The sequence below is a fragment of the Malus sylvestris genome, chromosome 16 (assembly GCF_916048215.2).
Source record: "Malus sylvestris chromosome 16, drMalSylv7.2, whole genome shotgun sequence".
NCBI lineage: Eukaryota > Viridiplantae > Streptophyta > Magnoliopsida > Rosales > Rosaceae > Malus > Malus sylvestris.
The window spans coordinates 36,842,851-36,893,438 of NC_062275.1; the positions used below are offsets into that span (position 1 = coordinate 36,842,851).

Below are 50,588 nucleotides of genomic sequence, written 5' to 3' on the forward strand. Positions count from 1 at the left end.
AAATTATGGAGATCTACTTTTGAATGGTATACTATAGTTCACTGGTATTTTGTAAAATATCCTGGATGAAAGTTTAGTGAATGATGTTTTAAGAGTCAATCAATGGCAAAGATTGACTTGTCACAAGTATCTTCTTATGTACTTGCTCTTGCTTGTTAAGCTAGTTAGCTATGAATTATGCCACATGGAAAAAGAGGCGGATTCGTATAGCTTGTTTAATTACCATGCTTTTCTATCTTCTTTTCTTTTGAGCAAGGTTTGTTGGGTACACTTGGAGGATTCTTGAAACCAAAGTATTAGTACTCACGTTTCCCCTTCCTTCAAAACCCTACCACCATTGGATCCTAGTCATCTTCACCCAACAGAGAACCAGAACACCATATATCATGCACGTGAAGAACTTAAGTGACATTTTCCATGGCAATTTTACTTGCTTCAGACAAATATCTAATATGAGTTCCGTTTTCTTAAACTCTATAATCCAAGAAAACTATCATTAGTTAATGGTCGATTTTATTGCATAAAGTTTAAGATTACTCTATTACACAAGTATCTTCTCATGACATTTGTAGCATTACTTTATTACACAATGGCAAAAATTTGTAGTCCTAGTGTAAGCAAACACAAATTTGATGAACAATACTGTTTTTATTATCCTGCTTCTTAGTCCGACACTGTACCAAACGCTTTACTAAGTTAGTCTAGCTTAGTCTAGTCTAAGCCAATTCAGCTTAGTCCCTGCAGCTAGTCCAGTCCGAGACAGTCCGGCGCAACAAACGCCCCCTTAAAATACTATCAAGTCCTATCAAATCCTAATTTGACTACACCTAGTTTAAGGCAATGTCGTTCGACTACCGTTCCAAGTAGGAGGAACAAGTTTTGTCTTCACAAAGATGATTCATGATCAACGGCTGGGGATTGTTTTGTTGCCAACTTACTGCATGTTCATATTTCTCCTAGTGACTGCTGATTATTATGCGACGACGGCTGACGGCTGACCCAAGGTACGAGGGCAACTGAAAAACTAGTTATGTACGTGTTAATGAAGAGACCATACGCCACTCTAGAAAGAAAAAAAAAAAAAAAAAACCAAAAACATACTGGGTGACTATGAAATCCATAGCAGTCGTGGAACTGCAAACAAAATACAGACAGAACAACAACATTGGATATCGCTTCCTAGCAATATCTCCACAGTATGCTGACATATAAGAGTAGATAACACATTCTTACGCTCCACGAAACGTATAACCATAATGGTCAAGTGGAAAATACTAGCCTAAGAAACCCCAGAAATAATGACGTCTAAATTACAGACAAGCAGGAACTTCGCAAGTACCCGGACATCCACGAGAAAGCACACATGTCAGCTCCCGGGTTCAAGTATAGGCATCTGCATCAACACGTAAATCAAATGTCAAAACTTTCCTTGGTTACGGGGATCAAGTGTGTCTACAAGATGTTATAGATGAAAATAATAACATACCACGGGGTGATTCAGCGCTCCTTGGGAAAAATTTAGCAGGAACCGTTGCATTAGACATTGACAATTCAGTTATGTTTGATCTATGATCATTTTGATGGAACCCCAGATCCTTTGACTTAGGCCACTCGTCAAAGAAAGGTTGAAGAGAATGCTGTTCGTGTTTTTGAGATCCTGGTAAGCCAAACTCTTCACCAACATACTCATGTTTGGTGATTTCAGCATTAACGCTCAATGGCTCCATATTTTGTAATGTCTGTAGATGAGAGCTGTTGTTTAGCCAAAGAGAACTATTTCTCGGTTCTAATTTCAAGGGAACTTGAGGCGCCATTAGAAGCCACGGATTATCTACATTACTGTCTGCCCGAAGACACCTCGCACTCGTAGCTTCTGACACGAAATTACGTTCTTCTGATCCATTGCAGCCCCTGCATTTGCATAAAATTAGCACACCCCTTTGGTTCCTAAAACGATGTCCGAAACGATTAACAGTAAATTCATAACATATCTTAAAATCGATTTCTAACTGCATATCGTAAATTACTTTTCTTCAAGCACCAACAAAACAAAAACAAAACAAAAAAAAAAAAAAATGTCTCTTTGTTTACTATTAGTATAATGCACAAAACAATCACCATCCTAAATTCACATCAAATTCCTTTTTAACAGAAAAGAAATATACATACATATACATATATGTATGTATGTATGTATATTGCGTTCCTGAAATCTTCCACTTTTGGACCCTCATTTCACTTATTCTAGTCCTGTATATTTCCTTCTGACAAACAAAGGAAAGGATCATTCCCTCCTTCCCCCTTTATGCTTTGGGTAAACCAGCTTAACTTGGTAATCAATGCTTGCAATTTGTTGTTCTATCTTGTTTTCTTGATAACTAGATTGCAACAGACAAGAAATTTTCACAAAATTTGTAACATAGGAAACCAGAAAAATAAAATTGAAAGAACAAACAATGATTACAATTTTAACCAAACATGGTAGAGCTAGATTTCACGTTGTAGATGTAATTTAAGAAATTATCCAAGCTAAGGTCTAAAAGCTTATCAATCAATACTTAGGAGACCAAGAAAGGAAACCCAAAAACAAATGATGATTAAAAATAATAAACAAAGATGGTGTATCAAAGCCTAAACTAAAAACAATTTATCCATCAGCAAACCATTGATATGTATCAATACCATAATGATACAAAAATCTTAATTTTAACCCAATATTCAATAAATTTGTTATTTTGATCCAATAACTTTTATTTACACAAGAAGCAAAACTTAAAAATGGAAAAATGTAGAGGAAACAACGAATAAGTCCATCTCAGAAAAAATAACAGAAATCAAAGGACCATAATATGCCATTGCAAGAATGTGTTGTGTACAGATTATACTGGATTATACTGTGTAAAATATGGACTGGTCTCTCTTTGCTGTTAGTGGACAGCTTGTCCATTGCAATTGCACCTCTAATTCCGTATTTAAAACGATTACTCATCAGATAACACAAAAACAAAAATCAAGCAGAAGCAACCCAGCAAATAACACATCACACACTCTCAAATCAAGATCAACCAAAAATCTGCTGCAACCCTATTAGAAAATTCATCTCATTCCACTTATCTTCAAAAGTCCTATAGCTTCTTCTGCCTAAACAAACAATTGTCACAAAAGCACAGCACCCAAACGTGGCAGCCATCTTCGCACTAACCCCTAAAGAACCTGCTAACAGGGAATAACAATCTCGCAGTACCCCCAATACCAACCACATGAAACTTCTCTAAAACCTATTAGCTAAAGGGCGATGCAGAAAGACATGATGAAAACTCTTAGCATCTCTACAAGAAGCATCCTCAAAACAGAAGAATTTCAAACACATCATCTCCAGCTACTCTCAAAACTTTCCTAGCCAAAAACATGTAAGAATCCAGATCAATATGCCGCACCATTTTATTTGCGAGTGAGACCGCATCTAAGATCTGTCTAGCTTCAACAAATTGGTGCAGGAGCTTCTCTCAGGGACTAGTAATCAGATAACCAACTTGGCTCTAGTTTTGCTTGTACCTAGTTTAGGGCCTTAGTTGTTTCCCTATAATTTCCTTCTCTATTTTGAATTGCATGTTATTTAGTTTGGTAGATGATCGTTTTACTCCTAGTTTTTAAGTGCTCATGTGAGCTTTTAACTACTTTAGAAAGCAAGGATTTAATAGTTATTTAAGTAATCATGGCCTAGGATGCCAGGGCTGCTGCAACACTAGTGGAGAGACTTTTTTATGAGGCTTTGCACACAGTTTCATGCAGTTTAACAAGTATTTACATGTCTCAAAAGAAAAATGTCCTTGGCATTCTAGAGGCACAGGCTTTATTGGGTAAGCTCTGGTTATCCAATGGAGTGGTCTTTGTACTATGATGCCAGTTACTTAGTGGACGATCCTCCAATGTATAGTCAGCTTGCAGGTAAACTAATCTACCTGACCAAATACTTTATGCCAATAGTGTTGTAAGTAAATTTATAATGTACCCATGAGTTCGTCACATGAATGGAGTGATACACATTCCAACGTACTACAAACACGGTCGAAGTCACCTTCAAGACATCTTTGTATTGATGGATATATTGATGTAGGACAGGAAAGTTCACACAACAAGAAAGAAAAATAGAAGAGATGCACATTGTATTGCACTAATTATCAAAAGAGTACATGGGTGTTTGTAAGACACCAAGACATAAATCTGCCCTAAAGATTCTCCTTGAATTGAGTTAATCAAGCAAATTAAGGTAATCAACAATAAACCTCGAATTTAGCAAATTGAACAGCTAGACCTTAATTTAACCTAATGAACCTAAATTAGGCTAAATTCTTATCAACGACAATGTCGATGCTTCTCCTCTTTCTAATTTTTCATCAAATAACAGTAATGAAACTAATGGGTAAATGATTATGAACAATATGGATAATGAGTTCTGGTGAAATTCAATTTGGAGATGCCTAAGTGGTCGAACAGGTGTAAATGGTACAAACATCAGAAAACAAGTCAGTTGCCGTTACAGCCACCCAATATCACCCAAGAATTGCTAAAATATGCCATTTAGCAAAGGGCTAACCAAACAATTTTAATAATTTCCCAATTTAAATCCATTCATTTTGAAATTCAGAGGAAGATAAATTCCTAATCCAAATATAATTTAAATGTCCTTGCTCCTCAATTCACATGTACGCATTATCATTCTTCAACAAATTTATCTTGCTAACTTGAGAGTCATGGGGTAAATAAACAAACATGAATGCACACAACTTAAAACATGAAAAAAAGAATCCTTATTTATATACGTTCGGTCACGTGAAATATTATATTCACGTATGGATTCTCCAACATGCCAAATTGGACATATTGGGATAACCTAATGATGAAAAGTAAGGCCCCTTTAATAGCCATTTAATTCTTAGTTTTCAGTTTTTACTCCTTGTGCTTAAGATATGGGAAAATATATGGTGGAAATGAGGAAGAGTAAGGAAGGATGTAAAGAAATGTAGAAGGAAAGGAGAAAAAATAAAAACCAAAAGCCATTTTTTGTTGATTTCACTTTCAAGATTTTGTTTTTCATCCATCTTTCTTTACTTCTTTCCCTTCCTATCTCCATCCTTCTTCGTCACTTCTTTTCCCCATATCTCAAACACAAAAACTAAAAACTAAAAACCAAATGGTTATCAAACGGACCCTAGCCTTATTATAATTTTCAAGCATCCATTTGATGTTAATGAATTTACAATTATATGGAACACATAAGGATCTTTCATCATGCCAAATTGGACATATTGGCATTACCTTATGATAAAAGGTAAGGGCCCGTTTGGTAACTCATTGGTTTATAATTCTCAACTTTTACTTCTTGTGCTTCAGATATGGGAAAGTATATTGTGAAAATGATGAAGAGTAGGGAAGGCTGTAAAGAAATGTACAAGGAAAAGAGACAAGATAAAAACTAAAAACCAAAAGCTATTTTAAATTGTTTTCATCAAGATTTGTTTCCAACCATCTTTATTTATTTCCCCTTCCTCTCTCCATCCCTCTTCCTCGATCCATTTGCCCATATACTTTCCCATATTTCAATCACAAAAAGTTAAAATTAAAAGCTGAAAACCAAATGATGATCAAAAGGACCCTAGCCTTCTAATAATTTTCAAGCATCAATTTGATGTTAATGACTTACAAGTATATGGGACACATAAGGTTTCTCAACGATGCCAACTTGGACATATTGGTATAACCTTATGATAAAATGAAAGGGCCTGTTTGATAACCATTTGGTTTATAATTTTAAGTTTTTACTTCTTGTGCTTAAGATATGGGGAAAGTAAATGGTGGAAATGAGAATAGTAGGAGAGGATGTAAGGAAAGAAGGAAGACAAATTAAAAACTAAAAATAATAAACCAAAAGCTACTTTAAGTTTTTTTCACTTTCAAGATTTTGTTTTCTTCCATCTTTCATTATTTCTTCCTCTTCCTCTCTCCATCCTTCTTCAACACTGCTTTTCCCCATATACTTTCCTCATATCTCAAGCACAAAAAGTAAAAACTAAAAACTAAAAACCAAAAGGTGATCAACGGACCCTAACCTTCTTAAAATTTTCAGTTAAGTCCCTAAATTTGATGTTAAAAACTAACAAGTAAAGCCCTTAGCAATCAAATATACAACCCATCGCTCCCCAAATAAGCATATAAGGCTTTCCTGGTCCTGTGTTTCTACTTTCTATATCTCTAAGGTGATTATCCTAAAGCCTCTCTATTTAAATCCCCACCTGTAGCATCAGAGGGATTGGATAACCTTTCACATCTTAGGCCTTGATCAATGTTATTCGGGAAATAAGTAATTCGACATAGATTATGCAGGAGAAAGGCTTCTCTTCCTATAGGAATAATAGGATTGCAGCGCAAACTCATGAGACATTCTACCAATACAAAAGTAGCATAATGGATATACCTGGTTCCCCTGTTAGATACCCCATATGGTATACTCTCCATCTTCAACTCAGATGCATTGCTTCCAAAGCATAGAGCTCCACTATTTCCCATTGAGTGTAAGGGCATGCTCTGGAAGCTCCCACTGTGGCTGCAGATCCCAATCACACTGTCTGACGTCACAGTCGACAAAGATTGAGAGGAAGTTTGTGATTCCACAAGCTTTCTTGAACGATAACGGCCTCGGTTCATGTGCCGCTCGCAATACTTGGACTCCGGATGTGCATCTTTGGAGCACCTCCATTTCTTGCCATCCGTCCTCCGGCACCGCCCTGGCTCCGGGTCCATCTTCTTCCGGCTATAGGAAGCCACTACAATCACATCAACGAGAGTCATCTATCTATACCGAAAATCCAAAAGATACAACAATACAACATGCATATCACAACAACAGTTGCCGAGTAATTGTGGAATTAGAACGAATCAAATCGATAATAAGAACAAAAAAATGATGGAAATTTGGAGGAGAGAATTACAGGTGGGGTGGTGGCGTAAGAAATTGGGGGAAATGAGATTGAAACTGGTGCGAATAGGGGCGAGGAGTTCAGAAGGAACAGGGAGTCCTGCCTTGAGATACTTGAATATCAAAGCTTGATTCTCCATCTCAGCCCATTGCGCAACTGTGAAGAGCGGCGCGTGACCTTCATTGCCCACCGACGACCCGCTCATTTCAGTCTAAATGCTAACAAAACCATCCAAATCTCAATTAGTCACAGAATATTATATGTACATATACACACACAATACACAGAGGAGAGGAGAGGAGAGGAGAGGAGAGGAGAGGAGAGGAGGAGGTTGTTACCTTGGAGACGGTGATGGAGAAGAGGGGTTTGGCCATATTCTTTGGGGAGTAAAGAAATGAGAATAACTATCTGTGTACTACCCATTGTCTTTTTCGATTCCGTTTAATTTAGCCTAGGCGGCGGTGGTTCTTTAACCCTGTTTTTTTTTTTTTTTTGAAAACTTTAACGAAAAATTCTAGTACTATTTATTGTAACAAAAAAATCATATTTTTACATTAAAAATATTAATTCTGATACTATTTATTTTACTTTTTATTTTGTTATTATTAAAATTGAAAATTTTTAAGAGCTTTTGATTAGTTTTCCTTTTCTTTTTTCTTTTTCTTTATACCTACCACCAGTTAAAGCAAAAATTTCAAGTCTAACGGTCCAAATTTAAATTTAATGATTAAAATAATAAAAAAATTCTTTCATATATTTTATATTCTTTCATAGTGTTTCACGAGTTTTATAGTGTTGATTTAATATTTTTCAATATATATGGAAACCTAAATATTTTTAGGTTAAAATGTTCATAATAGTAAGGCTAAATAGCCAAAATGGTCCATGAGATTTGCATAATTCATTACTTTTGTCCCTAACATTTCAAATCCATAAAAGTAGTCTCTGAGATTGTCCACCATCCATCATTTTGGTCATTCCGTTAAAAACTTTATTAAGTATCCCGAAGCCCATGGCCGGAAGTATGGGTAATTTTCAAAGCTTCGTAACTCAATCGTTTCTTAACAAATTTGACCCATAATGTATCAAAATGAAGATACGAAAGTGTAGAATAAGATTATACCTATTTGAAAGCCCAATGGCTGCTGAAGATGGCCAGAAAATAGCCTCAAAGTTGACTGGTCCGAAGGAAAATTGGAAAACTCACCGGAAACTGGGTAAACTTTAAACGTTTAGTATTGAAGAAGTTATGAACGTTTAAAGTTTACCCAGTTTCTGGCGAGATTTCCAGTTTTTCCTCGGACCAGTCATCTTTGAGGCTATTTTTCGGCCATCTTCGGCAGCCATTGGGCTTCCAAATAGGTATAATCTTATTCTACACTTTCCTATCTTCATTTTGATACATTATGGGTCAAATTTGGTTAAGAAACAATTGAGTTACGAAGCTTTGAAAATTGCCCAAACTTCCGGCCAGGAGCTTCAGGATACTTAACGGAGTTTTTAACGGAATGACCAAAATGATGGATGGTGGACAATCTCAGGGACCACTTTTATTGATTTGAAATGTTAGGGACCAAAGTGATGAGTTATGCAAATCTAAGGGACCATTTTGGCTATTAGCCTAATATTAAATTAGGATAGTCTGCATAATTCCTTGGTGTATGCTTTTCGTAGACGATATAGTGCTGATAGATGAAACACAGGAAGGGGTAAATGCGAAGCTTAATCTTTGGAGAGAAGTGTTGGAATCTAAAGGTCTTTGCCTAAGTCGATCAAAGATAGAATATATGGAGTGCAAGTTCACTGCAAATGGAGGCCCAAATGCTTTAGGGGTGAGGATCAGAGATCAAGAAGTACGAAAAAGCGACTGCTTTCGCTACCTAGAATCTATCTTGCAAAAGAACGGAGAATTAGATGGAGACCTTAAGCATAGAATACAAGTTGGATGGATGAAGTGGAAGAGTGCATCCATCGTGCTGTGTGACCGCCGTATGACACTGAAGCTCAATGGAAAATTTTATAGGACGGCAATAAGGGCGGCGATGCTGTATGGCATGAAATGTTGGGAGGTGAAGCATCAACACATGCAAAAAATGGGTGTAGTGGAGATGAAGATGCTTCGTTAGATATGTGGGCACATGATAAAGGATAAGTTTAGGAATGAGGATATCCGAGGCAAAGTAGGAGTAGCTGAAATTGAAGGAAAGATGAGAGAAAATCGGTTACGGTGGTTTGGACATGTGCAAAAAATGACTACTGACGCTCCGGTTAGAAGATGTGACTACGGGACAGAGGTCCAGGCCCGAAGAGGTAGAGGAAGACCTAGGAAAACTTTGGAAGAGACTCTAAGAAAAGACTTAGAGTACTTGGATCTAACGAAGGACATGACACAGAACCGAGCGCAATGGCGTTCTAGGATTCATATAGCCGACCCCATTTAGTGGGAAAATGTTTTGTTATTGTTGTATAAAGTTACGTTAAGAAAAAAAAATCCTAAATTCATTTTTTTACTAATCTTGGGCTAAAAATTTAACCTAGAAAGGATTGGAGCATAAAAACTGTTTCAGGATTAAAATCTAAATTTTCTAAATTAAAAATTTTAAGTTTTAACCCAAGGGTTATATATGATCTTAGTGCACCAGAAATTTTGGAGTCGAAGTTATATTTGACTCTAAATTTGATTTGATTTCAACTTTTAATTCAACCAAAAAGATAGTAATAATTCATTGATAGAAAACACGACTACAACATTGTAGACATCGAAATTTCGGTAAATAAATGTTGACCAATAAATCAAAGTTTCGACGCTCATGTATTACATAAATTTTACACGTAGCATATGTCTAAACAAAAAATCGAAATAAGTTGGAAAAGTCATCAAATAGGACATGTGTCAACACCTGGCAGAAATGACTTATTTCATCTGGCATATTATATTCAAAATTAGGCCTTGGAAAATTCTATAAATAGAAGCCAATTTCATTTCATTTGGGAGGAGGAATTCATATTACACCTTGAAGCTCTGAAGCTCTGAAACTCCGAAGTTCTCAAGCATCCAGATTCCCGAAGAATCAAGAAAGCCTTCTTCGTTCTTCGTTCATCGTAATTCAAGATCAAGCCCCGACGGCCCCTTGGATCAACAATCCACCGATTCAAGATCAAGCCCCGACGGCCCTTGAAGAAAGTGTTCTTCATTCTTCGTTCTTCATTCATCGTTCTTCCAATATCAAGCCTCGACGACCCCTTGGATCAACAATCATCCACCTTCAAGATCAAGCCCTGACGGCCCCTTGAAGAACTTCCACCAAATTCAAGATCAAGCCCCGACGGCCCTTGAAGAAAGTGTTCTTCGTTTCGTTCATCGTTCTTCCAAGATCAAGCCTCGATGGCCCCTTGGATCAACAACATCAACAAATCCACACGTCCAACCGTTCTTCAAGATCAAGCCCAAAAGCCCTTGGAGATCCGTTCATCACTGTTCTTCAAAGATCAAGCCCAAAAGCCCCTTGAAGATCCGCTCAAATCCACCTTCAAGATCAAGTCCACGGCCCTTGAAGAACGTTCATCCTTAGATCAAGCCCAACGGCCCTTTGGATCAATCGCACATCCACAAATCAACACCTTACGGAGATTGAATCAGAGGATCAAATTTAAGAGAGATTGTAACCCAAAATCATCAAATACAAATATTATTTTGTGCACGTTGTTCTTGTCACTTTCATTTCAGGAAATTTTCGTGGCGACCGACCGACATGGCACAACTTGCCATCGAAGCTAGAGCAGTGGACGAGCAAAGAAGTATGGAAGCAAGAGCCACATCTTCCTCGAGACCTTCCTCTGCGACGGATCTTCCCTCTTGGCACCAACCCTTCCGCTAGCTTCATAACTCTCATCCTCCGTGCTCCTCCTTCTTCCTCCTCCAAGCTTCTATCCCGCGCCCTATATATATATATATGTATGTATATGTATGTACGCATGTATGCATGTGTGCATGAAAATAATAATAATAATAATAATTTTGTGCACCCAGCACTGAAAAAGAAAAAATAAAAAAATAAAAAAATATATATAAAAAAAATGATGGTGTCAGCCACCACCCTAAATATATATATATATATATATATAATAAAAGTTTTGAAGTGGTGGGCAATACCATGATTAAAGGTCAAAAAAATAATAATAATATATATATGATAATAAAAAAATTGTTTTGATCTTTGGTGCATCTAGCACCATGATTAAAGGCCAAAAAATATATATGATAATAAAAAATAAAAAAATGTTTTGATCTTTGGTGCATCTGGCACCATGATTAAAGGCAATATATATATATATATATATATATATATATATATATATATAATGATAAAAAAAAAAAAAAAAAAAAAAAGAAGTTTGATCTTTGGTGCGTCTGGCACCATGTGGAAAAAAATGGGTGCACCATGATTAAGAAAAAAAAAATTAATAAATAAATAAATTCTTTATGCTTTTGGCACTATATATATACACACACACACACAAAGAATAAAATAAAGCTCATTTATTAATTTCTTTGAAATTTTACAGAAATATACATTTTACATCAGTAAAAAAAAAAAAAAACAAAACAAAACAGGAGGGAGCCTTCACGAAGGTTGCTCGTGTGAAGCCTCACCACTCGGTGAAGCTCTAGGAAGAAGAGGCGCCGGAGGTTGACTATTTGGCACCTCATCACTCGGTGGAACCCTAGAAGGAGGAGGCACCGAAGGTTGATCATTTGGAGCTTCATTACGTGGTACAGCCCCAGAAGACGAAGGCAAATGCTGTTGGAACAAACCCACAAACCTCTGATGATCAAGTAAAATCTGACTGTCAGATTCCTGCATCTGGCCAATCTTCATCTTCATGTTTGTGGCATAGTTATGTGCAAGCCTGTGCAACTGTTTATTCTCATGCTTGAGCCCTCTAATCTCCTGTTTGAGACTCATCACTTCAGCCGTCAATGATTCAACTTGACGGGTTCGAGCAAATAGGTGTTGGGCCATATTAGACATAGAACCTGCACATTGCACACTAAGAGCCAGAGAATCCTTAACAGCCAACTCATCAGACCGTTTGGAAAGTAGTCTGTTATATTTGGGAGTGACAAGGTTCCTGGCCACCACCGCAGCGGTCATATCATTCTTCATCATCGAATCCCCAACGGTAAGAGGACCAGTAGGGGATATGAAGGATGGGCGCCATATGTTGTCTGGAGAAGGCGGGACTACCTCTTCACCAAGGTTCAAATCAAAATGACGGTCGGAGGGTCCAGACATTTTCAAAGGTGTTGAAGAAAGAAGAGGTCGGACAAATCAAGATCTTAGAAGTGCATGAAGGGAGTTTCTACAAGCGAAAATTCAAGTGTGCTTTGAAACGAACTGCGTGCCTCTATAAAAATCAATACTCGACGGGATTTCAGAGATTGTTGATGTGAGCTCAGAATTCGAAGAGGCCAATTCAAAAATCGAAGAGGCAAGCTCAAAAATCGAAGAGGCAAGCTCAGAAATCGGAGAAGCATCTTGCTTTTCCAGACGCGTCAGCACCCGTCACGCGCAAACTCAGCTTTGCAGAAATCACGGGCAATTTGTCGAAGCGCCAATCCCAGATATTGAAGAGGCGCCAGTCTTTTTCAGCCTCGTCAACACCCGTCACACGCAAGCTCAGCTTTGCGGAAATCACGGACAATTTGTCGAAAGCGCCGATCCCAGATATCGAAGAGGCGCCAGTCTTTTTCAGCCTCGTCAACACTTGTCACATGCACACTCAGCTTGACAAAAATTACGGACAATTTGTCGAAGATTTCTGATAAAGAAGAAATCACGTGAAGCCATACTGATCAACCATGCAATGGTTGCCGACACGAGTGAAAAAAATAGTACCTCTACAGGTATTAAATAACTTCCTATAACTATCCACCTTCACCTTCTATAGCAAGGCAGACATACAGAACCTTTCTTCATCTTCGAGAATGCCTTCCCAACGAAGCCTTTCGAGTCACTCAGTGTTTCTTATTCCTTGGGGTACCTCTGCAAACAAATGACACCAAAGCAAAAGTATCTCATATCACTAGGGTAGAAAGCAAGAGTATCTCATATCATGCTTTCTCCCCGTCCTTTCCTTTGTCCTTGTTCTGACCTGCAAAGACAAGGATAAGGAAAGCCATATGTCGGAACCTCCACTCAAACTCGGGTAAGGAATCGACTACTTGGAACCTTTGCCCGATTGCTTACATGGTATTGCTCTTGAGTACTAGTCTTCCACTACTGCTGTACTTCCAAAGAAGCTGCCACATTTACTTGGAGAACAGATAAGGCAAGTGAAAATGGTACCTTGCAGCATGTGGAGACAACGTGCAGAAGGAACAAGCAGAGAAGAATGTGGTCTGCACAGTCAACTCAGCAGAAGGAGTCCGAGCTGAGGAACTCAAGAAGCTGCCACATCTGCCTGAAGAAAACAAGTAGAGAAGAATGCAGCCTGCACAGTCAACTCAGCAGAAGGAGTCTGAACTGAAGAACTCGAGAAGATGCCACATTCTGCCAGAAGAATAGATAAGGCAAAGGAAAATGATACATTGAAGCATGTGGAGACAAGCACAACAAAGCACGTGTTGATTCATCCATAATTTTTTCAAAAGCAAAAGTACCTCATATCATCGGAGTCGAAAGCAAAGATATCTCATGGCATGTTTTTCCTTTACCCTTGCTCTTGCCTGCGGGACAAGTAGAAAGAAAGCAATCGGTCGGCACTTGGAAAGATTGAAGAAAGAAACAGACCAACACCTTCACCTCGTGCCTGCTTGTCATGTGTTCGAGTCAACCTTCGAGAATCAAGCCTCAACGGCCCTTGAAGAAGCTTCTAGCCAAATTCAAGATCAAGCCTCAACGGCCCTGGAAGAAATCACAAGTCCGATTCAATATCAAATGTCCACCACCCTTGAATCAAATCCAGTTCAAGATCAAAGCTGTGGAAAGTCAGCAAGCGCAAAAATAAATACATGCCAATTCATCCACTACCAAAGCCAAATATCATCTACCACATGAAGCTCCTTGTGGTCTAAATTCAACCTTCAAAATCAAGCCTCGATGGCTCTTGAAGTAATCTCAAGCCCAATTCAAGATCAAGCCTCAACGGCCCTTGAAGAAATCTCCAGCCCAATTCAAGATCAAGCCTCGATGGCCCTTGGATCGACATCTACAGTAAGGGACTTCAAAACGCATTTCCTACACGTGACAAGCACATGTATACAACACGCCTTGAAGTGGGGGCATTTGTAGACATCGAAATTTCGGTAAATAAATGTTGACCGATAAATCAAAGTTTCGACGCTCATGTATTACATAAATTTTACACGTAGCATATGTCTAAACAAAAAATCGAAATAAGTTGGAAAAGTCATCAAATAGGACATGTGTCAACACCTGGCAGAAATGACTTATTTCATCTGGCATATTATATTCAAAATTAGGCCTTGGAAAATTCTATAAATAGAAGCTGATTTCATTTCATTTGGGAGGAGGAATTCATACTACACCTTGAAGCTCTGAAGCTCTGAAACTCCGAAGCTCTCAAGCATCCAGATTCCCGAAGAATCAAGAAAGCCTTCTTCGTTCTTCGTTCATCGTAATTCAAGATCAAGCCCCGACGGCCCCTTGGATCAACAATCCACCGATTCAAGATCAAGCCCTGACGGCCCTTGAAGAAAGTGTTCTTCGTTCTTCGTTCTTCGTTCATCGTTCTTCCAAGATCAAGCCCCGACGGCCTCTTGGATCAACAATCATCCACCTTCAAGATCAAGCCCCGACGGCCCCTTGAAGAACTTCCACCAAATTCAAGATCAAGCCCCGACGGCCCTTGAAGAAAGTGTTCTTCGTTTCGTTCATCGTTCTTCCAAGATCAAGCCCCGACGGCCCCTTGGATCAACAACATCAACAAATCCACACGTCCAACCGTTCTTCAAGATCAAGCCCAAAAGCCCTTGGAGATCCGTTCATCACTGTTCTTCAAAGATCAAGCCCAAAAGCCCCTTGAAGATCCGCTCAAATCCACCTTCAAGATCAAGTCCACGGCCCTTGAAGAACGTTCATCCTTAGATCAAGCCCAACGGCCCTTTGGATCAATCGCACATCCACAAATCAACACCTTACGGAGATTGAATCAGAGGATCAAATTTAAGAGAGATTGTAACCCAAAATCATCAAATACAAATATTATTTTGTGCACGTTGTTCTTGTCGCTTTCGTTTCAGGAAATTTTCGTGTTCACAAACATAATTACAACGTGATTACAAGAAGGGTGTCAACTCGATGGAATAAAGAGTGCAAATCTATCACAATAGATTGGTGGTGACAGAACTTAAACCCATAAAATACAAAGCCAATCATTTAAAAGCGAGGTCACACAAACAAACACAAGTTACAATTAAACCAGAAGGGAATATGTTAGGCGGATAGCAGGGTAAATCTACCTACCGTCAACGGAATATGTTGACGGATTAGAGAATATTTTGAAACCATGGCGGAATATTCTATCGTTTCTACCTTTTTCGATCGCCGGCGCTGACGTCCATTTCGTCGGGACTTCTGGGTTTTTTTATTGGAAACTTCTCAAGGTCAGAAAAACTCATTTCTCAACCATTTTTCACGATTTTTATGTCAGAGTTAAGATAGAGAGGTATGAAACTAGAATTTGCCTACTAGGAATCCCAAAAGTGGCCGGAAATGACCTAAAAGTGATCGAAGGATCTTGTTAACCTTCATCAGTGGACTTCCTTTTGTGTGGCACCATTTCTTCGAAGTTGGTTCACCAGACTTATTGTTCTTCTTCTTCATCATCATCTTGGGCTCCTTAAAAGATCGCGGCCCTTTCTTCACTAGCTTCGCCTCAATCCAGATCGGGTCGGGATTAGCTGTTAAGAGCATTGCCTGAGGCCCAGACTTGGAAGGTTTTTCCTTCCCATTCTCCATCAACAATCTTTGTCATGTTTGGGTAAGTTAGTGATGCAAGTCCCTCATTGAACACTTGCACACGCCTAGAAGAAGTAGCAGTGCTTGCTACCTTTGGAGAAACGACTTGCCTCAAAACCCATGGTTCCGACAGTTGGAACCCCTCAAAAAGACAAAAAGAAATTTCTCCAACTTCGTGCAAGCGCGATGTGTATATCCCCCGAAGGTTGATTATGAGACTTACACATGACGCAATTAAGAAAAAAATATGGCAAATTAATATTTGAGAAGACATTAGCTAAATTAAAATTGATGTTTGGAGAAAAAAAAAAGGTTCCAGGCTATCTTCAATGCACGTGAAAAGTTGAAGTCAAATGTAACTTTTAACTTCAAATTGACTCAATTTCTCTCCGGTGCATTAGGAAAAATATAACATTTAGTCTTCAAGAAAGCCCTATAACTTGTGGATTATTGTACTCATTTCGCATCCTTAAATTTGGGTGCAATTGCAACCTCATACATCTTTAAAACATTTCAATCTCATCTAGTCACTTATTTTTTATTTCAAAGTCATGCATCCATTAAATTTTATGTCAATTTTATCATTAAATGATAAAGTGACAAATTTAAGACCCACATTTTTTATAACGTGGCAAACAAAAAATTTAATTATATACAAAATAATTTAAAAAAGGAAAAAGGGGGCTAGTTTTAATAATCATGTTGTAGGCCTCTTTGATTGAACTAATCTAAGGGATTAGAGAGAGGAGGGGCCGGCGGTAGTAAGAGGGAAGAGAGAGTGATTGAATTGTGAGGTGTGTTTGTATCACCCCTATTGTGCCTTTATTTATAGTAGTAGGATAGGCAAAAACCTTACTCTTTTAGGATTACAACTCTTAATAGGTAATCAACTCCTAATAGGAATATAAGAGATATTCCTAGATCTACTAGGATTTACACAATCACATTCGTATTCTAAATATGACTACAACACTCCCCCTTGAGTGTGTAAATACTCAACAAACCATCACATCAGATCTTCAGCAGATAAGGTAGAATAGTTGATGAAGTCATCAGCACAATGGGTGAACACGAGTCTCAAATTTAAATAAAATATGCATTGGTAGTAAAACTCACAAAACCTTGCTATGGTAAAACCCAAGGTATGGGGAAAACCCATAGACTAAGGAAAAAATTGAGAAGTATGCATAATGTCTAAAACAAATGTCAAATAGGATGAAAGTAGTGAACTCAACAGAGTATGATCATCCCAGGATAGGTGCCTCATTAAAACCTTGTTAGGTAGCAAAAACCTAGTGAGAAAAATGCTCCTAATCGTAGGAAAAAGAGTACATTAAGATCAATTGAGTATACTTTTGGATACTCCCCCTAAGTTAGACATTACTTCCAAATAAGAGAACTACAAGCGATTCAACTCAGATAATTTACACATATTGTTGATGCACAAAATCAGTGAGACTTTGGAAACAACATAAAGTGTCAAGTTTGTAACCTTCGCTCGATTGCTCCTGTCACCTAGTGAGGATAATATGTAAACAGATAGAGATAGGGAAACAAACACAAGATGTACGTGGTTCATCCTAAGTTTGGCTACGTCCAAGGAGAAGTAAAGGAGTTCTCATTAATAATGAAGGGTTTACACAATATATAGGTTCAAGCATAATCATCATTAGTGAGTTCTAATGAATAGTTAGTTTAAGTACAATAATGACATTAGGGATTAATTGTAGGAGAATTGTCTCCTTTTATAGTTGAGGAGAGTCTTTAGCTTTTGTCTGTGGTTGATGTGGAACTCTATGAGCTTTATTCTGATGTTGACATGTGCTGCGTTGTGATTGGCGCATGAACCCCTCAGTGGGTCCTTGAAGGTATGACGTTGACCGGTGCTCGGGAGTTTCGGGATTGGTCAAGTATGGTACAAACAATACTCCCATAAATTCCCGAGTGAGGAAAACTTTTTAATATTGCTCACTTTTCATTCAAGTTGTGGCCCAAGACTTTACCTTTAAGTTTGGAGGCCCAAAGTCTTGTAAGCCTAGGCAGAAGGCTTTCGTTTTAAGTTTTTTTTTTTTTTTTGTATCTCTTAGATGACAATAGGTCAGCACCCAATTTATTTTATTTTTTATTTTTTATTTTTTTGTGTGGCTCCCCATCAGCTCCCCATTTCGAACCTTAAGCTTTATCAGTCTTCATTGCCGTCCGTCTCCCCTCCTTCATATTTCTCTATCATTATTTAATCTCACCAAACCCTTACAACCTCCTTTACTCCACCGTGAAATATGTTTGTGGCTTATGGTAGCTCCCCACTCTTGATGTCGTCGTCCTGGTCGTCACCTTTGTACCATCAGAGCTTTTGCACACTCCACCCTCTATCTTATTCCCCAACTTTCCGCCCGTCACTTGTACTATTTCCTTTTGGAGATCCCAAGATCTAGGATATGTGGGTTCTGCAGCAGGTCGTGAAGAGGGTTGGTATTTACCAAAACTCAGGCATAGCCGAAGCCTTAGGGCTCTGTGGTTACTGGAAATTGCAGTGAGGTTCGGCTTATGGGTATATTAAGGGTGATGGTAGATTATAGTTGAAGAAATGGAGAGGTGTGGTGGTAGACAAAGCTCGGGTCTGTAGGGTGTGAAAGGATTTGAAATTCTGGTTTATGGGTATATTAAGGGTGATGGGTTAGGTGAAGGTGAGGTGGTCTGAAAGTGCCTTGGAGGTGTAGGTGTAGTTCAAAGTAGGAGGTCGTGGTCGGAAGGGGTTAGAGGTGTTGTAGCCATGGGTTTTGGTTCTGGGTTTTGATGGGGGTGCTTTCATCACGAAGGTCACGTGGACCAAGAGGTGGGGGTCTTTCATGATTTTGATATTGCCATCAATCCTTAGCACAATATTCAATGCTTCCTGACTGTATTTGTTTTAAATATGTATATGGAGGAGTACTTTTTCCAAGCTTGTATCATATATGAAATTAATTGTGCTTTTATGTATGATATGTTTGAAATTGTATACAAGAGAAATGTTTATGTTTATATGTTTGTTGTTGCACAGATTGATAAACTGTTGGGCTTTGTGAATTTTCTGAATAGTTGTGGCAAAAGTTTGTGTTTGAAAAATAGATTAATAGATAAAAGCTTGGGATTATTGGTTAGTAGGAAGGTCTTTTAGTTGTAGGTTCTTTGCTTTTACATGGGTATAGCTTGAGTGATCTAATACGAGACAAGCTATATAAATAGGTTTTGCTTCCACACTCTTGAGGAAGAGTGTGGAAGGCGTTGTTGAAATTATTTGTTGAAGCTTTTGGTTAAAGCCCTTTTTTTAAGCACATGAATAGATTTTGCTTCCACTCTTCAAGAAGAGTGTGGAAGACTTTTTGAATTTTTTGTTTAAACTTTTGGTTGAAGCTTTTTTGAAGCACATAAATAGATTTTGCTTCCACACTCTTCAAGGCTTTTTGAATTTTTTGTTAAAGCTTTCGATTGAACCTTTTTTGAAGCACATAAATAGATTTTGCTTCCACACTCTTGAAGAAGAGTGTGGAAGGCTTTTTGAAATTGGGTGTGGGAAGCTCTCTCCCTCTAAGGGGTGTGGGAAACTCTTTACAGGACCTCATAAGTTGATTTTGCTTCCACTCTTGAAGAAGAGTGTGGAAGGTGTGGATGCAAATTTCTTCCTTCTTGTTCTTGGATGAAAATGCACCTGCAAAAACAATTAACACCTTAGGTCAAGGCCAAGAGCTTCACGTCCCCACGATGAATTGGGCAGGGGGGGGGAAGTTAGAATTTTAAGGGAAAGTGTTTGGAGAATTTAGAGAATTTTGCAAAATGATTCAACTTAGGTTTTTAGAGAAAATGGGGTGGTATTTATAGGGGTGTGGTCGACCCTCTGGGAGAGATAGGAACTGGCCACTTTAGTGGTTTTTTGGGTGTAATTTACAATTAATTAGCTAATTAATAAATTAATTGAGTAATAATCAATTAATTAACCAATTAATATAATTTCAAAGAAATAATTTGGGAGTTACCTTATGGGGAGGATTTGATGAGGATAGATGAAATAAGTTTTCAATAATTACCCATTTTGATCACTTTTGACCTTGATTGAATTGTGATTGTCTGCTGCTCGAGCGTAGAAGCTTCGGTGTGCCTCATGGGTAATTTTGTCTTTTTACCCTAGAATCCATGTGTCGCCTCCATATTTTTCTCGATTATTTTTGGCTCCACAAATGCCCCCACACTTGTTGGGCTGCTCGCAGGAAAGGGAAACCAGTGTAGAGATCTTCTTGCTTTGGGAAACATAGGATTGTTTCTTGTTTTGATGTAGATTCCCTCTTTAATTGGAAATTAGATCCTTCTAGGAAAAGGGAATAAATTTCTTCCAAAGTCTATTTAAGTCCACCTTAAGTGGATTATTAAATCAACTTTGGAGAGCAATTTATTTTCCTACAAGAGAGTGAAAGCTTAGAGGATATTTGTTCCCCCTCCTCTAGCAATCTTCTACATCTTGCTTGTGCAAAGGATCATCTTTCGTTGCTTGCTCCGTCTTCATGCTGCTTCAAGGTAAGAAAAATTAATTTTTCCTTGTCTTCGTTATTTTTTGGAGCATCGGGGCTTGAAATTTGGCTCGACGGGGGTCGAGGAGGTGTGAGAAAAAGATTTGGAGTAGGTCATGGCATTGTTGCCGTGGGTGACAAGGTGGCGCGGGTGAGAAAAGGATTTGGAGTAGGTCACGGGATTGTTGTCGTGGGTGACAAGGTGGCGCAGCGGTGGCTTGGCTCGGCTTGGGCCGAAGGTTGGCGAGGCTGGTATGGGCTAGGAAGCTACGTTAGATGAGTGGACTTCGGCTCACGGGAAGAAGTGGAAGAGGGAAGTGCGGGGGCGCCAACCCCCTCTAGTGGAATTAGGCTATGAGGCATGTGGGCCAAGAGAGAATAAACCAAGTCGTGGGGCCTAGCGTGGCTGCTGGGCTCATGCGGCTTGGGTCTTCAGCTTTTTTTTTAATGGGCCTGGGCCTGTGCTGGTGTATGAGGAAGGGAGAAAGGCCAAGAGTTTGGCATGCTTGAAGCTTGGGCCGAGAGTTGCTTTCCTTTTTTTTTTTTTTTTGCAAGTAGTAGTCTAACAAATTTTCTTCGTGTCTTTGTAGAATTTCCTCAAGCATGTCTTCCTTAAGCCACAAGAATGATGATGGTGTGTGCTGCCATTGTATCATCACGACGGGTCTTTAAGCAAGGTATACTACTTTAAGGCTGCTTACTTCAAAATTGGCTCTGATGACTCATTCAGGGATTTTCTCGAGGCATATAGGCATGCTATTCCATCGGGGGTGCGAGTGAAGCGCGTCAAGGATGGTAGCAGCCATGAGCCATGCGATGAGACTTGAAGAGCCATTAAATTCCACCCTTACTATTTTGTGTTAGGATTTACTTTTCCCATGCCGCGTTTCTTCCAAGAAGTGCTCTGATCCACAAAGTGTGCCCTTACTCAATACTCTCCAAATGTGGTTCGTGTGATGGTGAGATTTTTCAATCTAAGCCAATTCTTTGACTTAGATCTAACCGTTAACAAATTTTGGTACTTCTTTGACATAGGCCACATCGAGAAAGTTGAGCAGCTGCGATCCCGCCATAGACTCTTCGATCATTCGAGCAAGAGATATCATGACTGGGCCAAGAAGATTTTGGAGATAAAAGTGGGAGTCTGATTCTTCCCCCGAGCTATGTGTTCCAACGGTCTTCATATTCGGTAAGTAGGTTGCTTAATCTCTTGGTTGCTTTTGTAGATTTGGAGTTTGGCTCAACTCCTAAGACTTATCCGGACATGAAGAAAGTGCATATCGCTCTGGGTATCCCTTCCGAGTACCGTGAGTGGCGTTGGCTGCTTAGTCATCTTTACTAGGAAAAAGGTGGGCTACCCCCAAGAGATGAGATAAAGCTGATCAAGGCAGAGGCATTAGCTCGTCTGATCGTAATTGTGGAGCCTGCTCCCAAGCTTGTGATTGACTTAACTTCTTCCAAGGGTGAGAAGGATGAGGCTGCTTGATCTGTGCTGGTGACACATGTCGTTCCAAAGGTGGTTAGTTTGATTGTTGATAGGATTGCTCAGCGTATAAGTTCCTTCGTACCTCCAGTGCCAAAATTTATGCCAAAACATCTGTCTGGGGCTAAGTCTGGTTCACCTTTGGAGAGGCTTACTACTATGAAGAGTGACAAGGTGCCTTTGCCTGCTAAAATGGCCCAAAAACCCGTTCCCTCTAATGCTGATACCAATTCGTTTGCTAAGAAGAATGAGATTGCTCGTGCGGGTAGTTGAGAAAAATTTAGCAAGTCTGTTTCTTGGGAAGTTGTTGAGATTTGTACACTTTTAAGACCAGATTTGCTCGAAGACATGAATACGTGTGCCAAGTTTGTTGATAGAGTCAAAGGGGTTGTTGGCCCAAGTTCCTTTATGAAGCATACGACCGAATATAAGAGGACTACTCTGTTGGCTATGATGCAGAAAACGACAATTCTAGCAGCCGAGTCTATGTTCCTTAATCAAGAGGATACCAAGGTTACCAAGGAGGTGGCAAGAACAGTGGCAGCCGAAGTCTGCTCCTCGGCCAAGAAAGTTAAGAAGTTGGAATCCAAGCTTGCTGCTTTGAATGGGTCTAATATTTTTGCCCCACTTCTATGCAGCTTAAGACTGTTCACCAAGAGATCGTGGATATGAAGACTAGGCTTGACGCGATCCAAGTAAAGTATGAAAGTGCAGAGAATGAGATCTGGAGTTATATACCTTGGATTCAAGACCTTGAGCGTGCCGTCTCTGAGCTCCGCTCCGCTGCTTATGCAAATGATGAATAATTGATTGCTGCTTACAATTAGTGATCCACTTCAAGAAGGTCGTTGATAGGCTTAAGCCTCAAGTGTTAGAACTCTAAGGTGGTTTGAAGATCAATGACAGTTTGAAGAAAGAAGTGAAGAGTTACAACGGGTTCGTCCTTGTTTACTAGAGGAGAATGATTAGTTGAAAGGTTTGAGGCTGGGTTCAAGGCTTTGCTTACTCAGAGTCAAGCTGATTTCTACAAGCTAGGTTATGTAGACCATCTCTTTGGGCGGCTGACTATGAGTTTTTTTGGTAAAGACTTCGAGACCTTCTCTATTTCTTCGAAATAGTTGCTTGCCTTTACTTTTGAGACTTCTATTGGTGAGGTAATTGGAGAGGTTGGTGCCCAAAGTGGGGCAGCTGGGGTGAAGCATCGGATGGTGCAGCTACTGAAAGCGTTGCAGCTGCTGAAGGTGTGGCGACCGAGTATTCGTGGTATATCCAAGTTGCTGAAGAGTAGTCTTCTAGGTAGCCTTTAGGATTTTTTTGTTTTCCTTGTTGCTTTTGCTTTGCTTGAACTCTTTCAGTCTTTGCTAGTTGTTTATCAATTTTACTAGAAAATTTAATAAACTTGTTTCCTTTGCTTTTCTCCATCTTCGCTTCTTTTGTTCATGCCCTAACCTTTAGACTTTATAGACCAGTGGCAGGCGTACTACTTTTCTATAAGCAGACAGGCACATGTAGCTTACGCAGCAGTAGTTGTTGGCATAGAACTTTGCAAACTTGTTAGCTATATGGTTGGCAGCCGAACGCCTTACTTACAGAAGCAGACAAGTCTGTGTAACCACCACTAGGATATTAACCTTGGCTTTCTCCAATTCTGTAGGTTGCGTAGCAAGTATCACAACACTTTAAGACTTAGTGTAGGTCGTTTCACACTTGGCAGAGGTGAAGCTTATCGATTACGTAACATGTCGGCAGTGGATAAAGCTTCATGTATGCACGCTAGCTTGTTTAGCCTTTCACAAGAATGTGAGGTTGTATAAGTCTCGTGCAGCTTTACTGCTCGAAGGGCAAGCTGTAGGCAGTCTTCCAGAAACCGTAGGTTAGCTTAGCGCACTCAGCAACAGCTTTAGGGTTCTAGGGTAACCGTATATAAGGCGTACTGCATTATGTGCCCCATCCGTCTCTAAAGCCCAGCTCTCCACGGATTAAGCCAAGAGACCAAAAATCCTTTAGTTAGCTAAGCCTTGAAAAAGACCATTGTGGCTACTTCTAGGAATCTCGGCGCAAGCCATCGTGCATCTAGTTATACTAGGGCAGCCCTGCTCATCCGCGTCTGGATATTCGGAGTGTAGAGTTTATCATCCAGTTTGGAAAACATACCCATGTGGGTGTTGGGGGTTTACCCTCTCGCATTAGAAGGCATGGTTGGTCCTTAGTGGGTGCAATTCCTACGTGAGTCCCTAAGAAAGGTGCGGTCATCTTTTGAAGTGCAGGAGTGATTAGTTGTTGTAGACATGTAGTCGAGCCAAGTTGTAAATTACTTCTGAATTCTTCATTGAAAAACGAGTGAAACGAACGAAAACTTAGCTGTAAAGTAGAGACTGCATAATAACTGGATAATCCTTGGCTTGTAAGGTGGTGCCCGTTGAGATGCTTGAGTTCTTCGGGCTTTGATATAGCAAGTGGTCACTCATGGTACTTCTATTGTTTTTCAATCTATTTGTCGTTCCATTGTACCCTTGCCCTATTGTGCTGATCTTGTACAGACCTTCCCAGATGGGATCTATCTTTTTAAAGCCTTATATGGGGGCAGTGATAAAGGCTTTTCTTAGGACTAGATCTTCAAGTTGAAACTGCCGGATCTTAGTCCTTTTGTTGTAGCTAGAGAGTAGCTGCTGCTGGTAGGCTACAATGCGGGTAATGGTCTGCTTGCACTTTTCCTCTGCCAAATCTAAGCTTGTGGCCATCTCCTTACTGTTCTGCTAAATGCTTGGTAGTAGAGTGCTGATACTTGGCACGATGACATTAGGAGGAATGATTGCTTGTGAACCAAATACCAAAGAGAAATGATTCTCACCAGTTGCTCATCTTTTGGTGGTGCAATATGCCCATAGACATCCGGGGAGTTCGTTTGGCCATTTTCCCTTCTTGTCGGAGAGGGATTTCGTGAAGCAGTCGAGGATCGTCTTGTAGGATGTTTTGGCATGCCCATTGCCTTAAGGATATCTTAGCGTGGACATGTGCTGCTTGATGCCATACTTTTGGAAGAACTTCGCCAAATCATCGCATACGAATTGCTGGCCGTTGTCAATGATGATGGACTGAAGGATGCCAAATCTATAAATGATGTTCCTCCATATGAAGTGCTCTATGTCCGTCTGAGTCGTGGTTGTCATGGGCTATGCTTCTACCCATTTGGTGAAGTAATCGGTTGCCACAATCATTATGCCTCTACCCCTAGTAGTGGGCGGCATTGGCCCTATCAGGTCGATTGCCCACTGCATGAACGGCTAATGACTCATCTGCGGTGTAGTTCGCTAATAGGCAGTGCTAGTACTGGCTTATAGCGTTGGCAGTGGTCGCACTTTTGCACTAATTCCTTTGCTTCTTGATGCATGGTAGGCTAGTAGTAGCCTACGTTAAGAGCCTTATGCACTAAGGATCAACCTTCGGAGTGGTTTCCACAAATGTATTTGTGGATTGAGCTTAGAACCTTTGGGTCGTCAGGAGACGCTAGGCAGCGAAGATGTGGTTCGGTGTAGGATATTCAGACGAGAATGTCGTTCTACATATAGTAGTGTGCTGCCTTTATTTGGAGCTTTCTAAACTCCAACCTTTTCGTGGGGACTGTGTCATTGACTAGGTAATCTATAATAGAACTTTGCCAATTGGGAGTTATACTAACCTGTGACACTTCGGCTGCCGGCTCCGCCTCTATGCTTGGCTTGTCTAGAAACTCCGCGGGGATAGAGCGTTTGAGTTGATGGTCGAGGGTGGAGCTTAGACCGACTAATGCGTCCGCGTGAGCATTGTCTGCCCATGGAACTTGAGTGAGAGTGTAAGTTTGAAATGCCTTAAGTTGCTTGTGTACTTTCTCTAGGTATTGTGCCATCCTTAGATGTTTTTCCGTGTACTCCCCAGTAGTCTGGCTGGTGATTAGCTGGGAATCAGAATGAATTGCGATCTTTCTTACCACCAAGTCCTTTGCCATTCGGAGGCCTGCTAGTAAGGCCTCGTACTCTGCTTCGTTGTTGGATGCTTTGAAGCTTAGAGTGATCGCCTGCTAGAGCATTGAACCGTCTGGGGTGACAAGGACCATGCCTGTTCCCGAGCCTTTGTAGTTGGATGTGCCATCGACATGCAAATGCCAGAAGTCTCCATTGGCGAGAGCAGGCGCTGCTAAGGTGTGCTCAGCTGTTTCTAAGGTATCGTTGGGCTGCTCTGTTGCATCGCCTAGGCTAGGTGTGAATTCTGTTATGAAGTCCGCCAAGGCTTGGGCCTTCATCGTCATGTGGGGTCAGAAAACTAAACCATATTGGCAAATTCCAACACCCATTTCATCACTCGTTGAGAAGCGTCAGACCATGTAGGATTGATCGTAGAGGATATTGAGTTATGACGATGATTGTATGAGCTTGAAAGTATGGTATGAGCTTCCAAGCTGCAACAACTAGTGCCAAAATTAACTTTTCGATCTTCGGGTATCTAGTTTCCACATCGAGAAGAGCTTTATGTTGGAAGTATGCCCACAAAGCAATTCATTTGATGTAATAGATTTTGGAATACTTATTGTGTTAAACTATTATATGTTTAATGAAGGGCAAAGCTTATTGTCAATCATTATTTATTGTATTATGTGTTTAAGCAATAAGGGAATCCAAGGAATGTATTTAATCTAAGAGAGAAGTGATCTAAGTAAGTTAGATTAACTAGACCTTTCTCTTATATTCATTCCTAAAACGTTCCTAGCCATATGATTGCCAATTGGGCATTGACAATCCGCTAAGGTTAGTATGTGTTATGTTAACTCAAGTGTGAGTATGACTAGTCTCAAGTCATTTAGTGTTAGACACTAAGACAAACACATAGGTGCTCAAAATGGTAATCGAGTACACTGAACTACGATCAAAAGAGAGTTTGAACATACATGACATGTAAGAACTTGTAAGTTGCAATATACAAAGTAGTCCTTTAACCTGAGGCATCATAGATGTCTAATGGTTAGGTCCTTGATCTTTGATCATGTCAAAGGCATTCCATCAAGAGTGTCCACGACATTGTTGAGGTCAAGCTATCTAGTCATGTAGGCATATGAATGCACAACAAGGGATCTCTAACATTCGATGGTGGAGGGAGAATACTTTGAGATATGATTCGAGAGTCTTTGGCCAAAGCATATGAACATGACTTAGGAAGTTTGTTCCAAATCATATTCAATTAAATCATATAGAGAAGTATCATATTGGATAGTAGACATGAAACAAACTATCATGCAAACAATGTGATTAAGAGTATTGTATTAGAAAATGACCGTATTGCATTGTAATTGTAACTAGATAGGTTCTCCAACCACTTCTACTTAGCTTGGGTAGCCATTACATACTGCTAGGTGTCACTCATGATTTGTGGAAGCCCTGAAGATTAGCAAACACTAATCTTCATCAAAGGGAGAATTGAAATGTAGTTTCAATTCACAATCGATCGTTAAGAGTAACAATCGCCCACTGCCTCGCTAATTGAAACCTAATGGATCATGCACCAAGTAAGGATGAAAGTGAATAAATATAAATGTGATGGTTAAGCAATTAAATGATGGATGGTCGACCATAGGGTGAGTTGTAGTGAACTTGGCATAATTGCAAGTTTGCCACTCAAATGTGAGGTGCTATAAAAGGAACTTTATAGATTTACCACATAAAGGGTTTTCTTTGAGGAAAAAGAGAAAAACTCTTTCTCTTTTTGTCTTCCAAAGTGGTTGACCACACTTAGAGAAAAATAGCTAGCAATCTTTCTTCATCTAAGTTGTCCATTTCATCTTCACACATCATCCTTAGTGTGGAGACTTAGAGACACCAAACTTTTGGTGTTCTTGGAGTTCTTCTCCTCAAATCCTCAAGGAGCAAAGGAGAAGCAAAGAAGCAACCCTCCAAGGAGCAAGAGAGGTGACTTGAAAGCCTTTTACTTAGGTGAATCCCTTATGTAAACAAGGATAAGCTTCAAGGGTAATGAAACTCAAACTCTTTCTTCTATTTAATTTGTTAAAGAATCTTTTGGTTCACCATTCACTAGGCTTTGAAAGTCATGGGTTTTAGAAATGTTTTGAATGCATGCCTACTTTAAAGTGTTAATAGTATGCTTATGTGTTCAAATTTTCTCACATGTTCCTAGCTAGAACAATTTTTTTTTTCCTTTACTTTAGAAGTGTAGAATACTAGCAGTTAGGCCCCCAACTCTTGTCGTATAAGGGCAGAGCTCATTGCTACTTCTGAGGCTGCCAAGTAGATGTATAAATCTTCCATTGCTTCGGGCTTGGATAGTAAGGGAGGTGATGTAAGATACTTCTTCAGGTTTTGGAAAGCTTTTTCACACTCATTATCCCATTTGTCTTGTTGTGCCCTCTTGATGGCCTTGAAAAAAGCTTGCATTGATCGGTAGACCATGAAAGAAAACGATTAAGGGTGGCTGCTCATCCGGTCAAGCTTTGGATCTCCTTCAAGATAGTTAGAGATTTCATCTTTAGGATCACTCAGACTTGTTTGGGATGTGCCTTGATTCTTCGTTGGGTTATTAGGTACCATAAAAATTTTCTTGAAGATACTCCAAATGTGCATTTAGTGGGATTGAACTTCATCTTGTACTTTCTAAGGATGTTGAAAGTTTCCGTCAGGTTGCTGATATGGTCTGACCGCTGCTTGCCCTTCACCATGATGTCATCGACATAGACCTATATGGTTACTCCAATTTGCTTCTTGAACATCATGTTTACTAACCTTTGGTAAGTGGCTCTCGCGTTCTTAAGGCTAAAGAGCATGACCTTGTAGCAGTAGGTGCCTCGCTTAATCACAAACATGGTTTTCTCCTTGTCGGGCTTGTACATGGCTATTTGGTTGTAGCCGGAATATGCATCCAAGAAGCTGAGCAGTTGGTTTCCAGAAGTTGAATCTACCAATAGATTGATTTGAGGAAGCGGATAAGGATATTTTGGGCATGTGTAGTCTACGCAAACCCTCCATATACCCTTCTTTTTCTTCATGACTAACACGACGTTGGTAAGCCATGTTGAGTGCGCTACCTCTTCTATGAATTCGACCTTCAGTAGCTTGTCAATTTTCGCTTTGATGATCGCCACTTGCTCAGGTGTGAAATGTCTTCTTTTTTGGATCATCGGATTGGCAATGGGGTCGATGTGCAGCTTGTGGCAAGCTTTCTCGGGGTCAATGCCAGGCATGTCAGAAGGTGACCACGCAAAGATGTTGTGATTTTCCCTAAGGAAATTAGTGAGTTCTTCATTCTTAGTTGGGCTTAGATGTGAGCTGATTATAGCCGTCTTTTTTGCCTGCTGGGGATTAAGAATGACATCCTCAGCGTCCTTTTCAAGTTTCCATCCTATCTCATTTGCTTGAGCACCATTTTCTTGATCTGCTTGCTGTAATTGCTATTGGGTAGTTTCTTTGTCCTTTCAGATCTCTGTAGCCTCTACAAGGGTAAAGGTCTTCTTTTTGGATTCCTTCAATACTTGCACAGTGCATCGTCGAGATGCGACCATGTCAGACTTGATTTCTCCGACTCCTGTTCCTAGGATGTAGAATCAGATTTTTAGATACTTAGCGGAAGTGATGGCATCTAGCTTAATCAACCAAGGTCTCCCAAGAATCCTATTGTAGGGAGATGGGTCGCTTACGATCATGAACGTCTGCTTTAAGACAACTGGCAGTGTTTTCACGTCAAGTGTGATGTGGCCGATAGTAGTCGAGGTGTACCTGTTGAAAGAGTACCTCCATTTGGCGTATGATTGTGTTTTCCAGGCTCATGTTTTGAATTACTGAGAGTTGAAGTAGGTTGATTGCACTTCCATTGTTAACAATCATTCTCTTGATTATAGCATGGGCTAGTTGGACAGGTACTACTAGTGCGTCGTCGTACAGAAAGTCGACGCTTTCTGCATTCTCCTCGGTGAAGCCAACAATGGGTCCAGGTTGGGTGTCGACTACTTAGACCTGTGAGACTAACAGAGCCTGCTGGATCTTCTTTTTTTTGGAGTTGTTGGTGGCCTCTAAGTGTTCGGATTCGGTAAAGATGTCATTGATCCGAATTGCCTTGGTTGGCGACTCCTCGTCGTCGTCTGCGTTCCTTCTAAGCTACGCAGCTAGCTTGTCCAAGTACCTGTCAACCTTGCCTTCCTTCACGAGCTTCTCCAGGTAGTTCTTCAAAGTGTAGTAGTCAACGGTTGTGTGACCGGATCCTCGATGGAATGCGTAATACTTGGTTTGATCCAGCTTGGAAGTATCTCTCATTGATTGTTTCGGCAACTTGAACCATGGCTCATTCTTGATGTCACGAAGGATTTGGTAGATCGAGATTGAGACCTTAGAGTAGTTCCTAGTTGTCGGGCCTTTCTTGGTCGTGTGTCGGTCCCAACGCTTGGCTTCCTACCTGCTTTTGTTGGACTATTTTCTACCCTCTTTCTTTTGAGCCATTGCCGACTCTTTTTGAGGTTGCTCGGGCGCCTTGTCTATTCGTCGAGCTTCGTCCTAAAGTGCATGCTTCTCTGTCAAAGTTAGATCTTCTTTCATAATCAACTCTTCGAACAGTGGGTGGTCTGCTAGGAGTCATTTTTGGAATGTTGCACTTGTTATCGAGTCGTTGCATCTGACTATCTTTGCCTTTTCTTCTTTGAACCTTTTCACGTAGTCGGAAGAGACTCCTTTGGGTTATTCTTCACATTGAACAAGTGGTCAGAGACTTTTTCTTGATCAAGCGGTAAAATGAGTATTCTTTGGTAAAAACTAAAGAAAGATCGTCAAAACTCCGGATGGATCATGGCGGTAGAGTGTGAAACCAATCTTGTGCCTCGCCTTGCAAAATGCTGGTGAATATCTTGCACATAAGAGCATCTTTGTTACTATAAAGTACCATTGTGCTTTGATAATGCTTCAAGTGTATCTCCGGATCTCCATCTTCTTTGAAAGATGTGAAATGTGGCATGTTAAACTTGCGTGGAGGCTCTGCCTGCTCAATCTCGTCCGTGAAGGGTGACTTGCTTATGTTAGTCATGTCCTGTTGTAGTGCTTCATCGGCCACTTCATTTCATTGGAAATCACACAATCACTCATTTAAGAGCCTCTCTACCTCTTCCTGAATTTGCCTTTGTTGGGGTAGCGGAGCTTTCAGCTGCCCCAGCTCTTGATCTGCTGGTTTAGGCTGCTCTTTTACGTGCTCGGCTCGACTATGCTGTGACAACTGTGCATGTGGTTCGTTCCTAGCAAGTGAGAGAATTCTTTGCATGCTGCTGGTTGACTTGAGCCGGATTGAGTGACTGCTTCTTTCCGGCAGCCGTGCTACCTATTCTAATGTAATGTGAAGGATGCTTATTGCGGGCCTAGCCATGAATAAAAGTTTTGCCTAGAAGGCTACTCATGTTAATTATCAGAGTGTGGCCCCAACCATGAGTGTATGCTCGTCCGCGAGCCTAGTCGGGAGTGCACGCTCCTCGTCTAGGGCACGTTGGATCTCGGTTCACTGCAAGAGCTGATTCACCAAGGTCGTCTGTTGTGCAAAGGCGTTTGTCAACTCTATGACTTGTCGAGACAAGTGTTGTTCACCATTCGCATTGGAAAGAATGTGTCTCCTTGAATGGTGAAAGTATGGTAGACTCCGGGCGCGAGATTTGTGTTGGGAAATGTCAAATTCAGGAAGAAATGTAGTGAAAATGCCCCCGGTTCAATAGTAGGCCCAGAAATTTGAAGCAAGGATAATTGAACCAATCTTGGATCGATTTAGGCTGCTTGGAAGGCCACGAAAACAGGTTGAACCACAGGAGTGGGCTGCACGGTGTGTGGTGCACGTGGGTGCAAGGCTAGGGCTCGGCTTGGCAACGTATTGGGCTCTACTCGAGTTTGAGTGGCTTGGGCAGTCTCGCCTTGGGCATGGGCCCGTGTGGGCTTGAATGGCATGGCTTGGGTCGTGGTTGTGGGGTCATGGGCCTTACCGAGGGTGGTTGTCGTGGTGGTTGCCACGGTGGTGCCCCGTGCGGGTGGTGCCGCTCTACTCATTATTATGTTGAGCCTTGTAGATTGCCGCGGTCCTAATCCTTGAACGTTGGAATTTCCATTTGTTAAGGTTTCCGAATCTCTTGCCATTGTACTTTTCTTTTACGTTTTATCGAAGAATTTTTAGAAATAAAAATTCCAAGAATTAGAATGTATGAAAAATCTACAGATGAACAAAAAAACAAAAAACCTTGAATACGAGAGTCTTCTACGAGCGTTTGATCAAGACTCTCAATGAAAACACTAATTTTTGGATGCAAATTTCTTCCTTCTTGTTCTTGGACGAAAATGCACCTGCAAAAACAATTAACACCTTAGGTTAAGGCCAAGAGCCTCACGTACCCATGATGAATGGGGAGTTCTTTAGCCAAAGAACTTCCGATGCGAAAGTTAAAATTTTGAGGGAAAAGTGTTTGGAGAATTTAGAGGATTTTGCAAGAGGATTCAACATAGGTTTTTAGAGAAAATAGGGTAGTATTTATAGGGGTGTGGCCCCTTTTGGAGAGATGGGAATCGGCCACTTTAGTTGTTTTTTTTTGTGTAATTTACAATTAATTAGCTAATTAATAAATTAATTGAGCAATAAATCAATTAATTAGCCAATTAATATAATTTGAAAGAAATAATTTGGAAGTTACCTTGTGGGGAGGATTTGATGAGGATGGATGAAATAGGTTTTGAACAATTACCTATTTTGATCACTTTTGACCTTGATTGAATTGTGATTGTTCGCTACTCCTACTCGCGCGTAGAAGTTTTGGTATGCCCCGTGGGTAATTTTGTCTTTTTAACCCTTGAATCCATGTGTCGCCTCCATATTTTTCTCGATTATTTTTTGCTTCACAGAAGACAATCTACATGTTATAGTTATCTTCTATGTGAAACCTCCTTATGCTTAAAATTAATTAATGATTGTTAAGCGGTTAATTAGTTGATTAATAATTAATAAATTAGTAATTAACAATTGATTAATTGATTAATTATTATCAAAATATTTACTAATTAGTTAATTAATTGGTAATTAATAATTAATTAATTTCGTTTTTTTTTTTTTGAATTTTGAATTTGAATTTTCCTAACCTATGTGGAAGTCCCAAGGCTTGACATGTGGGGCTTTCTCATGGGTTGAGTTTGAATTTCTTTGCCCATGTTGGACTATATAAGAAGGATGAATTTTCACTTCTTACATTGCTTTTATTTGCTCATTGTGTAGTGATTTTTAAAGATAGAGTGATATCTGGTTGAGAGTGGTTTCGATGGTGCTTGACACCATTCTTCGGTTAGTAGCCCTTTCTTTAGATCAAATGCATCCATTCTTGTTGAACTGTTTGAGTTTCTATGCATTCGGCTAAGAACATGATGAACCAGTTGAATTTTCATCATGACTTAGGAGCATTTTAGACTTCAATCCTTCATGTAGTAATAGAGGTGTGTGTTTCTATTTGTTGTAAATGTCAGGGTCTGAAGGTTCTAGTGATGAAGGCTTCTCTAGCTCTGGCTCTAGGTTCGAGCTGTCAAGGTCTTCCTTAGCGTCTTATGAAGAGGAAGTGTTTGGTGACCCTCATGACCACCAAACATGTGTTGGAAATGTGCCCTAAAACCAATCATGTGATGATACTTTACGGACATTTCACATGTTAAACTAATCTAGTTTAATATAAAGGGCAAAGATTATTGTTTGAGCCGTCTCATATAAATGTTATATGCTTAAACGATAAAGTCCAAGGAATATGTGATTGGGAGAATGCAATCTAATGAAGTTAGATTCATGAGACCATTCTTTCGTAGACACATCCTAAATGTTCCTGATCATAGGATTGCCAATTGGGCATTGACAATCCATCAAGATCGGTACGTGCTATGTCTTCTCTCAGGGAGAGTGACTAGTCTCGAGTCATTGGTGTGTGTGACATCAAGACAAGTACGTAGGTGTTCAGTAGAGAATGAGTTCACTGAACGCGATCAACGAAGAGTTCTCATACTCATGTCACATGAGAACTCATGGTTGGGATAATGCAAAGTAGTCCTTTGACCTAAGGCATCACAGTTGTCTTGTGGTTAAGTCCTTGATCTTTGATTATGTCAAACGTCATTCCATTGGAGTGTCCACGGCATCGTTGGGGTTAAGCCATTTAGCCATGGAGGCAAGTGAATGCGCAACAAGGGATCTCTAACCTTCAAACCGTTTGAGGGAGAATACTCTATGATATGATTAAAACCTCTGGCCAGAGTATGAATGAGATTTAGGAATGCGTTCCAAATCACATTCAAGGAAATCATATAAGCACACGAATCACATTGGATAGTAGACATGAATAAATAAACTATCAAACCAAACAATGTGGTCAAGAGTATTGTATTAGAGAAAGACCGTATTGCATTTGTAATCCCAAACTGAATAGGTTTTCTCTACCTCTTCTGATTAGCTTGGGTAACCATGATATGCTGCAAGGTGTCACTCATGATTTCTGGAAGCCCTAAACGTGTGTAATCACTAAAGGGAGAATTGAAAATAAGTTTCAATTCACAATCGATGTAAAATGGTTTTAATCGCCCACTGCCTCGCTAAAAGGAACCTAATGGATCGCACACCGTGTAAGGTGGAGATTGAAGAAACAATGGAGATGAGTAAGAATGATTAAATGGTTTAATTATTTATTTATGGCAAAGATTAATTAATATGTTAATTAATCAAACGAATAAGTTCGTTAAAGACCTCGGGATAGTTTTGGATCTTAAGGCCCAATGGGCTTCAAACGTCAAGCCCATTAACTTAAGTTGTATGACAACTTAATGAATAATGATTCACAAAGGCCCAATTAGTCCAAAATATCCTAATGGCTGGCCATATTGTTTAGGGTAGTGAACTTGGACTTATTTACAAGTTTGCCACTCAAATGAATAAAGGTATAAATATGACTTTATAGCCAAAATTCATTAAGGGTTTGTTTTGGAGAAAATTGGAGAGAACATGTCTCTCCATTTCTCTCTAAAGAGGCCGGCCACCTTGGGGGGTGCATCTTGCAATCCCACTACTCCAAGGTCACTCATTTCTTCTCCAATCTCTCCTTGGTGAAGAGACTTAGAGGTTCTCAATTTTGGGAACTTGGAGAAACCTATTCATCCATCCAAATCCATAGATTTTAGATGCAAGGAATGAAGGCCCTCTCTTTGGGTGATTAGCCTTTGCTTATGCAAAGAGGAATCTACAAAGGTATATATTTCTCAACTCACTTTGATTTGAGTTGAATCTTGGTTCACCAATCTACTAGGCTTTGAATTTCATGGTTAATGTTTTGTTTTTTAAGTGCATGCAAGCATGATTCTGCCTTTAATTGTTAATTGCATGCTTATAGATGTTGCTTAAATGAACATGTTTTCACAAAATAATCCTTCAAGTGGTATCAGAGCCTAGGTCTAGTAGTGGTGAATCCTTTTGGGTTTTGTGGTTCATAGTTTGTGATTTAAAAGTTGTAATTGTTACAAGCTTTATTCTTGTTTCTTTGAATGTAAATTTTGTTAGAAAATTTGCCATCTCAAATGTTGTAGATGTAGTTCATATGAGCATGAATATTGGAGCTAAAATTTGGTGCCATGACTTTGGGGATTTTCGGCCAAATCCAAAGGGTGGATTTTTGGGTTCTTGTTTGACTTGTTAAATGTGTTTTCAAGTGACTTTTGGAACCCCTATGTACCCTAGTTTGGTTAGATGTTATTTCCATAAAGCTTGAATGGTTTTGGAATGTTTTTGGGTGGAAAAAGTTCATGGAAAAATTTTGGGTTTTTCATGAATGTTCTTCATTGTTCTTGACATTTTTGCCAAGAACAAAAAGGTTTGTGTTTTGATTCAAAGTTTTGATTAATTTCATAAAGTCTTTGTTTTGTGTTGATTGGTGTGAAATATCTATCATCAAAACATTTTTATTTTTTGAAAGGTGATAGAAATTGTGATGGGTGTGTAAGACTTACACACCTTACACACCTTACACACCACTTGCATGCTTTATGTCAAAACTCACAAATCAACACACACATCACTCATATCCTCTTCCAAAACCGGCCACCCCCTAGTGGGGGTACTTTTGGGGTCTTTTATGCAATTACATAAAGTTTTGATACTTTTGTGTATTTGCACTTTGGCCCAAAAGTTTACGTTTTTACGTTTAGGTCCAAAAACGCTAAAGGACAAATTGTTTTGCTCCTTTAATGAAGTTTTTGCATTGATTAAATTTTGGGTTCTAGTGTAATTACATGAAGTAGTGGACTTTTGTGTCTTTACAAAGTGACCCCAAAAGTTTTGCAATATAGCCCAAAAGTTGAGGTTAATTGCTTTATGGCCCAAAAGTTGTGGTTATTGCATGATGACCCAAATTAGATTGAGAACAAAATTGTTTTGTCTCTTTAAATGAGAATTGGATTTTCATTTTGTTTAGCTCCATTTAAATCAATTTTATGGATACAAAAACCAAATGAAAATGTTGCATTCAATTTAATTAGTTAAAGTGTTAATTAATTAAAGGGTGATTATGAACCTAAGCCTAATATAATTGAGCTATGTGATAGGCCGTTTCAAATTTGTTTGAACCATGGGAATGTGTAGATTAGATTTTGGTTGTAATCTGATTTGATCAAATGTTGTAAAAGGGCTTAAGCTCTTCTTTACTTTAAAGTAATTTATTTTATGCAAATGTTGTAATGAGCATAAGCTCACCTTTACTTTGAAGTACTTCTTTCTTGCTTTATTTGATATGCATGAAAATGAAGTAGTTGGGTCCAACGCCCCTAAGACAACACGCCTTAATGTGATTAAACGTGTAACTAAAATCAATCACCATCCCTAGACCGAGATTCAACACAAGGCTCGTGTTGAATCTAAACAAAGGTTCATAATCATCCTAAGGCCCTAAGGCAACTATATAGTCCATCAAATGAATGCAAAGGTTATGTTAGTAGTATCATATACTCTTGCTTTAAAAACCGTTTTATAAGCATAGTGGGAGTATTATATACAACTAAAAACAATGAGATGGACCAATAATTGTAATAGGACCAAAATTGTTTTAATAGAGATTAAAATTGAATATTTGTATGTGATGAGACCTAAAACCCTCAACCAAACCATTATTAAGTTGATAAGCGTGAGAGTGCTTAGAACACTCTTTCGTAGGCCTTCCACCGTGGTGGCTCCAATCGTTTATGACTTGTACACCGGCTTCACCCTATCATGGGGGAGTACAAAGTGCATGCTTATACTCAGGAGGAATCCATAAACATATGATGAGGTTAGTGTAGGCAACGAGGATAGCCGACATCGTATCATCGTGAGGCTATTCTTGAACCCCTTCATGAACTAAGCATGGTGGGAATGACTTAACTAAGTGCAATGAAACCAACATCATATCATTGTGAAGTGACATTCTCTAGAGGCCAAATAAGATGGGTACTTGCATTAGTTGCAAATGAGTAAGTGTACTCTCTCATTATTATTAATGCTAGCCAACATCATATCATTGTGAGGTGGGCTTGGTAATAGTGAGTCTCCCATAACCTACTAAGAGTTTCATCCAAAACTCTCGAATTCCAATGAGGGATATGGAATTTGCCAAAAATAGTAGGTGGTGCTATTTGGTTTAAAGACCCGAATCAAATGGCTTAAAATCAATCAATTTATATTCGTTATGTATTTGTTTACCAATATATTTGCAAACGCTATCCAACGCTTGACAAATAAAAACCGAATGTTTTAGTTTCCGGACTTGGTACCACAATCCCAAAGAATGTCTTAAAAAGGATTGCATATGTACCTAAGTAGTCTCATCCTCACAATCTTCCTAATGATAATGTATCATTGGAAGAACATGTTAGAAAAGTCTATCATGAAGAGAACAACACAAACAACCAATGCTTATTCCTTCGTTATATGAACAAAGGAACTTACGAAGATTAGCATAAAGAAAAGGACACTTTTAGTGTTATTAGTTCTTCACTTACAAATTGTTGTATGAAGAAATAATGAGTTGTTTTGAACAACCCTTAGTCAATGCAAACACTTAGTGCTTGTTTCTTTGTTAAATGAACAAAGAACTTAAGAAGAAAGCACAAAGGCATGGACACTTTATGTGCCATGATTCTTCACTTACAAATTGTTGTATGAAGAAATGAGAGTTGCCTTGTACAACTCTTGAAGGTTTGTAATTATGTTTAGAACATAATGGTTGGTTGACAAAAATAGTCCATTAACATAGACTTATGATGATTTTGAATCATTGAGTGTTGAAGTGATAAACCACTTAACGAGACGGAAACTAGGCAAGGACTTCACCTTTATGTCCCTATACTAATGGTTCACTAAGTTTATTGTAAACTATGTAGTGAACAATAACCACATGCTCTCCAAAAATGTTTGATGTGTATAACACAATTGAAATAAGTTTCAAGAGAGATAGTGGGAGTTTAGGGACCATGACTATTGTAGTCAAAGGAGAAGTCAAATGAAGAAAGCGAAATAACTCCAAGGGAACAAACTTTCTTTATGAAAGGATGGACATTGGAATGGGTATTTGCAAGAAATGTCTTGCAAATGTCAAGAACACACCTTTCGAAGGTGTTGTAAATTGTTCTTGAATAGTTCAAAACAGTTGGTTCTTCTACTTGAATGCATGATTCCGTATTAGTAACTATGTTTTACAATCGTTGTAAAAGTGTGGCTAATAAGAAGTAGAAGATTAATGAGAGAAGAGAAAGTACTTCACATTCGGAACGTGAATAAAATATAGATCTCTGCGAAAGCAGATGGTACTTACTTCCTCATATGAACTACCAAAGAAATTGGAAAAACCAAAGATTGTCTTTACATTCCAATTTTAAGGAATTTAATTCCGTCACTATAGTAGAGATGGATGAATGTTTTGTTTGACAAAACATTGTTCTTTATTAATCAATGATTGGATTATGGTAATCTAATTGATTGTCTCTATAGTAGAGATGATATGGTAGTGTTAACTGTTTAGAATATAATGATGCTTAAAACCCAAAAGGTTGCAAGGTAGTGACTAGTCCCAACTAAGTTGTGATTCCTCTAAAAACATAAATTACGAGTTGGTGATAGATGGATGCTTTGGATCGTTAGATCCGGATCCAATACCTTCTTATTAAAATTGTATGGAGGCGAAACATTTGAATCTTTATTCTTTTGGAAAGAAGAAAGAATCACAAAGTTGTTGAGGTTAATTCACTTTGATGTTAGTGGCACTTGTCCACAACATAATACTACTCATGTTGGATGACATTCACCGAAGATCACTCTCGGTTGGACTATAGTTTATTTTGAATAAACACAAGTCCGAATACTTTGTAAAATGTTTCAAAGAATTCAAGAAATGTAAGTTGATGAGTAAGACATCTAAAGTATTTACCTCCTTAGATTTGATCCAAGGAAAAGTAACACTTTAGATGAGTTTCCTTGAAAGATATCAAGGAAAATAGCATCATAAGATAATGTATTTCTCCATTAGGAGAAGAACGAACTCGAATAAGATTTAGTTCGTTAGATGTTATCTATTACCCATATATAGGATATATACTTCTAAAACAATATGATTGTCAATGAGAAGATCTTCCAATATTTTCATGACTCCATAAGATGTATTTGGAAAGAAAGACAAATCTTAAGCATGTTAAGATTTGGGGTTGTGTGCTAAAAGCAATATTTGTTTGATAACAATCTTGTGGGATATCCTTAAATTAACTTTTGGATATCACTTCTATAAACCAACTAACAAATGTTGTTTTGTTGGGTAGTTCATTGTAATCCTACAATGTGATTTGCCTAAGAGCAAATGAACGAGGGATAGAACTCAAAGAATGGTTCTTTGAGAGACAAGATAATAATCAACAAATATAACAACCTAGTTCCTATACCAAAAGCTCCAAGGTAGTCGAGAAGGATTTATAAACCGTCTCAGTTGAATGGTTTGAACTTTATGACTATGTCATAGAGTTGCACCTCTTAATTCGAAAGAAATAAGAATGAAAATCCTTATGACTACATTGAGTGTATATATGATATATACTCAAGGAAATGGTAAAGTACCATTTGACCCGAAATAATGAAACCTTCATAAGCTAATTGATAGCTTAAGGTGACTACAATCAAAGAGAATGGTTGACTTTGAAGGAACCATTTTTGACGTAGTCTTAGTTTCAATTAATTCGAAGATTGCTAGCTACCACTAAATGGTGATTCAATGTTTGAACATAATATATGGGTTTTCGAAACCATTATTAAGATGGTCTTGATAATATATGTCTAAAACTATGAATCACAAGACATGTAAGTTGTAGAGATCCATCCATCATGGATCTTAGCAAGCTAGTGGGAGCTATAAGCGTCTTATGAGAGAAAGGTCAAATCGTTTGATTTCTCCTAAAGATGTAAATGAATCTTTTGTTTACTAGGTTTACAAAAGATTAGTGGGAGTTAATCATATTCCTAAATTTGTATATATATATATATATATATATATATATATATATATATATGTGATATATATGAATGCATATATGATATATTAATTTTGGAAATGAAAAGAATATTTCTTCGTTAAAGTTATGACTTTAAGCATTCTATAACGATAGAATGTATATGGGAGACATAGTCTATATACATGGGATGGAAATCTATAATGATATATTTCATGATATAATTGGATTATATCAATCCCTGATAATAGACAATGGATGCAAGGAAGTTTCTCATATGATGATAAACTTCAATTAGAAGGACAACTCTAGTGAGACTAAGAAGTTGGTCTTCTCAAAGAGAACGTACTCTTTGACTCCCAAAGAAATAATGCGTAAATAGAATCCTTTATGCATACGCATAAAGGTGATTTATGTATTTCATATTGTATGAAAAACATTGATATGAGTTGTACCTAGAACGGTACAAGACGATATCAGTGCAAGCCCAGGATCAGAACCATGGCAACTGTCAAGTGAGTCCTTAAGTATTTAAGAAATACTAAAGGATAGATTCCTCAAAGATCGAGGAAGAATTAGAGTAACGTAATGGAAGCGTAAATGTATTAGATTATGAATCTAATCCATCATTGGATGTTTCTTCATTATGAATGACGAGATAAACAGATATCTCTTTATTATGACTAAAGAGATATTTGGATGGAAACATTAAAGTAATGACTTTAGTGTGTTCCATTATGAATGCAAAATATATTGCCATATAGAAGCTTACAACAATGTTGTTTGGATGGGAAAGTTCATGAACTCTCTATTCGGTTCCAACCATAAAGTGTATGACACTAATGGGGCGATAGCTCAAGCCAGGGAATCAAGGTCTCATCAAGATCCGAACTCATATGAGAGACTGAACCACATGATTGAGAATCATGTATAATGGTGACGTCGTTATTCTCAAGGTCGCTTCTATGGATAACATATAGATATCCATTGCCTAGGCCTACTATTCAGCCATTTATGAAATGACTACAGAAGAGGTATCATCACTGATGACCAAGCTGATTGGCTCTAGTGCAAGTGGGAGATTGTTGGAAATGTGCCCTAAAACCAATCATGTGATGATACTTTACGGACATTTCACATGTTAAACTAATCTAGTTTAATATAAAGGGCAAAGATTATTGTTTGAGCCGTCTCATATAAATGTTATATGCTTAAACGATAAAGTCCAAGGAATATGTGATTGGGAGAATGCAATCTAATGAAGTTAGATTCATGAGACCATTCTTTCGTAGACACATCCTAAATGTTCCTGATCATAGGATTGCCAATTGGGCATTGACAGTCCGTCAAGATCGGTACGTGCTATGTCTTCTCTCAGGGAGAGTGACTAGTCTCGAGTCATTGGTGTGTGTGACATCAAGACAAGTACGTAGGTGCTCAGTAGAGAATGAGTTCACTGAACGCGATCAACGAAGAGTTCTCATACTCATGTCACATGAGAACTCATGGTTGGGATAATGCAAAGTAGTCCTTTGACCTAAGGCATCACAGTTGTCTTGTGGTTAAGTCCTTGATCTTTGATTATGTCAAACGTCATTCCATTGGAGTGTCCACGGCATCGTTGGGGTTAAGCCACTTAGCCATGGAGGCAAGTGAATACGCAACAAGGGATCTCTAACCTTCAAACCGTTTGAGGGAGAATACTCTATGATATGATTAAAACCTCTGGCCAGAGTATGAATGAGATTTAGGAATGCGTTCCAAATCACATTCAAGGAAATCATATAAGCACACGAATCACATTGGATAGTAGACATGAATAAATAAACTATCAAACCAAACAATGTGGTCAAGAGTATTGTATTAAAGAAAGACCGTATTGCATTTGTAATCCCAAACTGAATAGGTTTTCTCTACCTCTTCTGATTAGCTTGGGTAACCATGATATGCTGCAAGGTGTCACTCATGGTTTGTGGAAGCCCTAAACGTGTGTAATCACTAAAGGGAGAATTGAAAGTAAGTTTCAATTCACAATCGATGTAAAATGGTTTTAATCGCCCACTGCCTCGCTAAAAGGAACCTAATGGATCGCACACCGTGTAAGGTGGAGATTGAAGAAACAATGGAGATGAGTAAGAATGATTAAATGGTTTAATTATTTATTTATGGCAATGATTAATTAATATGTTAATTAATCAAACGAATAAGTTCGTTAAAGACCTCGGGATAGTTTTGGACCTTAAGGCCCAATGGGCTTCGAACGTCAAGCCCATTAACTTAAGTTGTATGACAACTTAATGAATAATGATTCACAAAGGCCCAATTAGTCCAAAATATCCTAATGGCTGGCCATATTGTTTAGGGTAGTGAACTTGGACTTATTTACAAGTTTGCCACTCAAATGAATAAAGGTATAAATATGACTTTATAGCCAAAATTCATTAAGGGTTTGTTTTGGAGAAAATTGGAAAGAACATGTCTCTCCATTTCTCTCTAAAGAGGCCGGCCACCTTGGGGGGTGCATCTTGCAATCCCACTACTCCAAGGTCACTCATTTCTTCTCCAATCTCTCCTTGGTGAAGAGACTTAGAGGTTCTCAATTTTGGGAACTTGGAGAAACCTATTCATCCATCCAAATCCATAGATTTTAGATGCAAGGAATGAAGGCCCTCTCTTTGGGTGATTAGCCTTTGCTTATGCAAAGAGGAATCTACAAAGGTATATATTTCTCAACTCACTTTGATTTGAGTTGAATCTTGGTTCACCAATCTACTAGGCTTTGAATTTCATGGTTAATGTTTTGTTTTTTAAGTGCATGCAAGCATGATTCCGCCTTTAATTGTTAATTGCATGCTTATAGATGTTGCTTAAATGAACATGTTTTCACAAAATAATCCTTCAACATGCCTTCCATCTGATGAAGAGGCGGGTGAGGAGCATAGGTCCAGGGATAGAGCCTTAGATATTGATGCATCCACTTCCCATGTGTCAGTAGTTGAGGAGGGTGTCCTCAATGCTATACCCATATTTCATTCCGAGTTTACGATGGACCACTTAGATAAGAACTTGCTCGATAGTAAACATCAGCTTGATGCTTTAAGGGAGTCCTGCTGTATACCCAATAGCGTAGGAATGCGCTTGGTGCATAACAAAGAATTGCCAACCGATCCGCCTAAGGGTCATGTCATGTTCTATACCCAAATATTAGAGAAGTTGGTGGTAAGGTTTTCATTGCATCCGTGGTTGCAAAAGATGATTGCCTTTATGGGATACGTGTCTGGGCAACTCAATCCTGGTCTATGGGAGACTTTGATTGGGACTTACATCATTTGGATGAAGTGTGGTCTAGGTGAACCTTCCTTCCCTTAATGGTGGTCTTGTTATAAGATGCGTTTGACCAAGTTGTCCACGGGCTATGTTAAGTATGCATGTTGGAGTGAGAAAAAACGTATAGTCTTTGGTAAGAGAAAATCATATTCTACTTGGAAAAATCGTGGGTGCTTCCTTTACAAGGGTTGGGAGCATGATAGAAGTACTACACCTGAGCGGCGCATTCTTACCCACTTCTAGACCATAGGTTGTAATGCATCCATTGTTTGAATACTCTATTATTTGTTGTGATCTTTACTTGCTTCTAACACTTTGCCTTATGTAGTGTCTAACACTTTGCATACTACATTGTTTGCATACTCTATTATTTGTTGTAATGCATCCATTGTTTGCCTACGTTTGCCTTTTTTCTATAATTTTTTTTATAACGTTGTATTTCTTCAAACAAAATTGTATTATTTACTTTGATTTTCTTTGTTTAGTGGAGAAGGTGAGCAAGAATGGGGAGGCTAGCACCAAGAAAGGGAGAAAAAAAAACCATGTTAGTTCCTATAGATGACATTTTGTTTCACAAGGGAGCTCGCAAGCATAGGGTAAAGCCAGTCCCTAAGCCTAAGTCTTAAGAGGAGGTCCTCAAGATTGCCACCTCCAAGAAGGCCAAAGCTAAGGCCATCGGATGTGCTACTGCCATAGTTGCAGAGGAGGAAAGGTGACTGTTACCTCCTTCCCCTAATATTGATCCTGTCTTTCCTCCAATCATGGAGCACGCTGTCCAAGAAGGTGATCCTAGCTCCAGTCGCAAGAGGAAATACAAGGAAGAGTTTGGTAGTATCCCCTGGAAGGACTTGAAGGTTGCCATGCAGCCAAATAGCTTTACGTTCATCAATAATTGCCTTGCAGGGCGCAGAGCCACTGTTGACGAGTTCGGTAAGCCACTAGTTGAGTATGAATTGGATCATGACCGGATGATGAGGCTATTGCTTATGTAAGTGTTACTTTGTCCTTTCCTTACCTTTTCCTTTTTTTCCTTTGTTTTCATTTTCCTTTGGCACTGACGATCATCTTGCCGTGTAGGTCATGACTGAGTATGACGATAGATTGCGAGAGGTCGAACGATACAAAATGAAGCTTCAAGAGAGCAAGCAGCTTGTGGATAACGCTAGGAAGAAAAGTAAAGCTTTGACTGAGGCATCCAGCTCATGGACCAAACCTTGGAGAGGTTGAAGAGGCGGAATGGTGAGAACTTACTGCTTAAGAAGCAGTTGGAGGCAACTATCCTTAAGGCTTCTAAGGCCAAAGGGGAGGTTAAAGAGTAGAAGAATAGTTTCCCAGTTGAGAGGGATACTGCTGTGTAGGTGTTCTTAGGCACCCAGGCCTTCCACCATGTCATCAGGCCCTATTGTGCCCAAGAGATTCGGCTTAAGAAAAAAAATGGATGACCATCCTTGAGCGATACGACGGCGAAGGCATTATCAAAAAGTATCGTGCAGAGATGAAGGAGCATCGGCAAAAGGGTGAACCCTTTGTCCTCGAACTCGATCCTAGTAGTGGTGATGAGTCTGAGGATGACACCAGTGCTAATGAGCAGACTCAACAGGGTGAAGATGGTCTCGAAGATGCCGAGGATGGCGGCGATGACGATGTAGGTGAGACGCAACATGACAATGTTGAGAGTTCAACCTCGGAAGAGGATGATTCGTAATGCCTTCATTTCCTTCATGCACTAGTTTGTTGTCTGTATGCCATGCGTTAAGTTAGGAGCTTAAGGTTTTTTTTGTTTACGGATGTTTACAACATTGCACTGTTTATTTTGATGTTAAGTGCCAAGTGTTTGCATTATAATTTATGAATGCTTGACTATGTTCGAATAAATCCCCTGTTTGGATACAACCCATGACTTGGGTATAATTGAATGGATACACCTTGAAGATGTTTGTTTATTTGCATAGTCTTGTTGACAGATACTTAGACTTTATTTCATATTGAAGCTTCGAACTTGAGTATGTAATGTCATTTAAGTTGAAGTTTTAAGTTAGAATTTTATTAGGTCAGGGTGAGACCAAGTGTTTTGGTGCTAGGAATGTAAAGGAGTTAAGATGAAGTTATCTGAATCACCTCTTTATTAAGTTCGTGCCAGATGGCCTTCCTTACAAAAGATGTCGAATGGCTATAGTTCAACACTTGTACAATGTTAGTCTCTTTGTGATAGTACTTTAGGTGATCAACGTTCCATGGATGGCTAAGGGGTCTTGCCATCGGAACTTCTGAGTTTATAGGAGTCGGGGCGACTGATGCCAACAACTTCAAATGGTCCATCCTAGTTTGGACTGAGTGTGCCTTCGCTCAGGACTATGTCACAGAGTAATCTTTCCTTCAATACCCACCCCCTACTTTGAAAGAGCGAGGTTTGACCATAGAGTCATAGTAGTTAGAGACGCACTGCTTGTAAGTGATGTTTCTCAAGTGAACCTGGTCCCTATGTTCCACGACTAGCTCTAAGTTGAGGGCAAGTTGTTTGTCATTTTCACTTTGCCTGTAATTCTTAACTCGGTATGTTGCTTTCTCGAGCTCAACTGGGACAACTTCCTTTGTACCAAAGGAAAGTAAGAATGGAGTTTCTCCTATTGAAGTTCGATACGAAGTTCAGTATGACCAAAGAACATAGGGTACAAGCTCTGGCCAACAACCTTTAGCCTTGTCCAAGCTAGTCTTCAAGATGCGCTTAATTATCTTGTTAATGGCCTCAACTTGTCCATTAGCCTGAGGATGAGTTGGGGAGGCGAAACATAAGTTGATGCTGAACTTAGAGTAGAAAATCATGAACTTCTTGTTGTCAAATTGTCGCCCGTTGTTTGTGACAATTACATTGGGAAAACGGAATCGGCAAAGGATGTTCTTCCATACAAAGTCTTCTATCTTTGCCTCATTAATGGTTGCCAAGGGTTCTACTTCGACCCACTTTGTGAAGTAGTCAACTGCAACGATAGCATAACGAACCTTGCCTTTCCCCGCAGGCATTGGGTCGATCAAATCAAGTCCCCACTAGGCCAATAGCCAAGGGCTGATCATAAGGGTGAAAGGCTCATGAGGGGAATGAAGAATAGTTGTGTAACGTTGGCACTTGTCATAGGAACGAGATATTTTGATGGCATCCTGGTGAAGTGTTGGCCAATAATATCCCTAGCGAAAAACCTTATGTGCTAGGGACCGAGATCCAGCATGATCTTTGCAGACTCCCTCATGTATCTCTCGAAGGACAATTTCCCCTCAATAGGTGTAAGACACCTCAAGTATGGCATGGTAAAACCTCGCTTGTAGAGTTGGTCATTGATGACCAAGTAGCTGGTAAACTTGTATCGAATTTGCTTAGCTTGGACTTTATCATGTGGAAGAGTGCCATGAGCAAGGAATTTATAAATCGAGGTGATCCAACTATCCCTATGTTGTAAGTTGCACACTTCCATGGCCATGGTGCTTAGTGCTGCCAACAACTCGACATGAATATTTCTTCCAATCTCGTTTTCCACTGTTGAGGCGAGGCGAGCCAAGGAGTCTGCATGGCTGTTTGCCGCTCAAGGGACTTGGGTGATCTAGTAGTGGAAGTGCCTGAGCAAAAGTTGTGCTTGCACAAGATATGCTGCCATGGAGCTATCCTTAGCATCAAAGTTGTTTGTGACTTGGTTAACCACCAACTGAGAGTCGCTGAAGATATCAAATTGTTTAACTCCAAGGTGTTTGGCCAAACATAAGCCTGCTAAAAGGGCTTCATACTCAGCCTTATTGTTTGATGCCTTGAATTTAAAGCGAATAGCATACTCTATTGCAATTTTGTTGGGCGTAGTAAGGACCAGTCCTGCTCCATATCCTTGTTGGTTGGATGAGCCATCAACAAACAAATACCCATAATGGGGAAGGTTGGTTATACTTTCCGAGCTTCCGAGGGTAACGAAGCAAATGCCTCAGGCGCAGAAGAAATGTCAACTGGTTATGTGAATTCAGCGATGAAGTCTGCAACTGCCTCAATTGGCTTTGGTTGGTAAGAGATGTCAAACTCACCCAATGCTATCGCCTATTTGATCATTCATCCCGAAATGTCAGGACTTTAGAGTATCTGTCGAATGGGGTGATTGGTAAGCATGATGATGGAGTGTGCTTGGAAGTAAAGGCGAAGTTTTCGAGCAGACATGATCAATGCTAAAGCTAATTTCTCAATGTTAGAGTATTATGTCTCAATATCTTGTAAGGCCTTGCTAGCGTAGTAGACGGGTCATTCATCATTACCATCCTTTCGAATGAGAACAGAGTTGACTGCTGAAGCTGAAACAGATAAATAGATAATGACAGTGTCACTAACTTTAGGTTTAGAGAGTAGAGGGCTTTACTCATGTACTTCTTAAGGTTCTTGAATGGCTCAACACATTCATCAGTCCACGTAATGCACTTCTTACTTCCCTTAAGTGCTTTGAAGAAATGAGCACATTTATTTGTGGCTTTAAAGATGAACCCGGTCAAGGCTGCTTCCTTGCCAATAAGGCTTTAAATGTCTTTTTAAGTTACTAGTTCTTTCATGTCAATGATTGCTTTGATATTCTCGGGGTTAGCTTCAATGCCTTGTTGGCTAATCATGAAACCCAAGAATTTGCCAGAGTCCACGCAGAAGGCACATTTGTTGGGGTTCAATCTCATTTGGTACCTCCTCAGAATGGTGAAGGTTTCAGACAAGTTGGTGATGTGTTGGTCAACATGCTTGCTCTTGTCTAGCATATCATCAACATAAAATTCCATGTTCTTGCCAATCTGTATGGTGAATATTGAATTGACTAATCTATGATAAGTCGCACCTGCATTCTTGAGGCCGAAGGGCATGACTTTATAGCAATATAATCCCATGTTAGTAGTAAAGGCTGTGTGCTTTTGGTTCGAAGGATGCATGAGGATTTAGTTGTACCCTGAGAAATCATCTATGAAACTTAGGAGTTCACACCTTACCGTTAAGTCAATAAGTTTATCAATGAGAGGGAGGGGAAAGCTATCCTTTAGGCATCCTTTGTTGAGGTCGGTGTAGCTGACACACATTCTCCACAAGATCTTTTGAAGCAAGAGGTTTTCCTCGGTGGGATTTTTCTTAACAGGGACAACATTTGCTACCCACGTTGGATAATTGATTTCACGGATGAAGCCTATGTCTTTGAGTTTTTCAACTTTTGCCTTCATTGCCTCGTATCGTTCAACATCATAAGATCTTCACTTCTGTCTCACTGGCTTGGTCTTAGGATAAATGCTCAAGTGATGACAAATGATATCAGAAGAGATGCCTGGCATGTTCTCATATGACCAAGCAAAGACCTCGGCGTTCTCTTGCAAAAAAGAGATCAATGCTAGTCAAATGGGTGGTGACAAGGTGGTGCCAATCTTCACCATGCGATCCAGATAGTCTTTTGAGATAGAGAATTTCTCCAATTCTTCAGCAGGTTATGCTTGCTGGGTGAAAAAGTCATCTCGTGGATCATCGGGTTGACCGTTGTCATCATGAAGAACCCAGTTGACTCAATCCGGATTGGTCTTTATGACTTGGCCATGTATAGAGAAGGTTTCATTGGGCACAGGCAAGCGTTGTTGCTTGACTGAAGTGTTGTAGCATAATCGTGCACTAAGTTGATCTCCTCTGATGTAACCATTGCCAGAAGGTGTGGGAAACTTCATTAACAACATATGTGTAGATACCATGACCTTAAGATGATTGATGCCTGTGCACCCAAAGATGACATTGTACGCCATCAAGCAGTCGACCACAAGGAAATTAGTGGTAATAGTAGCTGTGTAAGAGCCTGTACCAATGGTGAATGGTAAGTGTATGCTCCTCAAAGGTTGCACGATATCACCAGAAAAGCTTATCAGGGGAGTAAGTAAGGGGTCAAGCAAGTGTTCAACTACATTAGGTGCCTTGAAAGCTTCGGTGAACATGATATTGATGGAAACACCAGTGTCTGCAATGATCTGTCGCACATCAAAGTTGGCTATGTGAGCCTCCATGATCATTGGGTCGTTGTGAAGGTAGATGATGCCTCGTTCCTCTTCAGGGTAGAAACATATCGGATCCCAGTTAGGCTTTTGATACTTGCCTCCCCTAATGTCTTCCACATGAAACACTTGGTAGCCAGACCTCAAAGTTCGTTCACTGTTTTTCATGGCCCTGTTGGAAGATTTAGATAGGGTTGTGCCACTGCTGATAGAATATATCATGTTCACTTGGCGTTGGTTACGGTTATCCCTTGGAGGGTGAAAAAGGAATTGATCAATTTTCCCTTCGCATGCCAAAGCTTCAATATGGTCATGGAGGGTGATACACTTCTCGTTATCATAGCCATTATACTCGTGGTAGCAGCAAAACATGGTCGTGTTCTTTGTGGACTTATAATTTGGTTACCTCGATTTTGGCTTTGGTATCAAGTGAGCTATACTAGGGTAAATGGTTGTGCATATGACATTCAAATGTGTGTACGTCTCCTTGGACGAGCTTCTGAAAAGTATACTTGGTTAATGACTTAGTGAAAAGATCGACCAGGTTGTTCTGGGAACGGATATGCTTGACTTCAATGCCCTGATGTTGTTGTTCCTGGTGTGAGTAAAAGAACTTCGGCGCTATGTGCTTAGTGTTGTCTCCCTTGATGTATCCCTTGCTTAATACATGTTGCATTGTCTTCAAATATCATCGTAGGAAGGTCAATGACAAAAGTAAGATCACT

At 39.4% G+C, this 50,588-nt stretch overlaps 1 protein-coding gene and 1 long non-coding RNA gene across 3 annotated transcripts; both read right to left on the bottom strand.

Moving 5' to 3' along the window:
* Positions 1–1,098: 1,098 nt before the first annotated feature.
* On the bottom strand, positions 1,099–7,438 carry LOC126606224 (growth-regulating factor 5-like). 2 transcript variants are annotated; one of them, XM_050273580.1, is made up of 5 exons: positions 7,316–7,438; positions 6,990–7,195; positions 6,476–6,824; positions 1,487–1,911; positions 1,099–1,393 (listed from the first exon to the last, which is right to left on the bottom strand). In XM_050273580.1, the coding sequence occupies exons 2-5, from the start codon at positions 7,180–7,182 to the stop codon at positions 1,380–1,382; spliced, it is 981 nt and encodes a 326-aa protein (XP_050129537.1). In that variant the 5' UTR covers positions 7,183–7,195; positions 7,316–7,438; the 3' UTR covers positions 1,099–1,379. The 2 variants fall into 2 exon arrangements, with proteins under 2 accessions (XP_050129537.1, XP_050129536.1); XM_050273579.1 differs by having other exon boundaries at positions 6,990–7,188; positions 7,316–7,418.
* Positions 7,439–9,878: 2,440 nt separating this feature from the next.
* LOC126606227 (uncharacterized) lies at positions 9,879–15,257 on the bottom strand. The gene is made up of 2 exons (XR_007617158.1): positions 14,530–15,257; positions 9,879–9,990 (listed from the first exon to the last, which is right to left on the bottom strand). It is a non-coding gene; the product is annotated as an uncharacterized LOC126606227 (long non-coding RNA).
* Between the last annotated feature and the right edge of the window lie 35,331 nt (positions 15,258–50,588).

Bases quoted from the DNA above. Each gene is read 5' to 3' on its own strand.
- LOC126606224 (XM_050273579.1), bottom strand. From the start codon at position 7,351: ATGGCCAAACCCCTCTTCTCCATCACCGTCTCCAAG. The intron at 7,189-7,315 runs GTAACAACCTCC...GTTAGCATTTAG, and splicing joins TCTCCATCACCGTCTCCAAG to ACTGAAATGAGCGGGTCGTC. The intron at 1,912-6,475 runs GTATATCCATTA...ATGCAAATGCAG, and splicing joins GTATCTAACAGGGGAACCAG to GGGCTGCAATGGATCAGAAG.